Source organism: Ornithorhynchus anatinus, chromosome X1, assembly GCF_004115215.2.
Source record: "Ornithorhynchus anatinus isolate Pmale09 chromosome X1, mOrnAna1.pri.v4, whole genome shotgun sequence".
Taxonomy (NCBI): Eukaryota; Metazoa; Chordata; class Mammalia; order Monotremata; family Ornithorhynchidae; genus Ornithorhynchus; species Ornithorhynchus anatinus.
In genome coordinates, this window is record NC_041749.1 from 28,648,988 (window position 1) to 28,721,076 (window position 72,089).

The 72,089-nt window shown below is 42.2% G+C and overlaps 1 long non-coding RNA gene across 1 annotated transcript; it reads left to right on the forward strand.

Annotated features, from left to right (window-relative positions):
- The first annotated feature begins 3,543 nt into the window (after positions 1-3,543).
- On the forward strand, positions 3,544-15,926 carry LOC114806593. The gene is made up of 3 exons (XR_003754633.2): positions 3,544-3,640; positions 7,090-7,172; positions 15,089-15,926. It is a non-coding gene; the product is annotated as an uncharacterized LOC114806593 (long non-coding RNA).
- Positions 15,927-72,089: the final 56,163 nt, after the last annotated feature.

The following is a 72,089-nucleotide window of genomic DNA, read 5'->3' on the forward strand; positions in this document are numbered from 1 at the left end:
TACATCTCTTTCCTGAAGATGAAAGTTTTTAGGAAGAGCAGAGCTGGCAAAGGCCAGCCACATTTTGAGAAACACTGACTTTCTCAACTCCATTACCAGTCCCCAATAAACACTAAGTCAATATTTGATGATAATGGGTCTATTTTAATTCTGACGTATTTCTTCTTCCTTGCCTTCAAGGCCCCCTTCTCTTCCTTTCCCTTCTAGTTCAAGTTCAAGTTCTGGCCTATCTCACTGCCACCCCCTTAGCCCCCTTAGCTTAGAGAAGCAGCGTGGCTCAGTGGAAAGAGCACGGGCTTTGGAGTCAGGGCTCATGAGTTCGAATCCCAGCTCTGCCACTTGTTGGCTGTGTGACTGTGGGCAAGTCACTTAACTTCTCTGTGCCTCAGTTCCCTCATCTGTAAAATGGGGATTAAGACTGTGAGCCCCACGTGGGACAACCTGATTCCTCTATGTCTACCCCAGTGCTTAGAACAGTGCTCGGCACATAGTAAGCGCTTAACAAATACCAACATTTATTTATTTTTATTTATGTCCTGCCTCTGGCCAGGAACTCCCTCTCCCTTTACATCTGACAGACACTCTCTCCTCCTTCAAAGTCTAATTAAAATTACATCTCCTTGAAGAGGTCTTCCCCAATTAAGTCATCATTTCCTCTTCTCCCACTCCCTTCTTCATCACCTTTGCACTTGGATTTACATCCTTTATTCACTCCACCCTCAACCACACAGCACTTACGAACATACCTGTAATTTATTTATTTATTAATATTAATGTCTGTCTCCTGTTCTAAATTGTAAGCTCCTTGTGAGCAGAGAATGTCTACCAAGTCTGCTACATTGTATCTCCCAAGGGCTTAGTATAGTGCTCTGCACAGGGTAACCTCTCAATAAATACAACTGATTGATTGATTGATTGATTGAAAGGAGATTATGATTCCAAATTAACTTAGCAGAGAGCTGTGCACACAATACAGGCCTTAATAAATACCACAACTAATTAATTTGAAGAGTCCAAGAACCAGGCTTCTGCTCATTTGATGGAGGAGGGCATTCCAAGCAGGAGGAAAGGCATGAGCAAGGGTTCAGAGGTGGGAAAGATGTGAATAAGACACAGTGAGTAGGTTATCTTGAGAGAAATGAAGAGTGTGAGCTGAGGGGTAATAGGAGAGTGGATAAAACGAAGGAAGAGAGCTGACTGAGAACCAATAGTCACTAGAATTTGCTTGATACAAAGATAAGGAGATTTTTGAGGAGAGGCAAGATATGTGTTAAATGACATTTCAGAAAAAATGATCCAGGTAGGAGAGTGAAATATATTATAAGGGATTCTAGCATTTTCACTGAGTTTAAGGTAGGTTTTAAAAGACACTCATTTGAGAAAACTAGAGACTGATTAGAACAGCAAAAAGAAAGCATTCAGCCTTAACATTTTAGGTTCAAGAGTGTCCAGAGTCTTCAAAACATCAGATCAGAAAACCTAATAAGCATGAGGCAGGGGTTTAAAAATCATTTATTAATCTCTGTCTTATTTTTTTCATCTTATTTTCTTGGGAACCTCTGTCTTTGGGGGGCTCTAAGGCCATGTTTGCCTGGGGCAAATGTAGTTTCATAGACTACTTTTGCAATTTTCCATTTTCGACCTGAATTTGCTATCCAAAGATGACAAACCAACATTTGGGGAGAGAGTGCTTGTAGATAGAGACAGTATTTGTGGAATTGTGTACTACAAACCTCCATCTCCCAGGGATCACCCCAAAAACCATCATGTCAGCATGTTCATTTGATTGACAGATGGAATTTTAGGTTTTTCCAGCATTTAAACATATTCTCTAACCTGTGGTCACCCTGGAAGACCTATGGGAACTAGCTAGTTTCCAGAAAACCTAGCAGGAATCCGAGGAAAGAGCTGGCAATAGGGCAAATTTCAGGACCAATTAGAAAGAAACACACTCGCATAGCCAAGAATTGACATAGGTCTAGGCTCAAACAAATGTTTTTCAGATAAATCTGAAAAATTATCACCAGAAAATGAGCTGCAAACTCCGCTATGATTGGACTGAAAGCAAGCCTCCTTTTATTTGCACCATTCAGAAGCATATACATTAGGGACTGGATTTTTTTTTTTCCAAACTAGGGAGGATTTTTGTCCTGTGCAAAATTGACCAATATGGGTTTGTTATCCACTCAAGTTTGTGTTCTCTTAGCCTTTTGAGATGAGAAGCAGTGACAGATTAGAATTAAACACAGAGAGTCTTTGGGGACTGTAGGTGGGGCCAATGCAAATTAGGTTAATTAATTTTTTTTTCAGGCTCCTTACTCTGAAAGTTAATTTGCCAATCTGATCTTGACTTCCTTTGATTGGCCCCTACGTGCCCTTTCGGTTCTGGCCTTTTCTGAGCTAGTTCGATTCTTCTTCTCATCAAATCAGAGGAAATTGAATGAGATTTACAGTTTTGATGACAGAAATTTTCAGGCCTTAGCCTTCATACTTCCCCTTTAAATACATTATGAAGATTATCAGCAATGTATCAAGGTGTCTTTGCAGGATGGTATAAACTTCTCCTGCACTACTTATTGCCATAAACCACACTTCCAGGTTTTTATTTATATGCCCATTAGCTCAATATGATTGGATCTGTAGCCAGCACGGGGGATTGCAGTAATTTATATATATATCAATAAAGGTCTCCAGCCAGTCAGTGGGTGCTCTAAGGGGAACAGTAGTTCCATTTAAAACATTAGGAACTGGAGAAATTGAAAATAACTCTATATTTAGAGGCCAAGGAGTAAGACAGCATTCAACAAAGGTCCCAGCACAGACAAGCTATGCAAAAGAGGCTGTTAAAATGTCACTTGGCTTATATTTAAGCAGTTGAATTGCACTTAACCCTTTTTCATCCTAAAAAAAGAGACTGGAAAGAGATGTGCTCGTCTAAAACCTATGAGAGAATAAATGGAGCATCTGAGTCTGACCCACATCAGGGATCAGTGAAAGTGAGTGAATGGATGAGAGTTACTGGCCTAACTCCATGTTAAGTCAACAAGATTTACGGAGCTAAATAGAAGCGAAGGTCCCCTCTTGGGGAAAAAGGAAAAATGACATCAGAGGAAGGAACTTTACACAGCAACCCCCTCCATGCTCACAGAATACCTTTGGAGTGTCACAAATCACTGCCTGCAACTTATGGGCTCTGACAGGTTTTTTTTTTCCTTTTCTCTCCCCTTCCCAAATGATAGTGAGTCAAGAGTGAGTTTGTGAAGGCATTTCACTTTGCATCACTGGGGGGGGGGGGCGGCAGGCTCTTGGGGACACCCCAAAATGACACCATAATCCTCTCTGCCTCTCAAAAACACCAGCATGTGCTGAGCCAAGGTAAAATGGGTTCCCTTATTTGCTTAACCTCAGGAAATTACCCATCGGTGCCTTAGGGAGGTCACATGTTCTAAGCAAACACTCAGAGGGCAGCCTCTCACCCCGTCCTCGCCCTCGGAAGAAACCTGGCTTTAAAACAACAATCCAGTTGTGTGCAATTTCATTCTTGCCTGGAAGGAAACATCTCCACCAGGATTTCTGCAGGACATGGAACAAAACTGCTGGCCTGATCCTGGAGTCCAATGAACTCTTTTTTTAAGAACTGGTAAGGCTTAAAGCTATTTTTTTCTTAAAGATGTATAGTGTTTATTTCTTTATTTGTTTTATAAAGAGATGTGTTAACAAGTGTGCTCTTATGTTGTGTCTGACTGGTTGACGTTTAATTTAATTCACCTGTAGCCCATGAATGTGTCGCCCAAGGCTTAAGCTGAATGAAAACCTAGATTCTAGTGAAATATGCACCCTCCTGCACAGATCAACATATTTGAACACTCGCATGAATCTAAATGCTGGATTCCTCGAAGGAACGACACAAGGAGAGAAAGACTTTTCACTGAGGAAGAACGAATCCCATTGCCATCCCATTTTACAAAGATAATTCAGGGGCCTCCAGAAGTGAAGTCCCCTTGTCTACTAATATTATGGGCCAGATGTCTGTCAGTAAAATATCAGTCAGAGATCTTATCAGTTCTGCTCTTTCTCTTCTTCCCCACTCCTGTGCCTGCCTTGTAATAAGGGAACTTGCCTGGCCTCGGTGAGGTCTGCAGAAGGTGAAGAAGAATGAGAATAGAAAAATAACATACTCAACCATCTGGTTGCCGGATATCAGTTTTAAGAATGTGGGACAGTGCTGCAGATTAGCATCACCATCTCTCTACTTCTGCAGAGTTCTCCCTCAAATATGGGACAATTCTACATCTCATCTCAACAGACATTTCTGGGAAAATGGGACAGGAAGTGATATGAGGACAGTCCTATATATGTGAGACATCTAGCAATCCTAAGAATATGACAAGAGGACAAGATTTGCAGCACCGCTGTATAACCAGCAGTCATCTGAATTTAAAATTCCCCTCCTCCACTCCCCCTACCCAACACGGCTATGTCAAAGCACTGTATTAGATGTTGAGGGGAGTTACGCGAGAAGAATAAAACAAAATGCCACCCCATCTGGCTGCCACTGCTTATTCTCCATTCCCACTGTAGCTGCCTAAAATGAAGTATTAAAGGGGTCCACAGGACCTGTAAATAGCCAGTGGATGTGGCGGCCATGATGGTAACACCTACAGGGACTAACTACCCCTGCTGTAACTCTCCAAACCTGCTGTTGCTACTCTTGCTCCACATCACACTCGGGATTTGGGATGTGGGACTCTGTGGGTTTACATTTCAGTGAATGAGTGGTGAGTATCTGGGGTTGTGTGGTTTATGCTTATGCATGTGATGATCTGTCACTCATAAGGCAAGATGGGAGTGGGAACAAAATCTAATGAGGCTGGAAGGGAAGAAAGGAAGTGGAAGAGAAAGAGGAGATCAGGGAAAGAGGAGAAATGGAGGAATTGGAAAATGAGAGAGGGAATAGGAAACAAGAGATAAACAGGAGTGGGAAGAGGGAGGAGAATAATGCTTGGACCATTAGCCTTAGATCAGGCCCCATCTTGAGCTCCTGAAAACACAGTACATTTTGTCACCAGCCTGGATCTAGCCTGGACTTAGACCTACTTAGAAACTTCAACTTTATCAAGCCTTCTGAGAATGAACAAAATGATGCTGCTTTTTGGCAAAAAAAACCCTGCCCTTCCCATGTGTACATTTCTTTCAGATCAACTCATGGGGTCTAGGGGAAACACATTTACACTTGGAAAAGTCATGAAGATGAGCTCACCTTCCCTTCAATGTCCAGCAACAACTCTAGCATAAAAGAGTACTGGTATTTCCAGGCATATTTGGGTTCAGTTGCAAGTTGAGAGGCAGCATGGCCTACTGTATACAGCAGGGTCCTGGGAGTCAGAAGACCCGTGATCTAATTCCAGCTCCACCATTTGTCTACTGTGAGAACCTGGCAAGTCATTTCACTTACCTGTGCCTCAGTTATCTCATCTCTAAAATGGGGATTAAGACTGTGAGCCCCAAGTGGGGCAGGAACTGTGTCCAACCTGATTATCTTGTATCTATCCCAGGGCTTCGAACAGTGCCTGGCACGTAGTAAATGCTTAAGAAGTACCATAAAAAGCTGCTTACTATTTGAATTTTGGTGTCTTCTAAACCCAGTTCAAAATGACATACTCAGAGAACTAAACTATAAAAATATAACATAGTAGAAAACTAATTATAGATCCCCTTCTTACATAAGTGATTTGTTCATTCAATAGCTTTGACATTCATATATATATACATACATATACTCAAAAATTCTCTTTTTTGAATTCCTCCCACAAAATGCTAAATCATAATTAAGTGGTTTTGTTTTTTTCATTTCACCTCCCTTTGTGTAAGAACTGGGGAATTTCTAGACTTGGTGCTCAGAAGAAGCTTCTGCTGAGAGAGAGAGCGTAGACATGTAACTCCAGCAAAGATGGAAACTGTGCTTAGTAATGGTGCCATTTTGTGAATTGATCCTGGGGTTCCTTAGGGCTCAGAACCCATCCCACCTTCCGAGAGGAGTCCAAGGCCCAAGGTCTCTGGAGTACTATGTGCAGAATGGCCCTGCAAATGAGACACTACTGACTCAATGGATTTAATGGTGCTTTTTAAATGCTGATAATTAGAGGACCTTTCTAAACAAGTGTATCAGTGACTCACGGCTCCCGTGCTTTGAGATACTGTGGGCAGACAACACAGAAATGTCTAAGTTATGGGAACATTATTAAACATACTCTCTCCTTTTATTAGGCATCTTAATAACCTCTAAGTTACCCTCAGGGGAATTGGTGCAGAAAAGGAATTCTGGCCAGGGTACTTTGAATTTGAAAATACCCCACAGACCAACCGAACAAGCTTCAGATGAATTTCACACACAGTATGAACGGGATGTGGCTGTGAATCAAAAGAGAAGAGATTTCAGGCACCAAAATTTCCAGATAGGCTTTTTTTGTATCTCTGCATGTTGGGAGGTTGATTCTAGTGTTTTCTGTATTAGCCAGTGGTGGTAATCTCCCTCCCTTCCTTCCAAAGTCAAGAGTTACCATAGAGCAGTTTGCCTCCAATATCTCCTTGAATAGGCTTTGGGCTAATCCAGTAATGGGAAGGCAAGAGTTCAGTCCTTGTGGGCCCCAGGTGCAGAAAGATGATACTGAATATTTCATTCCTAGGCTGATGGGAACTGGAGGTCCCGAGAGATGATCTAGCTGAATCTTTCAAGAGTGGCTTTTCCAAGAATCCACTGGGTAGTGATGATATTAGCAGTAATGGCAGTCACTTGGGTCTTTGGGTTCCCAATGGAAGGAGAAGCTGCCATAATGTGAAACTGCACTAAACTGCCTTCGCCAATTTTTGTTGGAGGATTTTCATTTATAAAATACCCCCTGTTGGCAAAAGTATCCTTTCTTGTTGCTTTGCTGAACTTCAAAATGTGTCCGTAGCCAATTTTAAAGCCTCAAAAAAAAAAAAGGAATTTGGAAGGGACAATCATTTTTAAGGCAGTCTCCTTCCCTCTCTGAAATTACCTGCTTAGGCTTCAAGTTATTAACTCCTCTCACTCTCACTCTTAAACAGGTAGCACAGGAAGATGTTGTTAGAACAGACCGTGGAAGAATACAAATACAATATCTTGGTGTGAAATTGTATAGAATATGTTGGTAAGTAAATACCATTTGTTAAGAACAGTGAAGCTGAAATGAAAAAGAGACTATTTTTCTTTAAAAATTAAGTGTTTTGGAAAAACCAAATTAGATTTTTTTTCTTGTGACTCTTAAAATTGAAAACAGATGGCATGAGCTATAGATTTAAGAAAACAGAGAAAGTGAAAAAGGGCGGATGGAGAGTGTTTTAGAGGAGAGTGACAGCAGACATTACCCTTTAACCTTTGGAAGACTTGCATTCAGATCCTGTCTTGGGTCTCAGGTGGGAGTCTGGGCGATGAACATGGATTCCAACTGGACATTTATTTGCTGCTCAAGTCCTATTGCGTAGTAGCTGCTTGCAGCTTTCTCCCTAGGAGATGTCTAAGAATAACAGGGAGCGATGTAGGTCAGGAATGAGGTGTGCTTGGCAGAGCTGTGAAGGGGGCCAGAGGGTAGAAGGAGAGAGGGACAGGACTCCCACAATTCTTTGTTCAAGCCAGGTACTTTCCAATCATGGCCTCTCTCAAGCAGTAAATCTATCTGCAGATTCAGAGGAGAGAAATCAGCCATTTGAAGAGATGTATTATATGGGTATGAATACTTTATCCCAAAGCCCTGTAGCCAGGTACCTAACATCTCACGTACAGCCTCCTGGGGTATGGAGAGTACTGCTTTTAGCATGTGTAAGGAGGTGCATTTTCATAAGGGCTCTGTTTTGCTTGCCCTACTCCTATACATTACATTATACTATAATCTGGTCCAGTGTACATGAAGGCACATAGCAGCGATGGAGGAGTATTTTAGCCAGCTTTCTTTTTTCACAGTATTTCTTCCTTTGGGCGGGGGGGGGGGGGGGGGAGCCTCACCCAAACCTCAGATTTGGCTCCAAAATGTGGCTCCACAATACCCATCCCTTGGTAGAGGTGTTAAAGAGCTGTTTTAAAAGCAGAAAGTCTTCCCTCAAAACCATTTAGCCAAGACTGCTGGCAAGGGAGTAATCGTGCACAAAAGTCAATGAAATATTATCCCTAATAGTGAGGGCCATCTGAGACTGCAACCAAAAGCACAGCGGGGAGTCAGCACTCCCCTCCAGCTCCCTGAACCCCACCTGGGTTAGTCTCCATTTAAAAGGAAAAAAAAAATTCTACTTTCATCACTTAAGTGTAAATGAATCAGAACTCTGATATGGATATGGTAGCAATCAACTTCACCTAATGATTGATCAGTTGCAGAGAAGCAAGGGTGATTCATTCCAGATGTTCCATTCGTGCAGCCCTCCTGGATCGTCCTTGCACAACTTCAAACCTTCCACATGGTTCATCGTACACACACGCATACTCTCGGAATGGCTGTCTCCCTCCATTAGACTGTAAACCCGTCAATGGGAAGGGATTGTCTCTGTTGCCAAATTGTACATCCAAGAGCTTAGTACAGTGCTCTGCACATAGTAAGCGCTCAATAAATACTACTGAATAAATGAATGACGATTCAAGAAGTACAGACTGGAGGCGGGAAAAGGAAAACTTCCCTCACAACAGGATTATGTATTTTCAGGACCCCGGACCTGACCAGTAGGCACTTTTATGTCTGAGTTGGTTCTCAAGGTCCCTGCTGGTAGCAGCCATTTCTAGTCCATCCACAAGTGAAACATCTTAACCTTGTGGAAGCAGCTTGGACTAGTGGAAAGAGCGCAAGCCTGGGAGTCAGAGGACCTGGATTCTAATCCCAGCTCCACCCCTTGCCTGTTGTGGTTAAGAGTAAGTAACTTAACTTCTCCGTGCCTCAGTTCCCTCAACTGTAAAATGGGAATCAAATACTTGTTCTCTGTTCAACTTAGACTGTGAGCCCCATCTCAGGCAGGGACTGTGTGTCCAACCGGATTAACTTGTATAACCCCAGTGCTTAGAGCAGTGCTTGACACATAGTAAGCGCTTAATAAATACCACTTAAAAAACCCTCAGGAAATCCATTCCAGGGAGAACTGGATTTTAAATGTCCAACTTCTTGCCTTCTTCACACCTTACACGGGCCTTTCTGCACCTACACCATAACTCACAAAAGTAATTGCTCCAACAATTGCCAATTGCCCTTGGCCTCTCATTCTAGAGGGCACTAGTGGCCTGTTGAAGTTCCAAATGCCTGCATGCATTTCTTTGACTCCCAGGGATGAACCAAAGAGAATTAAAAAAGAGTCCCTAATTACTACCACCGCTCCGAGAGCATGAGAGGGGTTATATATCATGCCGCTCCTGTGCTGCCAGTAGCCCATTTGAAGAGCATAGTACTAAAGGGTTCAGCTATCTGACCCCTAACCAGTGGAAGCCCAGGAGCTAGCAAGGAAATCTATGGCCCCCACCAGCAAATGCAACTCTGGATTCTTTCACAGAAACCGAAAAGCTGGTGTGAGTGACTGATCACAGTGCTGACATTTTTAAAGGCACCCTGGGACTTCTTCCTCGGAGGAAATGTTGAGTGTGGCAAGAACTGTCCCTGTAGCTTCACTCTTCTGACTGGGAAAAAGCTACCAAATTCATCTGTTAAGATCTGTCTAGACACCTTTACCTGTGCCATTCAGATTATCGATACAGTCAAGAAGTACATTTGAATTTAAGGAGGCTAGAAAACTATCACAATAATTGTGATAGAAAACTGGGGGGAGCAGCATGGCCTAGTGAATAGAACACGGGTTTGGGAGTCAGAAGGACATGGGTTCTCTGTCACTTGTCTGCTGTATGACCTTGGGCAAATCACTCAATTTCTCTGTGCCTCAATTACCTCTCTGTAAAATGGGGATTAAGAATGTGAGCCCCATGTGGGACAGAGACTGTGTCCAACCTGATTAACTTTTATCTACCCCAGCGCATTGAACAGTGCTTGACGCATAGCAAGTGCATAACAAATGTCATAAAAATAATAATTAAGCGCTTACTATGTGCCAAATACTGCGCTTAGCACTTTGGTAAGTACTAGATAAGCAGATCAAACACAGTCCCTGTCCTACATGGGTCTCAAACTAAATAATAGGGAGAACAGTTATTTAATTCCCATTTTTGGATGAGGAACCTGATGCATAGAGGAGTGGCTTACTCAAAGTCACACAAAGGGCCAGAGCAGGATTAAAACCCAGGTCTTCCGAGGCTCAGACATTTGCTCCTTTGCTCCTAGGCCAAGCAGCCACGTTGGTACATGACTTATTTGGAACAAAGTAAGACATTGCCTGCAATATACAAAGAATACGATTCATTCTATCAAAAAGATTGTGTCTAGGTGGTGACAAAAGGGAGCCGCCCATTCTTGTATTGGGTGGGTGGATCAGATAGCCCTACATACTTAAGTGCCTTTCTCTGAGAAATTCCCTGCGGTACATTAATTTTTAGTGAGAGCTAATTGTTGCTCTCTGGTCTCTAAGGCAACTGTCCTGATATTATTAGCTTGCAGGCAGAACCAGCTCAATGCTGGAGGGAGGCCTGGAATGGGTATATGGAATCGGACTTTCAGGAGACACTGCATTATGACACTGCATAATGCATTATGTACCAATAGGACATGCACGGTCTGGAAGACCACTGACGACAGCCAGCCCAACTGCCACCTTCGGGGACCAAGGCAGCCCAGACCCAAGCACTGTTCTGAGACTGGAGAGGAGGCAAGCTGCAGTGGAAGGCCAGCCTAAGCTAGAACAGTGGACAGAGGAAGTGTGGTGCAGTGTGGAAGCAGTAATACTCTGTCGTGCTGCTCCCACACCCTGCTCCAACCCAGCCCGGGATTTCTGTGACCTGTTGCCTTCAGCCTTCAGCTCTGAAGCAGCACTGGCTTTTGATCCAAACTGGAGTGTTTTGTGGAAATGAGGGCCTAGCAGAGCTGGAGGCAGGGCTACTCTGGAGGCCAAAGGAGAGAGTCAATCATATTTATTGAGCGCTTTCTGTGTACAGAGCAATGTACTAAGCGCTTGTGAGAGTACAATATAACAGACACAAGAGCTGACAGATCCCTAATTTTCTCACCTACAACAGGGCCTTCCGCTTCCTTGCATGCAGAATTACCTTGCTCGCCGTCTCCCTCCTTCAGCTCTATTTGAAACAGAGACCTATGAATTCCTAATATTTGGAAGGCATTAAAAAGCCATTTATAACTCCCGTTGCACTAAAAAGACAAATCCAAACATTCTAATCAGAATATACTTTTTTCTGAATTTGGTTTCTAAGAGTCTTAACTGGTCCTGGTGCTCTGGAACTTTCCTTCATCATGCCATCCTTAATGACCATTAAAGTAGGCAAATAAATGAACTTACTAGGTTAAGTCCCCAGATATCAAGTAGTTCCTCCCTATTTCATACACTTTAGGGATGTCCAAAGATACTCAAAGAGTAAGACAAGATTCCATTTCAGTACCATAACAAAACTGACATTAGTGAAATTGGGCAAAGGACAAAAACTTAAAATTGTATCATTTCCTAACAACTCAAACACCAAGTGTGTGTAGGATCACCACCTTAATTCTGAGGCTTTCCACATGTTTTTTTCCTTCTCAATCTCTCCTTTGTCCCATTGGATTCAAGGCTTTCTCACCTGCTACTTCCTTCTAAACTTTCCACTCTCTTCTCCTACTACACACCAGCTCACACCCTTTATTTCTCCGAAACTAGCTTCCTAACCATACCTTCTCTCAATTCTTCTGTCTCTGACTCATCAAACATGCCTTTTCTCTGTAGAGTTCTCTCTCCCTCATCCAATCCTCCAACTCATATTCTTTCCCACCTTTGAGGTCCTCTTTAAAATAAAATACCTCTTCGGGGAGGCATTCCTTGACTCATCCCAACTTCTGGCCATGTCACCCCATTAGCCACGCTTAGTACTTATGTAATGTCAATTTATTTATTCCATTTATTTATTCAGGCATTCATTCATCGTGTGATTATTATCTCTGTTTTCCCTTCTGTTCTTAATAAATGGATATATAATCTGTCTCAGCCTGCCTCTCCCATTAGATTGTGAATTCTTCAAGGGCGGGGACTATGTATTCTAGTTTCACCGTATGCTCCCCAAATCTAGCACTGTTCTCTGCCCACAGCGGGTGCTCAATAAAGCTGATGATGATGATGCATATACTCTTGTAAATTATATGTATAAATGGAGCCTCCCAAATCCTGGAATTGGCCTGAAATACTGAGAAATTGAGTTCCTGATTTATTTTTAGCCCTCCAATCTCCAGATAATTAGTGTGTACAGGCCCATGCAAGCTATATTGGATAAATGATTTCATCCCTCCCATAGGCCTGCCAATCTTTATTGAATATTCTGTGCATGGAGCTTCCACTGACAGCCAGGAGAGTTTCCCTGTAGAACTTGTTCAGAATATCCAATAGAGATCTGCAGTGCAGAAGCTATATCTGCAGTGTTGATCAGAGAGGAGGGTTTTGCCAGTAGAATATTACAAATGTTTCAATCATACATGCTGAAGCCTCGGACAACTAAAATCACATAAACAGCACCTTGTCCCTCCCCCCTGCTAGACTAACTGGTTCGTTTATACTGATTTGGGCAATAGAAGAAAGGTGAACAAATCCTAGATTTGTTCACTGTCACGCTGCAAAGGTCCCAGTATTAAGGTTGCTGAACCGGGACCAGTCTGTTCAAGGCTCACCTTTCAGCACCCTGATTGTCACTTACAGCTGAGGCTTGGATTGGTTTAAATAAATGCAAAACTAGCCAAGTTCTGCCCTGCATACTCTTAGGCCCGACTAACTCCTGGTAGCCAGTGGGAGTTAACCAAGAGTCCCTCAAATGGAAGTTGGGTTCTGAAAGTAGCTGTTTTAATACAATGCTGACAAACAGGCAGGTGTCATTGTGGACTAATTTGAGGTCCTAGAAGTATTGGTAGTTACCTGGGTTTGGCAAAACTCAGATTAGGGGGAGAATGTTAATCGATGGTATTTAGCTCTTACTGTCTTCAGAGGCCCCAGACTGAGCCCTCCTTTTCCCTCTGCCCCTCCCCATTGTCTCTACTCCCTCCCTTTGCTCTACCCCCTTCCCCTCCCCACAGCACTTGTGTATATTTGTATAAATTATTTATTACTCTATCTTATTAATGTTGTGTATATATCTATGATTCTATTTATTGATTTTGATGGTATTGATGCCTGTCTACTTGTTTTGTTTTGCTGTCTGTCTCCCCCTTTTAGACTATGAGCCCGTTGTTTGGCAGGGATTGTCTCTATCTATTGCCGAATTATACATTCCAAGAACTTAGTATAATGCTCTGCACACAGTAAGTGCTCAATAAATATAATTGAATGAGTGAATGAATGAAAGTGCAGTACAACAGAGTTTGTAGACATAGACCCCTTCCACAGTAAGCTTTCGGTCTAGAGTTAGATCACTAGAAGGAGCAGGAATGAGATTTTTAACAAGATGCAGAATCTCATGTCCGGTGATATCTCACTCTCTCCCCACAGGCAGGGACTGGGGTCTTAGAAAATGCCAGTAAATAGATTTGATTGATTAACATAGTTTTTTCTTCAACTGATTGCAGGATCTAGGGTCAGAGGCAGAACTCATCAAGTTCATTGCTCGAAACAACCCAATGTACAATTTCCTCATTCATATTTCTAGATCCTGCAATTCCTATCAAATGAGGGGAAAAAGTTTCCTCTGCTGAGACTCTGATGGCCTCCCCCTCACACATTCTGCCACTCAGGTTCCAGGCTAATTAATTAATGAATCAATCACGAAGTGGTATTTATTGAGCGCTTACTGGGTGCAGAGCACGGTCTAAGCTTTTGGTAGAATACCATACAATATAACAGAGTTGGTAGACATGTTCCTTACCCACAAGGAGTGTAGAGTCTAGCGGAGGAGACAAGCCTCAAAATAAATTATGGATATGTACATAAGTGCTGTGAGGCTGAGGGTGGGGTGAATATCAAGTACTTAGAGGGTACAGATCCAAGGCCAGCTGAGAGTGACTCTTTTCTTTGCACATTTCATAAGATTCTGGAAACGTTCTTGGATGTGCCCTCAAAATGAAATCGACATATCTCTAGGGGTGCATCCTCCCAAACCCTGGTGGTTATATAATTTCATGTCGACGTGATAATATTTAGCATTTAGATTAGACTCTACAGCTTCAAAGCACTTTCAAACACTAGCTAATTAATCTACACAAAACCCCTGTGATGAAGATAAATGTTATTAATTCCCATTTACAGGTGAAGGAATGGGTTTGCCCCAGGCCTTTAGAGCAACTGAGCATTCTCCGTTCCTAACCCTGTGCACAGGATTAAAGGCCAATGAACTCCAGAACACCTGGGGTCTTCTTGCATCTTTTATGATATTCATCTTCCCTTGAGAGTTAAAGAGGAAATATAGATGAGATGCAATCATGAGTGTGTTATCCTGTCTCCTGATCCCATTACTGTGAAGGAAAATGTCATGAAAGACCTCAACCATGACACACGACCTATACATACGGTTCTTCCTTGGTCCTAGGTGCTGACCAGGGACATCTTACTTTCAAGAGACTGTCTTACCCAGGGAAGCCCAGGGCCTGGCTTCATCTCATGCCCCTTGTGCAAAAGGGACAAATACCAGATCACATATAGTATTGGCAGTGGAGACAGAGGACTCTGCTTTTGTAGCTCCAAAACATCTCTACCATCAAGGCCTTTGCCCCCAGAAGTTACTGGGATAAATAGCCTTACAAAAATATCTTCTGCTTCGATAGACTGCAGGCCCCCGAAAGCCTTGGGGCATGGGAGCCTCTTCCTTCCCTTTTCCTCTTCCTTCCCTTTTCCCTCTTCCTCATGCTTTCATCCTTTGCTTCAGATAGGGGCCTCTTGGGTAACATTACTAATAGCACTACTGTGGGTGAGGATCTAAGGAGCAGTTAGTGACTCTGCTTCCTATTAAACTTTTTCTTTTTTACTTTTACAGTGTGGTCCAGTGGAAGATAAACCATGAAGAAGGAAGATGGTAAATAAGTAAATAAATCTTGATATTCACTGAGAATTGCTTTGAGAACTCCCCTCCAAATGAGATGCCATCTGTGCCCAACAACTCACAGTTCTCTGGGATTTCCATTGGGTGGGTGACCAGCCAGCCCCTGAAGAGGGGCCTGCTGGTGAAAAGAGTCAGCTGACAACAGGGTGAGGGGGAGGGGCTGTAGTTGGCAATTCAATCAATCATTCAATCATATTTATTGAGCACCTACTGTAGGCAGAGCACTGTACTAATAGGTGCTTTGGCTAACTGGTGTGGATATTTGGGGCCAAAGAATGTTTTCTATCACTGAGTGTTGCCTATCGGTTGAAGATGTCCCACATTATTCAGAATGACAGCTTGAATTCACCTCTCCACTTCACCAAGGGCAATATACACTAGACTAATAGAGTATGTTTGTAATGGGCCATCCTTTGGTATCCTGCCAAAACAAAGAAAAAAGTAGACAGTTGATCATATATCCAGATAATTTGGGGAGAGGAGATGTAACTTCCCTTGATAGAGCATCATTGCATGGTGTGCAAATGTATTTTGAATGTCATGCTTGATGGTGTTTCTTAGTGACTCTGAGCCATAATGGCAGGGTCTGTCTTTTGTCTATGATACTTATAAATATGCCCAGGGGCTAATAAGAAATAGGCGCATCCAATAAATGCATAAATAAGTAAATATAAAGAATACATGGTGACTGGTCTCTGTTCTGACAAATCTTCTTCAGAAGCTGTCCTGTATTTTTTCATGTGGGAAAATAAATGTCAAAAGTGATCAACCATTCTGTGTTACATGCATGCGTACCTATTGTCCCATTGGTATTTAAATTTAAAATTTATCTGCTGTGCTTGGTGGAAAATGGTTGGGGAGAGTCCATTCTGAGTACTGTTATACAGATTTATGCCATTAATGAGAAACAACAAACCACTGCACCAATGGGAAAAGATAAGCTCCAAGTAAACAGCATAAGTGTATAGATTTATATGCTCTACGGATGCTTTGCTATACTTACACATAGTTAAAATTTAACCATCAGCAACAACATCTTCCCATTGAAAAGGCAGTTGCATACTTTCCACAGTACAAATATGGGATAATGAAGAATTCTACCATGGAAAATGATGGCAGAGACTTGGTCCTGTCACTTCCAGTGAATTCTGGTGACTTCAATGTAAGGTACCTGACTTTCACCTATCACACTGCTCCTTCACTGTAGCAATGCGTTGTTAACCAAAGGATGGAATACTCAAGTGACAGACCTAACATCAAGACAACTTGTCCTGTCCTACTCGCTCCCAAGCAAGTATATCACAGGAGAGTGCTCTGGGGGTGACCCTCAGGGAGCATTTGCAACCTACCCAAGGAATTGATTACAGTGACAAAGCAGCATCCACACTCTCCCTCCCCTGCCAGCAGATGTCCTCTGGGGCATAGACTGCAGTAAGTGATTAGAAGGGCAGGGTTGCAACACATTGTGAAATGTACCCAAAGCTTTTGTGAACTGGATCATCATCAATGATATTCACTAAATCTTTACTCTGTGCAGAATTTGTTTATGGCCTAAGTGACTGCAGCATAGTGTCCAGGCAGTGCTACCGGGCCATTATCCACCTGCCGCTGAGGTCTTTACCCTCCTTGTTTGTCAACTATTCTTCAGGATTCCTGCTGAGAGAGTCAACCACGATGCTTTTCATAGTTCTTTGGTTGAAATCCTTACTCACCGGTGGCAAACCCCCTCTTAATATACTTGTTCATAGGTAGGTACCATCATTTCTGTTGAGTCTAATCATGGCAATGTGGGCTGCTTAACTCTGGAAATTCTGGTTGCATCGTTGGTCATTAACTTGAGTATTGATGAGTGAGGAAGAAACAGAACTTTGTTCTTGTGTATTCCTTTCAAATCAAAGTGAACAGACCCAAGAAGAATCCTGAAAAATAGCTGGCCAATGTGGAGGACAAACAGCTCATTTTGGGACCACCTGCTAGGTTTTTTGTGGGGAGGACGGGGGCGTGGTATTTGTTAAGAACTTACTATGTGCCCTGCAGAAAGCTCACAGCCTCCGTTTTACAGTAGAAGAAACTGAGGCACAGAGAAGTTAAGTGACTTGCTTAAAGTCACACAGCAAGCAAACGGCAGAACTGGAATTAGAACACAGGTCCTCTGACTCCCAGGTCCATGCTCTCCTTTTCCTAGTTGTCCCACTCTCTCTTCCCCTTCTCCCCTGCTTCCTCTGATTCTCCCTTTTCTCTTTGCCTCTCCTTCTCTTGCTTCGAGCCAGCTTCTGTAGACCCCAGCCCCATTCTTCTTCATCACCCTAGGTAATGCTCATTCCAACACAGCTTTATGGAGTTGGGGACAACAAGTGGAAGGTTTTCCGTGGTCAGGGGGAGGGGGGAAATAAGTGGAAAATGGACAATAGCAAGATTCCCTTTCAACTGCATTTTGGTGAACTGAAATAGAGCAAAACCAAGCACGGAGGACAGACCAAAATGGCTTAAAGGCATAGTAAAGCAGACTCCCAAACAATGAAGGAAAGCATTAGACTGTTTAGAGAAAACCTCCACAGACAGCCCTGAGGGCAACAATCAAGAAAAGGATTGGGAAGAGCAGGGTTCCAAGAGGCAGATTCAAAAACAGTGACAGGTGCTGCAAGTAGCAAATGTATTAGCATGACAAAGACAGTCTTTACATGCTTTACATTAATGGAGTGTCAGTCACACAAGGGTCTTTCACCCTTAGCCTCATGCATGGATGGGATCTCACCGTTAGCAATGTCATCTTTGAATGCAAAGGATAGCTAGACAGAGAGATATTTCATCACTGATTTTAGATAGACCTGTGTAATTCTTTAAAATACTACAAAAAAATTACCCCATATGCCCAAGACGTAAAAGAAATCGTGACAGATCTAATAAAATAAGGCAATGGGTATAAATAAAAACAGGCAGACGACATAAAGAGAAAATAAAATCACCTAGTCTCTGCTGTAGTCCTTTCAGTTTGTTTTTCATGGAAATCTGGATCTGTGGGACACTCTGAGATCTGCTGGTTACCACCATTAATAAACAGCATTATTAATTAATTTAGTCTTTTAAACAAAGAGATAGAAGTAGTAAAAGGAAGTTGAGACCTTAACAGCAGTGGACAGGTGGGAATGGTGTTGACCACTGAAATGAGACCGATGAGTGAAGATCTTATAGGGCACATAGATTTTTTTGCATCCAAATGATTTCTAAGGCTTCCTTCAAAGCTCATTTGAGTTTGAGCTTTCATGGGCATATCTTTGGGTTAGAATTTGGCTGATTAACACTTAAGAGTAATTAAGCAACCATGCTTTCCAGCATTGACTTTTCGCTGGGAATCAAGAGAACAAAGAAAAATAGACAGGTCAGAGTTATCTTCCTTATCCATATTTACTAATTCAGATGAGAACGACTGTCAACCATGATCCTGAAGCCCAACCACAGCTGATTTTTTTCCCCTTTTATGACACAGAGGTGATGGTGTCACCTCTAACTCATAAAAACTCCATTATTTTGCCCCACGGCTCACACACATTCAATGCAGATAATTTTAAATAATATTGTTTTCTATTTGCAAATCTTTAATTGATGGCATATAAAATTTAATCAAAGTTTCCTTGTTGATTTACTGCTTTAATTTTTCTTATATCTACTTCAATTTCAAATTCAGTTTTCTTGGATGGTGAGACATACACAGAACATTGCACTGTTTCAGAACCATGAATTACAGCTGTATTGAAGACACCAAAGCAGAGGTATGTGGCTATCATTCTCTAAAGAAATACAATGTAATTTCTGTATTTCTTGACCCTATATATAATAATGCCTTGGATATATAGAATGATTTTATTTTTCTACAGTCTTTTCACATGAATCATAGCATTTTATCCTCATAACATGTCTGAAAGGAAAGGAGAGGCAGGCATTACTATCTCCATTTCATAGATGGGAAAATTGAGACACAGACAAATTATTAATAGTAATAATCGTGGCATTTGTTGTGTGTTTAATATGTGACAAGCACTGAACTAAACACTGGGATAAATACAAGATAAAAAGCAGTTGAACACTGTCCCTGTCCCACATGGGGCTCAGAATCTAAGGAGGAGGACAAGCAGCTATTTTATCCCCATTTTACATATGAGGAAACTGAGGCACCAAGAAATAAAGTGACTTTCTTCAAGTTAAACAACTTACCCAAAGCAAAGTTAAAACTAGAACCTCAGTTTCTTGACTCCTGTGAGCCCCTTATAGGACAGGAACCATCTCTGAACTGATATATCTTGAATTCAATCCATGCTTAATATGGTGCCTGGCTCAAACTTTTTCACAGCCTGTTGTCTTTTTGGTTTGACAGCATATCTCATACTTCTTCTGTATATTCCCTTAATTACTTAGTACAGTGCTTTCTAAATGTATAGTACTCACTGTATGTTTTTGTTGATGTGATGATACACTAACCTCACAAAGAAAGTGCCAGTGAAATGTGACTGTGACTTCCACTGAAATAGCTTAAGGACCAATCCATACTTGGCATTCACTGAAAGCATGAAGCCTTTCCATCTCATTGGATGGATGGATAGATGGATGGATAATGTTTTAAAACTTCAAACCATTAAAGGGTCTACAGAATTAAAGTGTTGCCCATCTTTTTATATGACTTTGAGAGCTGAACTCACCACAAATATTACATCTGACTCCTTGAACAGTTATTGCAAGTATTATTATTAATTATTATTAATTGCATTTATTGAGCACTTGCTGCAATGTTGCTGTTGGCCATTTTCAACAACTTGGCAGGGAAGGATCAGGTAAACCCACTGTGGGCAGGGATTGTCTCTCTTTATTGCTACATTGTACTTTCCAAGTGCTTAGTACAGTGCTCTACACACAGTAAGCCCCTAATAAATATGATTGAATGAATGAATGAATGAATGAACAACACGCTACTAAAATGAAATGAATGTACTACCATTAAAGCTCTGCTCACTTCAATAGTGTCACTTGCAGAGGGCATTTGAGGAGAAGGATGACAATATTCATTCATTCATTCAATAGTATTTATTGAGCGCTTACTATGTGCACTGTACTAAGCGCTTGGAATGTACAAGTCGGCAACAGATAGAGACAGTCCCTGCCCTTTGACGTGCTTACAGTCTAATCGGGGGAGACAGGCAGACATGAACAATGGCAATATGATATCCAAACAACTGAAAAGTGGTAAGAGGGATGGAAAAAACATGTTGAGGATGCAGAAAAATGCAGTCTCACACAATGTGGCATCAGAGTTGAAAGCTGGGAAATATTTTCAACAGACAGACCAACTTGATGGATAGCAATCATGAAAGAATGACTCTTCTCATGCAGAAGCTTCTTGAGATGAAGAGACAAAAATAAAAAAAACACAGCATCAGAGACTGCAAACTGCTAACACCCCAGCACAATAAGGGGCAATCTTTAGTTTGCCAGAAATAGTTGCTTCAGTATTCTACATCATTCATTTTTGTTAGCAATACCTTCTGAGTCCAGCCACATAGAAGATTGGACATTTTTACAGTTGTATAGACCTTAAATTTGGAATGAAGCTTAGTGTTTCTTGGAAACCACCATCTGTCTTTCAATCTCCCACAGGACTTGCTTGGTCTTCCTGATTCAATTTCCCTGTTATTTGTCTATCCATACATCAATAGTAGGCAATATATTGAAGAAGCATCTATTCATTATTCACACTGTTCCATGTAGATAAGAGTTCTTTACTCCATTAGGACTACTGGGATGTGACATAGAACTTCTTGCAGGTGGCTTCATTCTGTTTTGGATAAATTGCTTATGGTGCTAGGTTGAGTTTGCATGTACCAAATGATGGTTTGTCAGCAACAACTCAGATGGCTACGGTCATCTATACATATGTAGATTAAGTCCTGCTGCCAATCAATAATATAATCAATGACATGTAATTGTTTAGACCTTGGGTGAATCCATGATTTTTTCTCTTTATTTGGTAGGTGAAAGAAGAAACGTTGGCACACACTTAGCAAGAGTAGACCAAGGTTATTTAGCTTTCCAATCCGGAGGCCCAATGACATTTTTCAACTTTCAAAGCTGCTCATTAAAATGGTAAAATGTTTCCAAAGCAATAGGATTTTTATGCAAGGTTACCAATTGTTCCATTATTTCCATAGTAATAACTGTAGATAGTATACTGTCCAAATAAGAAATAAGTCTACCATTGCTCATATGATCATATTAGAACAAACGTTTCTTAAACCTGGCCAATTGAACTCTAGGGATCAAAGTGATAATTCTCTGTTATTGTCTTCTCTTGAGAAGGAAGCTTCCTATTTTTCTCTCAGTAGCTTATAGCTGTCATGTTAAATATCACCTTGCACTAATAGGGGAACATTCTTGCAGCATTACTAGGCTGCCCTTTCATGCCGACCATTGTTACCTCTTTTGATAGAGCCGAAAAGCAGTTGACCATTGGATGTATATGAGTCTAGAGATGAATGGAGAGCAGTTTGTGGATAGGAGACTAAAAGATTTAATTCCGCCACCACCTTTAGTTGCGAAGACTAATGTGAAGGGATAATTCTTCAAGACTAAATCCCAGCCATTGAGGAGGGATGTCACTGGCCATTGATGCACTAAGAATATAGATCGGCTGGATACTTATGAGAGAATAAATAGCAAGAGCCTGAAATTAGAGATTTAGCTTTGGGAATTTTCTTATTTTCATATCCTGGATAAAAGATACTCTCTAGCCCATTCTTTCTGGGAATCTCAGTGGCCAGCACAAAGAGCCCTCGGAGAGGGTGAAAAGTGCATGTCCCTCTGTTATTAACCATCTGTCAATCCTCAAAAACAAAGGAACCCACACAATCTATGAACCAGCCACCTATTAGTTAGCAATTCAGAATGACTTCCCAAAGCAATCCCTTAGTCTCCCATGATATCTGCCTGACAACCCCTTAATCTTGGCAAAAGCTACTTTAAACCAACCTGTCATCAGTGCCTCCTCTCCCAGAAATGGAAAGAGAGAAAGAGATCCAGACCCTTCAATCACTTAGAAGAAATTACAACTTTTTAGGACCCTTGCACTGCAGCTAGCACTTACTGTGAGTGGAGCTGACAGGCAGGATGCAGAAATAGGCCCCCTGCCAAATTCAGATTTTCAGGTGAGGTCCTGCCATCTTGGAAACCATTGAAAGCTATCAAATGAGTGTTTAAATGATCACTCGAGTCCTTGCCTCTACTCTGCTTGCTCTGATTAAAATGAAAAAGGATCAACAAAGTAGAATGTACCAGATTTATCAAGATGACAAACCATTTTTCCATGGAGCTACAAGCATCAGGTAAACATGGCTGTTCTAACTGTTGAGCAAAGGGGGCCATTTGTCAAGATCTATACTCGGGAGGCCATCTGTGGTTGTGGGGGGCCCCGATGACCATCTCAAAATAATTATCTCCCCCAGTATGACCTCTACTCTGTTCACTGCCCTAGGTAAAAAGTAATCCTGCCAGTGCTCAGGTTGGTACATGCAGGGAGGGGTTCCCAGGTCTTTCACTGTTCCACAACCTCTGAGGCTTAATGTGGGAATGCCTCTCCACGTTATTTCATCTCTTTCTTCAGCCTCCCCCAGAAAAATTTGGCAGATACAGAAAATGAGGTCCAGGGGGGTGGGTCCCAAACTCTGAGGCAAGTTTGTAATGGAAGCAGAGTGGTCTAGTGGAAGAACAAGGATCTGGGAGTCAGAGGTCCTGAGTTCTAATCCTGGTTCTACCATGGACCTACTGTGTGACCTTGGGTAAGTTATTTAACTCCTTTGTACCTAAGTTATCTCATTTGCAAATGGGGATTCAAAACCTATTTCTCTCCTACTTAAACTGTGAGCCCCATGTGGGACCTGATTACACTGTATCTACTCAAGCACTTAGTATGGTGCTTGGCATATAGTAAGCACTTACTCAATATATTATTATTATTATTGACCCAGAAAGAAAATCTAGGTCTCTTGGCTGGAAGAAAATAGGGGGCAGAGGGATAATCATCAGAGATTCATTACTTTAAACATAAACATAACCCAGGAAGTACTAACTGCACAATCTTTCCCTGTGATTTCACAGTTGTTTCACATTAGCTTTTTAAAGGGCTGCATCTTTTACAGTTATTGTAAACTCCTAAGTTCCTAGTAGAGTGGTTTGCACAGGGTAAGTACTCTGAAAGTACTGTTGATAAGGATGATGATGATGATAATGATAAAACATGGTAATGGATGTCTGACTGACACACCAAGTAGTCATTCCTCCATTAATATTTTCCTGTTGTTTTGTTTCATTATCCTCATCATTATCATCACTGTCTTCATTATCATCAAATATTTGAGTATCCACAGGGTGTACATTGTAAGGCATATTTCCAAGGTGACTAAGATAGTGTCAGTGAGATATGTTATAAATGGTAATAAAAGTACATGCAATGGTACTTGCTTAAACAGGTTTAGGAAAGCACTGTTACTATTGCCCAGGTTTTGTCATGTTTTAGAACCTCTAAATTTTGTTAAGGAATCTTTCTAGAAATGGCTAGTTGGGAGAGAGCTGTCCCAAATTTCTCCTCCAGTAACTGTCATTTGTCATGCAGCTCTTCTGTCTGCACTGAACTTTCTTGCCTATAAAATAAATGCTCCCCAAGTCATAGGCTTCTCTCCTAATTTAGACCAGAGCCATGCAACTCTTTAATTGGTATTTTCATTTCAGCAATGGTATTTACTGAACATTTATTATGTGCAGAGCACTGCACTAAGCAGTTGGGATATTACAGCATAACATAGTAGGCATTTTCCCAGCCTACAAGGGACTTACAGTCTAGAGGGGGAGATATTATTTTTGAGAATTACTCCCAGGTGGACATTGGCTTCTGATTCTGAACAACCAGAGGTCCTCCCTACTCCCATACCCAACCATGAGATTGACACACAACTGCCTGATCTATCCTGGAGAAGAAATCAATACATCCAGGGATATAGCAAACTTTAGCAGTAAATAATTTGTATGATTTAGACACCCAGTAATTGTCTAAACAAACTGGCAAACAGATTGCACTCAGGGCTTAGGAAGAATACCACCAAATACCTTCTGACCTGGTTATAACCCCTCCCCGATCAATCAATTAATTGTATTTACTGAGTGCCTACTGCAGGCAGAATACTATTATTAGCCCTTAGGAGAATATAACAAAGTTAGGGGACAGAATCCCTGCACTCAAGGTGTTTACAATCAAGGTAGGGATTTTCCTACTAATCTACTTGGTTTCTTCAGCCATCCTTCCTAAAATGAGTGGTCTCTGAGGATATGACTTTGCGACCATAGCCTCTAGGATTGAGCCCGGCCATTTCTTGTAGACTACGGTCAAGTAGTCAGCAGTGCTCTAAAGGTGAGTCAGGTAGTGCCGACCTTTAGGTATAAAGCTCTGAAGGTGAGGACCAGATTTCAAAGAATCTGACAGGAACATTTTGTTTGTGCCAGCTGGGTGCTCTCTTGGGATGAAAACAGAAGCATCACTCAGATGAAATAAGCCCTTGACTATCTGAATCAATGAATAGCTATGACACAGATCATGCCTTCTAGAACTATAAACTCCGTATGGCACGAGTTACTCCTCCCAAACTTCCACTTCAATTAAAGTACATTGTAAGGTAACTGTAGGTAGAGTCAGGTACATGTAGGTAGAGTCAGTGTGATGAGCAAATTGTTACACAGGAAAAACTCATGTTGTTAGGTACACAATATGTGCTAGATATACATCACTCCAAAAGTTCACACAGGTTCACTTCATTCTACAGGTTTCCTGTCATTATTCTCCAGGTTTTCAGATATGCTGTTCAATAAGCTTTCTGTATGGGGTGTTGGTGCCCTGAAGGAAGGCAACCCCCTCCCCAGACTCTCTCCTGCCCTCCACCCCCCAGGGGCCTTCTCCAGGAGAGAACCACATTGCCAGACCCCTATTTCTTCCACCTCCCTTCAGGACAAAAGCAGCAGCTGTTTTCCAGGCCTTTTCCGAATGATTCAAGCGGATTAAAATATACATGTATATATTTATGCCGACAAGAAGGAGGGAAAGTGTGACTTCTAGTCAGAGCCTAAATTTCCTGCCTCTGAAGCCCAGCTGGATAGCAGGAGTTATAACAGAAAACAGCCGTACAATTAGCTGGAGTTCTGTAGCTGTCTGCAGCAGACTGCTTGCTCCTGTCTCTCTATAGGTGGTCTCCCAGTTCATCAGTTCATAAATAAGTAATTTGAAATGTGTTCCTGGGGGAAATTTCCCTCCTTCTCTCTTGAACAGACTGTACTCATCAGTTTTCCTGTTCTCCAGGTACCCGTCGTTCTCATTTATAATGGCCAGAGGAGCTGCGCTGTTCTAATTCTTGCTTCATTACATCTCCTAATGCTTGTTTTCAACAGCTTCACAACTCTACATTTCTTTATATATTGATAAAAAAACTCTTTGCATATATTATTTATTGGCACTTTCATGTTAGCTTTACTACTGATTTAAATGGAATATTTTTACATACAAAGTAAGACTGTGAAGTTGAGCTCTGGGCCGCGGTTTCGAATTTTGATCTGGTGAAAATTAGACTCTCTCTCTCTCTCTCTCTCTCTCTCTCTCACGCGTGCTCTCACACACACAATCATTAGAACAAACCACTGTATCTGGCTACTCCCCCCAAACATTATCCTCACCTTGCACGATGTTGGCAGATTTTTTGCACATGTTGAAGAATTGTTATGAGGCAATATTTTTCCAGTTGAGAAATAGACGACCAGATCAAAAGCATATGGTCATCCAGGCAGGAATAACGGAGTTCCCTACTGGTCGAGCTAATGGAGTCACTAATTTGGCTGACCAATAAACTGGGCAATTTCAGCTTTGAAAGCTTTGAATTAACCTCCAGCATTTTTTTTAGTTTCCCTTTGGCCAACACCCTAATTATTTTTTTAAAAAAAACATTAATTGTACCTTTCATTATAATAATGCATATAATTGATTTAACTGATTATGTCTTTCATGAACCCTATTAGTCACCTGGAACTATATTTACATCTTATTGCTATTTTATTATTGCTTAGTTTTTGGTCTCATAATACATAATTAATAAAATATGTTAATCTGAGAACAATTTACCTGATGGGATCTCTACAAATCCATCTCTCACCTGATAAGAAATTGCTCTGAAAGCTTTTATTGAGGGAATATAGCTCCCAAATGTAGCCTCAGTGTAATCTCCAGTAACAGTTCAGGTTTCACCTTAGTTCAGAACAGCTGGAAATTTCTCTAAAGGTGATTTACCACTATAGGACCAAAAAAATTTAAAGGGAAATGCCAGGGTAGGTCAGATTTTGGACTAGCCATTTTTTTCCTTTTCCTGTTGGTGTAATCCTCATAAAAACCCTTTAAAAAGAAATTTTCCAATAAGCTTTTTTTCTTTCCAATTCAAAAGCTGCTTCTGCAAACCCAGAGTACCCAAACAACCTACCATAAAATGTAACTGTGTATGTGTTGGAAAGGAAAAAAATAGGTGTTAGTTAGGAAACATAGCTCAACATTCCCTAATGCTGTTGCAGTAAAGGTAATGACCAAGCAGCAAGGGGACATTATAGGCACAAAGGAAAAAAATTGAGCTCTCAGATGTACAGTTCACAGAGAGAGTGGGTTTTCTATTGCAATGAATTGATGATCCTCCAGAATGTTCAGCAGTTTATGTTTCAGCCAGTCAGTTAACATTCCTATAACTGCACAAGGTGCCATACTAGGTGATTGGCTGAGTTATGCAGGGAGACCAAGCACACAGCCCCAGCCCCTGAAGAGTTCAGAGTCCAATAAGGAAAATGGGGTAAGCACAAATGCACAAGCAGATAAATAGATGTGAAGGAGAAGAGTCAGGATTATATATGTGAATCCAAAGAGAAACATTTATGAACAACTTTCATAGTTATAAAGAAGTTGAAATAAGAAGTAGGGGCAGTAAAATGATCACAGTGACGAGAGCCTGGCAGGTTTAATCTGGGGAAGCTTCACGGAGGAGATTGATTTTATTGGGGGGGTGGGGGAACAAGCCTAAAGTCTGTCTAGAGTTATGAGTGGGCAATCCCCATTGGGGCTTGATGAGAAGATCATACTCAGCTCTACCTCCCTCTAATGTCAGTAGGGGTTTGGCTAGAGGATGGACTACAGAATCAGCCTCAATCATGGAAGCTGCTTGCGTTGAAACTGAGAATTTGGCCCCTGGGTGAACTGACTCCATCTATAGATTATGTAAATTCCTTATCGATCAAAGCCCAAGCACTACATATAGAATTTCACTTTCTGCCATAAGCTCGGGCTCCAAGAAAGCTGAAGCAAAATCCACAGAAAAGAAATGGAGGAAAAATTCTAGAAGCGTTTTTAATAAAACCAAGAGAAGCTCTTGCAAACTCCCTGCTGACTGATGAAAAATCGAAATCTTCCCAGTCCCTCTCTCGATGAGGAAAAACATGAAAATCCACAGAATTGCCCGGAGGAGAGCCGTGGCCATTTGTTTTTTTTTTTGTTTGTTTGTTTTTTGGACTGGTGGAAAGGAGCCCTCACTCTGGGAATGCCAATCCCTGCTTCTTTTCCTATTCAAGCCTTTACAGTTTTCCATTTGGGGGCTTTGTGATTAAGGATGAATATATCTTTATGCTTGAGGTGCTTGCCAACAGGGAAAGGGCTGTAACTTTTCACCTTTATTAGAGTTGGATTGCTCTGAACACCTGAAGATGTGATGAGAAGGAATGCTATTCCCATGCCCTCATGCAAACACAAGCTCCAACCTAGAGATAGCTCGTTGACACACTCACATCCTTTCTTTCTTTGCCCTTGACTCATTGTTATGCACATACTATCTCATCTCCAGCCTCAGCTCTTCCCATGCAGCACCCAGGAGGTGGTGCAGGGAAAAAGGTAGAGTGGAGAGAGACAAGATCGTAGAAGGGGTTACTTTGCTCCAGGACCCCTTTATCTGAAGTTATCCTCAAAAGCAGAAATGAGCTTATTTGCATTTTTCCACTGAAGCCTTCAGCATGGCTGAGGAATGTTTCTCGTTACATTATACTGCATTTTCTGATTTGCCCCAGGCCTTCTCGCAGGCTATAACTGCTCTGAAAACACCTGTATGCCTCCCATTTAAATACATGCTTCAGACAAATCTTTTTGGGGTTTTCAAAAGAGAGAGGGAGAGTAATAACTCTACTTGCTAACATGTATTATCCTTTTTTTGAAGGTTGGAGGCATAAATTAACTGTTTGATTGCTGCATTTTTTGCAGTGCATTTGTTTCTGGGAAAATGTACCTTTCTTGAGCCCTGGTCTAGGCAACTTTGGCCAAAGAAAGCACACAGAAAATGAAATGTATCTATGCTCTAAACACACAAAAACTAGAGTAGTCACCCCCTTCATCTGTCCCAAATTCAGGCACTGACTACACACACATACAACAACACAGACATCCTTCTTCTCATATAATTTCTTTCTACTTCCTTTTTCCTTAGTATGTTGGTAAGAACACAGAGGAAAAAAATCACCCCAAAAAATGTAAAAGCAATTATTTCTTAAAAGATAGGAACTGAATGAAGGAAAGAAAGATATATTCTGTGTAAATGTGAGGTAAAAAAAAAGAGAGAGACAGAAAGTAGATTGGCAGATATAGTTTACAAGCAGGAGAATATGTGTGCAACTTTGTAAAAGGTAGAAATTTTTGTTTTGGTGGAAAATATCTATTACAGATACTAAGAAATGATGTACAAAATGCAAACAATTCTCTGTTTGCATGTGATTTTCCATACAAAATTCAGTGGTCATGGGAATATTTGACCATTCACAATTTCTGAATGTGATGTACAGTTTGGCCCCAAACAAGATCCTTTCCCATTTATTCATTGCATCATTTTTGTAAAGAAAAGGGAAGACTTTTAAAGAACGACTTCTATCCTTTAACCTAAGTGATGATTTCATGGAGAATTGGAGTCTATGGGGTTTTGACAGATTGGCTGTTGTCCTCACAAACAAGTACTCTTCATTTCCCCAGTTAAATCCCTTACTCTTCCTACATTCGCCCGTATCCACAACTTTCCTCTTCTTTTCCAATATGTATAACATAACTGTGAAGCTAATTATCAAATGATGTTTAAACCTTCGGGAGTGAGAGAAGGGATTGTGAAAATGCTAAAATCCCTGGGCTGCAATATAGAGATTTGATTAACTGAAACAAAAGATTCCTGGTGAAAGTTTAAAAAAACAAAGACGATAAAAGATTTTTTTTCAAATAATGTATCGATGGGTCTGTAACATATCAACATTTAAATGGCTAACATTCATTCTTTCATATTCCTTAGTGATTCATTATTGAAACACAGAATTAAAGGTTGAATTTTCTTCTTTGTGTTTTTGGCAGGGAGGTCTGCAATCCCTAATGGATTTGTCCTTAAGTAAACTGCCTAAGAAGAGAGGACTCTACCTCAACCCCTCAAAGAGAGCATTTTCCCATTACCATTCGCTTTGGAGAGAGGATAAGGCCAGCTCTATATATGAGGAAAGGGGCGGCAAATCAGGGCTGGGTAATTCTCCTCCCGACCTGAACATGAGGAGATAGACCCTGACAGATGTAGTCTTTATCGCAGAATAAAATAGGCTCACAGCAGTGTACCACACACATGAATGTCACATTTTATGAATTGCCGTATTGCCATCCTGCATGCTGCAGTGAGCAGTGACGGGCTAAGCTTGAGTCAGATAGTAACAACTCATCCTTCCCCGCTTGGCTTAGTTTTCTGCTTGCATCCTCGGGAAGGAAGAAATAACAACAGCAGCAGCACCTGCTCCAGCCTGGGCTGCCAGCCTGCGGCTGTGATGCGTGGAAAGGTCACAAAAAGCAGGAAGGATGGGGTGGGGTTGACCTGATCCCTAACTGTCATGAGACCTCACTCGGGAATGAATGAAGGGGGCTATTTTGGATGGATGATGTGTGGTTTGGGGCCTCAGTAAAAAGAACCACAACACAGAAATGCAGGCTTCCCACTCCTTCCTCACAGGAAACTAGAGCACATGCTTATGTTCTTGCAGAACTGTAGCCTTGGGAGAGGGACCATCCATTAATTCAGTGCCAAAAATGCCAGAAGCACCTAGTCATTTTCAGAGCACTGAGGAGCTTCTGAGGGTAGCCCCTTTTGGGGATTCACCATTCTCACTTTTTGTCAGGATCCAGGGGTTCATTTCCTTTGTATGGGCAGGTGACACTCAACATACTAACCAACACCCAAACATTGGATCTTCTCCCATTATCCTCCTAAAGAATGGACATAAGTATCGACAAGAACTGGCCACAGCAATCTGAGTAGGAGCAAGGTAGCTGTGCACCTAATGCCCTGACGATAACAATAAAAATAATGATTATGGTATTTGTTAAGCACTTACTATGTGCAAAGCATTGTACTAAGCACTGGGGTGGATACAAGCAAATCAGGTTGGACACAGTCCCTGTCCCACATGGGGCTCATAATCTCAACCCCCATTTTACAGATGAGGTAACTGAAGCACAGAGAAATTAAGTGACTTGCCCAAGGTCACACAGCAGACAAGTGGCTTTAGACTGTGAGCCTGTTGTTGGGCAGAGATTGTCTCTATCTGTTGCCGAATTGTACATTCCTAACACTTAGTACAGTGCTCTGCACAAAGTAAGTGCTTAATAAATATGATTGAACAAATGAAGTGGCAGAGTCAAGATTAGAACCCATGACCTCTTCACTCCCAGGTCCTTGCTCTATCCACTATGCCATGCTGCTTCTCATTAGATCATTAGAAAGCCCTATTATCTAGTCATTCAGAGGTTCTGCAAGAAGCAGCATGGCCTAGTGGATAGAACACACCACTAGAGAGCAGAAGGACCTGGGTTCTAATACCAGCTCTGCCACTTGTCTCCTGTGTGATCTAGGGTAAGTCACTTTACTTCTCTAGGCCTCAGTTACCTCATCTGCTACATGAGGATTAATACTGTGAGTGCTTACACGGATTGTGTCTAAGTTGATTAGTCTGTTTCTATCCCATTGCTTAGTAGAGTGCCTGGAATGTAATAAGTGCCTAACAAATGCCATTAAAAAATTTTTTCTTAAAGGTCCTGGGGACTGAGTAGATAATGATACCCAAGGGGAATGCCAGTGCTTATTTTAAAGTAAATCACCCAAAATCTATACAGTAGGTCCAATATATTACACTGAAGAACTTACTCTCAATTCAGAGCTCCACTGAAAAGACACATAGGCACAGATAACTGTAACTTAACATCTTGAGTTAAATCACGGGACAGGCCAACTCTCCAGATCAGGATTTATTGTTAATAATAAAAATAGTGGTATTTGTTAAGCACTTAACATGTGCCGGGCACAGTTCTAAGCACTGGGGTAGATATAAGATAATCAGTTCAGAAACAGTCCGTGGTCCAAATAGGGTAGGCAACCTAAATAGAAGGCAGAGCAGATACTGAATCCCTATTTTGCAGATGAGAAAACCGAGGCACCGAAAAGTTAAGTGACTTGGCTAAAGCCACCCAGCCGACAAACAACAGAAGCGGGATTAGAACCTATTTCCACTGACTCCCAGGCCTGTGTTCTTTCCACCAGGGCCTGCTGCTTTCTCGTCTCTAAATTAGCTTTCAAGTCGAAGTGGAACCTACAGACCTGTAGAAATATTTAGACCAAATAATCACTCCACATTTCTGCTCTTTACCTTCCTGCCTCAAAACAATTGAAAAAGATTTAGGTTCAGCCTCAGTTCAGGTCACTGACCTACCTTGAATCATGGTTTTTATCCACCCATTCCCTCAGGTCCCAAAATGAAAGAGCAGAGCCCTGGAGGCCCTGAGGCTGGCTATCATCTATTCCCATTCTGGGTGATTTATATCCATGATACAAAACCCAACACCTCATAGTGTAGTTTTCTTGGTCCATGTGGCACCACTGTTCTATACCCATTGCCCTCCCTTTTCCCCCCACCCATAGTCCTACCCACACCCTGTGCAGCAGCACAGGACCCCAAGGCACTTGAAGGTGAAAGGCTACTGACCACATCCTTGTTGAATCTTGTGGAGAGTATGTTAATATAAGAACCAAGGGATCTTCCAGAGTGTCTGCTGACTTCTTCAGGCCACAAAGCACTGCAGCCTTTAATATAAAGGCAATAGGTTTAATGTGAGTGGATATTTCACTTTCTGAACTTTCATCCAAATTATCCCTTTGCCCCTGAAATGGCTTCCTTCTTCCCATCCTCTAACTTCCCTCCATCTCAGCAATCAAAGCCCATTACATCATTATTATTAGTAGTAGTAGTAACAGTAATAATAATAACTGTGGTTTTTGTTAAGGGCTCATTATGTGTCAAGGATTGTACTAAGCGCTGGGGTAGATACAAGATAATCAAGTCCCACATAGGGCTCATGATAAAGTGGGAGGGAGAGAAGAAGGTCAGCTTGTCACTTGGGGGCTGCTCAGAGAGTGTGGTGACCACATGGCATCAATTTGCAGGTGGGACCACACCAATTCATCAGTCGAGAAACAGCGTGATCTAGTGGATAGAGCATGGGCCTGGGAGTCAGAAGGACCTGGGTTCTAAGGAATGACCTGACCCAGACTGAGCTCCCCGCTTTTTCCCTCTGCTCCCTCTATCCCCCCCTTCACCTCTCCGCAGCTAAATCCTCTTCTCCCCCCTTTTCCTCTCTTCCTCCCCCCTCCCATCCCACCCCCTCAGCACTGTACTCGTCCACTCAACTGTATATATCTTCATCACCCTATTTATTTTGTTTATTTCGTTTAATGAGGTGTACATCACCCTGATTCTATTTATTTGTGATTGTTTTTATGAGATGTTCTTCCCCTTGACTCTATTTATTGCCATTGTTCTTGTCTGCATGTCTCCCCCGATTAGACTGTAAGCCTGTCAAAGGGCAGGGACTGTCCCTATCTGTTGCCGATTTGTACATCCCAAGCGCTTAGTACAGTGCTCTGCACATAGTAAGCGCTCAATAAATACTATTGAATGAATGAAAGGTATTGAATCCCCATTTTGCAGAGGAGGAACTGAGGCACAGAAAAGTTAAATGATATACCCAAGCTCGCTCAACAAGCAAGTGTTAGAGACAAGAAGAGAACCCAGGTCCTCTGCCTCCCAGGCCTGTGATCTTTCCTCTAGGCCATAGTGCTTCTCTAGAGAGGGCTTAAAAGGGTAAAAGGAAGCCAGAACTTGAACTCACATGTATGCCTTCTCCTCACTGTTCAGTTGTATCATTTACGCAGCATATATGTCATCTGTCCTTTACAAGCAGTGTGGCCTAATGGATAGAGCTCAGGCCTGGGTGTCAGAAGGACCTGAGTTATAATCCCAACTCCGCCACTCATCTGCTGCAAATCATTTAACATCTTTGGGCCTCATTACCTCGTCCGTAAGCTGGAGAGTAAGACTATGAGCTCTATGTGGGACAGGGACTTTGTCCAACCCAATTACCTTGTATCTGCCTTGGTGCTTAGTACAGTGCCTGGCCCATATTAATCACAATGAATACCACAGTTATTATTAAGCACTTAGAACAGTGCTCTGCACACACTAAGAGCTAAATAAATACGACTGAATAAATGAATTAGCCCTGCATGGCCTGCCTTGCACCACCTAAACTATAAACTCTATTAGGGCATACTGAGCCATATCACTTTGCACCCTGGAAGCACTCAATAAATATGGATTGAGGAGAAAGACGAGTTACAGGGAACATTCAGAAGAGTATGAATATATGAAAAGAGAGAAGTTCAACAGACTGGGGATACTGTGAGTACTATTTACTCTCCCTAGTGTATAGTACAATGCTCTCCACACAGTAAGTGCTCAATAAATACCATTGATAAAGACATAACATCTGAAGGAAAGCAATTAAAACAATCACAAAACAGTACTGTGTTATAGTGGAAGACCGTACTGAGGCCATCCTGGGCCTCAGGGAGGCACCGGGGTTGGGGGACTGGGACTGAGGGAAGAGAAAGCCTAAATAATCTGTCAATCAGGCAGACATGTTAAAATCAGGATTTCCGGGACAGGCTATTTGTGGCTATGAAAATATTTTTTTTTCCTGTTCAAAGCATTTCCCACTTAAACCTAGATTTGCCCAAATCTAGGCACAATACTGATTTTTGAGCCAGAAAATTCTCTCTTAAAAACAGACAACGGCCCTGAGCAGTCACAGTCTTTGTCTGCTGATTGACAAGGGGCAGATCCATTAACCCTCCTGGCCTCTGTCCTCCTCAGTAAACCAGAAACCACCACTCTCATCTGTAAACTGCTTTGAGGAGATCATCAGAGGCAAGACACAGGGAAAGCAAGAAAATGAAAGACTGCTCACAGTTGTGTTGCAGGGTCTGGAACCTAGTGTCTGGGTTTGGGCCATGCTGTCCCAGACCAGAACCTTGAAGTGACAGTAAACATTATTAGAGGTATGAAGTATGTGAGCAGTAAAAGCAAACAGTCTTCTTCCTTCCTCTTACCCACATTTTCAAATTACTTCTTGAAACAAAGGTGGGAAGGGAGAGGGAGAGATCAGTTCAAGTACACCCTGATCACTTATGGACATTTTCTTTGGCCATTTAAAAAAATGCCATTCATTGCAGCAAATAGGGCCTTAAGTGATCCTGGTGTGGGGAAAAGGAGAGCAATGAGAGCTTCCTGCTCCAAGTGTTAGGGCTTGTCACGGAAGGAAAAATGGCATCTACTCCACCAGTGACGGAGCTCCCCATTTCAGTAACCTGTTTCTTCATATAAAAAAAAGACTGCAGTAACTATGTTCTAATCACCACAGTTATAAAATACATCTCTCTGTGACATTCTGTGGCTTCAGTCCCCAAGGAAGGTGTTAGTGCAGGAGGGGACTGTTATTTATATCTCATAGCTGTGTACTAAAAGGAAGGTAGGGTTTTCATTCTGAGTTGCCCTTTGGAGTGGCCCAGAATTTCAATAAAACAAAGCAAGCAAATGAATAAAGGACAATGGATTCGTGGTCACAAGGTTTTACTCTCCTGACTGCATGTAACCCAACTCTCCAAACAATATATATTATACTGTACTCTCCCAAGCACTTGGTACAGTGCTCTGCACACAGTAAGTGCTCAATAAATATGATTGACTGACTGACTCCAAACACCCCACACACAGATGTCCCAAGACAGACCAGGAGTCTCCAGCCAGAACATACTCCAGCTTTCTTAGTCACATTGCCTGCATTCCATTTCAAAATGACCCAAAATCCCAGCTCACCCCCTCACTTATTTGGTCATATTTCCTATTGAGTTTAAATCAACAGTCTGATTTTATCAACAATAATGCTTTCTGAAGGTTGATTTCTTCAAGCAGTCTCAGCTCCTCTCCACTATAAAGTTAATTTTATGCTCTTTGTTCACTTTCCTAATCTGCAAATTACATCCTCCTGTTCTCTGATTACTTGCTATTGGAAAAACAGACTTTTTTTGCTTCTAGTTTGAATATTCTTTGTATTATCTTGATGACCTTAATCTCTTTTTCCCCACTGGCCTTTCAAGGAAGTAGTAAGAGCACCAGCCACACTATGTGTGTCAGCCAGGAAAAACAATTTCAGCTGCTGCTCTGTGCTGAAACCTCCTTACTTCATTTTTTTTTTCTTAAACCAAGTGTGGGAAGAAATGGAATTGTAGCAGGGTGGATTAGGAATTCTGCAATCCACTCAGAAAGTCCTTCAGTGACCACTGGGAAGAAATAGAATTTTCATAAATCATGGAAAGAAGGTTGAAGGCTTTCGAAGCTGGCAACTTATATTACTTGAAAAATGGCTCAACCCAAAGTCATCAGTTGAGGAGAGTGGTGTGTTTGCTTCATTAGGAAAATAAGGACCTGATCTGATATTGAGAGAAGCTCAATCACCCCAGAACTGCGGGATGGGAGGCACAAGACCAAATCTGCCCGTTTGAACGTAAACAGGCATGAATCGTATTTTTTCCTGGTTATCCTAAAGGCATGACCTTCAGAAAGAAAGCATTTTGTAAGGGTCCAAAAATTAGTTGTTTTTGTTTTTAAAATTCAAAGGTTTAACTAGATCCCAAAACACTGCCCTTTTTTAAGGCATCCATGCTGTCCACTGGGACTAGGGTGTCAACCTTAATTAGTTCTTGATTTTTCCCTTATTTTCAGTGTGCCATACCTGTTCAGGGTATCTCTGAGTTTGACGGAACTAGAAAAGCTTAGCAGCAGTGGCCACATTTATTGGACACCTACTGTGTGTATGGTATCTTGCTGGGGCTTTAAAATTATACAATGAGAATCGACATCATTGTCACTGCCCTCAAGGAGTTTACAGACTACTGGGTTTATTTCCTGCTCCACTGCATCTGGCATGGGATGAGATTGGGTTGCTCCACATCCCCAGATTGACTCTGTGAGGTTTCTGACCTCTCTTTAAGCCTCAACTGAAGAGCCATTCTGTCCCCTCATTGGTTCAAATCATGATTCTTTCCCAGATGAAACTATAAGGACCACCAACACTGGGTTTTAGTGATGCCTTCCAGGAGGTAGCCTTCTGAAATGTGGCCTGGGGTCAGGGTTTCCCTTGCAAATTATCTGAATAATTCAGGTCTCAGGGACATTTTACTTGCAAGATCCAGGCCCATGGGACCAGATGGAATCTTGGGGATCTAAATCACTAAAATCATTTGCCAGTGTAGGCTGATCTGCCTTCAAAGACTCCTCCCTGCTTTCTTTGTTCTGAATCTGAGAGAGACTGGAAAGACAAACTAGATGTCCACATTAGGACTACTCTAAGACAAGTCACTCAATTCTAACACTCTCTTTCAGAGGAAGGATCCCAAAGAAATCACAGGGCCTTTTTGGTGTATCGGGCAGAAGAGATCATGACTGTTCGGGGGGCAGATCCTCTAGCCCTGTGGTGTCTGACCATGAAAGTGGAGAATGATTAGTGAAGTTGGAAAGAAAACTTCCACTGTCCCTGGCAAAGATGCTCAGCAGGAATGGACTCATATATAGGTCATCCTGAAGTCATGCTGAGAGGGTGGAAATGGGTGGAGAGGGGGGAAATGGGAGTTCTCTGGAGTTCCTGAAGCAAATGGGGCCTGTCCAGCCACCTGGATTGAATAGTGGCTTTACGTGAAGAAGGCCTCTTGAAAAGAGAAGGAAAAACCAATGCCTCCTCAGGCCCCCACACTAACACAAACATACAAGCCCTGAGATCGTTTCTCCAGGGTCTGCAAAGAAAAACAACGGAAGAGGATATCATCCTGAAGACAGCTGGTGGTATGGGCTGAAAGGGCAAATGTCCAGACCTGCAGTTCAATATATCCCTTATCAGGCAGGTATAGCTCTTTTAGAGCCTCCTGCTGAACCAGAACTGCTGTTCTCAAAGTCAGGAAGACCTGAGTTTAGGTGTCAGCTCAAAACACCCAGTGTAAATGGACAAGGGATCAAAATTGACTGCCACAACTAGAACTAAGCACTACTAAGGTTTGCTTAAAATGCACACTCCATTTCCTGGGTAGCATCCACCACCAGAAAACAATATACTTTTGAATATTATTACCATAGGGTGAGGGATTTTTTTTTAACTTCTCAGCTTTCTTTTCTTCTAGTTTCTTTTGTTTTTGATTTAGTCTCTTATTCCTTTCTTAGTTCAGCTCTTTTCTCTGCCCTCCTTGCTTCGAACTCTGCACCTTCAGCCTTCCCTGCTGCCTTCCTTTTCTCGTCTTTCATAGCCAGCTTCCCCACTATTTAATGCTCTGTGTTTCCTTTTTCTCTCTGCATAACACCCCCCCGCCCCCCACCCACCCACCTACCCACCTCTTTTCCTTCAGAACCCTTTGCTCTCTGGTTCCTTAGTTCTCCAGTTTCCTCTCTCTGGCAGTCTTCCTTGTTTCCACTCTCCCTCTTATCTCTGTTTCCTTTCCCTTTTGTTGGAATGATCGAGGGGAGCTACTGACCCATCCCTAATTCGGGATGCAGACCATAGGGATGCTCAGAAGCCACTTTGGGGTAGGCAGGCTGCAAACCCTGTCGCCCAGAAGATTAGACTTTTAGTCACCAAAGGGACGATTCAAAGAGTGTTATGTCTTCCTTCATGCAGCTTGCATGGTGCCTTAGGGACTTGCCCAGTGACTGGGACCTGGGATTCCAGAGCAAGGTTGTTTAGAAAAAACTATAGAAGTCAGTTTTTTGGTCAACACAGAGATAAGACGATTGTTTCATTTCCAAAGCACATGAGATTCTCTAGGGCCAGGATGGAGACCAGAGCAGGAACAAGCCCTTATTTGTAAGCTGTTACTCTTGGCAAAGCAGCTGAATGTTTTTCCCCGAATGTATTTTACACTCATAATTACTGCATGCTGGGTTCATAGCAAAAACCCAATAACTTCAGATGTGGAGCTACTAAAAGTCAACTATATAATTCACGGTCACATTTTAAAAAAATGCAAAAGGGGCAGGAAGGTGGGTTGTTTTTGTTTTCCTCGCCCCCGATAGTATAAACTTCAGTTTCTGCTATTTGCTGAATGGCCAGTGCTAAGGCAGTGGGGTAAGTGCCAGGACTGGCCAGGAGGCTCGGAAACTTTTCTTAGAGGACAGCGCCATCTAGCAAGTTAAATGACAAATTCTCAACCAGAGCAGCCTGCTCCAGCCTGCGGCGACTGGAGCGTGATGGGGAAAAGCAGCGAGGTTTCTTGCTCTCCCAGGTCCCGCTAGTTAATGTTCTTCCCCTTAAGAAGTTGCAACTCCAAGCCCCAAGACAGCCCTAAATAAAACAGAATAATTTCAGGAGTTGGATTAATCTTTTGTCGTGGGAAAACCTTCACCCCACACCCAATCCAAAACTGCCCCTTAGAAGCCCACTGCATTTCAGGCTTTGTGGCCCAAGCATCTGAGAACAGCTTATCCAATGGTATGGTTGCTCTGGACACACCGATAGAATCTGTGCTTACTTATCTTTGAGCCTGAGCATCTCCCCTTTGGGATTGTGACTTTTTAACCTGAAATGAGAACAGAATCCCTGAAATGGCCAGTGAACTAGCTGATTCGGTCCAGCCCTCCATGTCTGGGTTCTGGCCCCGTTATGACGGTGCTACTTTCCTGGATCTCAGAGAATCTGAGCCATGCTTTGCTTTGCTGACCAGTTCATCAGACTTCCAAGCCAGGGTAGGACTGAGTGTAACAAGAAAAGGCCTAGCAGAAACTGTTGGTAATACTGTCTAGTGTTTATTGATCTCTCACACTGGCGCTCTGCAGAAAAGACACACAACTCAGCCCTTGCCCTTTGGAACCTGACACACATCACCCATGATAAACATCACACATACAGGACATCTATCAACATACTGCGCACAATTACCATCCAAACACATTGATTTACATCCTGGAAAAAGGGTTCCTAATTTCCGAGTCATGGGCCTCAGACTGAAAAAGCATTGCCCAAAAGACACTCTGAGGATTAATCAGAGCCCTGGGGAGCTGGAGGAAATAGGGCTGGAGGGGAAAAGGAGAGGTGTCTAAGGATCCTAAGTCAGAGAACTTTTGTTTTGATTTTTTACGGTATTTTGTCAATCATTTACTATGTGCCGGGGTCTATACTAAGTGCTGGGGAAGGCACAAGCTAACCAGGTTGGATAGAGTCCATGTCCCATATGGGGCTCACAATTTTAATCCCCATGTTACAGATGTAGTATCTGAGGCCCAGAGAAGTAAAGTGACTTGGCCAAGGTCACACAGCAGATGGGGCAGAACTGGGATTAGAACCCAGGTCCTTCTGACTCCCAGGCCCATGGTCTTTCCACTAGGCAACCCTGCTTCTCTAGCAGTTGCAAGCTAAGGCTATGGCTTCTGTGGCATTTATTACTACTATTATGGTATCTGTTAAGTGCTTACTATGCATTTCCAAGAGTCCAGTTCCCTGCCTTCTCCCATTGACAGGAAGCAATCCCACAACCTTAGCTCCCATTTTACAGGGCCTGAGGCTTCAGTTTAGTCCCATCCTGATCAAGTCCATTGTGGTTCGCTTCCTGACTTGATGCTCTATCCCTCCACTGGATCAAGACTGGAAGGGAGAGTCATGTGCATCAGAGATCTGTTGAAATGTTTCCTACAGTGGATGGCTCCTCTTTGGGATTCTCCTTAAAGCTTTTCTCCAGGGACCCCTTCTGCGACATCGAAAACTTGAATTTCCTTGATGCCAGTGGCAGGCCTCGAGCGAGTGCCAGAGACTTGTCATTTCAGTTGAGCACGCTAAGGTCTACTGGTCCAAAAGCACAGCAATAGGGCAGCTGTAGGAGAATAGATGCTATTTTTCATAGCCCCCCAAATGTGCCAAAACTTCTCACTTGACTGCTGAGTGGGGCTGCTCTTGGGTTGACGGGACTCAGACAACCGAAGCCATTTGTCTCGTAACTTCCCACAGCAGCAGTGTTGATGGAACAAGCTCCTCTTTGCCTTTTTCCTTCCTTCATTCCTCTGTTACTGATCCTTAGATCCCAGACACTGCCTCCTGCAAATGATGAAGCAATGCAATGCACATGTCCTGGCAAAATATCAGAGTTCATCATCTACCACCCAGGAGAACTACTCCACATGTTTTGGACGTGGTGTTCTGGTGGTATGCGCCACTTCTTGCAACCTTGATCCCTCAGATTCATTCTTAGACTGAACAGATCGGTGCTTTCCAACACTGAATGGGAATGCTGAAGCTCAGTGTGAAACCAACTCCTTCCCTTTGAGAATCCCAAAGCACACAGGCATGAAAAAGTGGCTTCTTCTCATGGTAGAGATAAAGAAGTCGACCCAGTGGAAGATGCCTTGCCCAAAATCCAACAGAGGCAGTAGCAGAATCAACAAGCCAAACCTCTGGAATCGTAGCTCCAGGTCCACTCTGCCAAACCGCACACCCTTTCCATCCAAATTGGGATGGACTGAGATTGCCTCCAATACAGTGTTATTGAGGGACTGTGTGTTGGGCTGCAGGGATTCCAGCCAAAGCAGATGTCATATTTTCCACATACTCATGAAGGTTGAGGATAGTTCAAAATGTGCAAATCAGATTTCACTCAAATTCCTCTGCTGGGTCCTAAAATCAGGCTATCAGGAAAGGAGATCAGGAAGACGGCTCTCTCCACTATGATGATGTTGATTAAGAGAATTAGCTTGGCTCAGTGGGAGTCAGAAGGACCTGGGTTCTAAACCCAGCTCCACCACATGTCTGCTGTGTGACCTTGGGTAAGTCACCTAACTTCTCGAGGCCTCACTTACCTCAGCTGCAAAATGGGGATTAAGAATATGAGCCCACATGGGACAGGGACTGTGTCCAAACTGATTAACTTATATCAACCCCAGAGCTTAGTACAGTGATTGGCACATAGTAAGCGCTTAACAAGTACCATAATTATTAATATACTAATGTGCTATATACACATTAGAGCAGACCACACAGTAAGCGCTCAATAAATATGATTGAATGAATGAATGAATGAATGTGTTAGACTCTTCCTAGGTGCTAAGCATTGGGGTATATAGAATATCTTCAGATCAGAAATGGCAGAAATGTGCTGCCTAGATGCTTAATGGAAGCTGAATCACAGAAGCCAGGTAGCACAGCACCTACACTTCAGCTCCATTAACCTTTCCTGCCAGGTCTCTGGTATCTGTCAGGTAAGGTATGGCCCTGGAAAATCTAGTCTGCTATGCTACCTGGCTTCTGTGGTTCAGCTAAGGATCTAGGCAGCACAGGATAATTCGTGAAAGCATTCATAGCAAAGGTCATTAGAAGACTGGGTGAGAGCCAAGACAAAGCTTCACCAGAATTTTTGAGCAAGAAGAGCTGCTCTCAAGGACAGAATGGGGAAAGTACTACTGTATCTAGAATTTGGGGCTTGTTAAAACCCTAAGGCTACTTGGAATTGGTTTGAAAATTTGAGTAAAGTTCCTACATTGAGAGAGCTTGTAATTAAAAATCCCACTGAAAAAAATGGTGGTCATTCTTGAAGCGCAGAACCCAGAGTTTCAACACTCTAGTGGACAAATTTCTTGAGACTATTTCTTCCGGCTCAGCAGAGTGAGCTCAGGCAAGGTCAGGGAAGACTAACATCTCATAGGTTCCTCAGGGACATTCATTAACCCAATCTCCCTGTAGAAGTTTCTAAAGTCTCTCTGACCACCAACCTATACTAAGCATTGGGGTAGATAGAATATAAGCACAACGGACACAATCCCTGACCCACATGGGGCTTGAAATCTGTGAGGGAGGGAGGACAGATATTTTATCCTGATTTTACAGTTGAAGTAACAGACTCAGGGAAGTTAAGTGACTGGCTCAGGGTCAAGCAGCAGGCAAATGGTAGAGCTGGGATTGGAATCCAGGTCCTCTGACTCAGAAGTGCACATTCTATCCTCAAGGCCATGCTGCTTTCTGCAATAGATAGTGCTGTAAACACAGTAGACACTCAGTAAATATGACTGATTAATTGATTGACAGCAGGCTTGGCAGCAGACAGAGAAATCATGAGGGGGCAGAGGTAGCTGTGATAAAAGTTATGTTACTGAACTTTTTCCAGTGCAGAATTTAGGACAGACATAGCTGTGAGGAAGCCCTCTTCTCACTTCAATACCATGTGCTTTCCATTCAAATTGAGTCACCTCAAAGGAGGACCCCCACCCCATGCCAAAAGCATAACTACATAGAGATATGTCACTTTTCACCTACCCCCTTCCCACTGTTCTTCTAGCCAGAAAGGGCCTGTGACTCACAAGAAAAATGCAAAACCTGCAGCATCATTCTCACATGAAAGACAATGCAGGGAGAGGGAAGAGTCTTTTAATAATAATAATAATAATAATAATTATGGTATTTGTTAAGTGCTTACTATGAGCCAAGCACTGTTCTAAGCACTAGGGAAGATACAAGGTAATCAGGTTATCCCACGTGGAGCTCACAGTCTTAATCCCCATTTTACAGATGAGGTAACTGAGGCACTGAGAAGTTAAGTGGCTTGCCCAAGGTCACACAGCAGACAAGTGGCAGAGCCGGGATTAGAACCCACATCCTCTGACTCCCAAGTCCGTGCTCTTTCCACTAAGGCATGCTGCTTCTAGGTGTTATACAGCCCAACTGTCAGATGAATATTGACTTGCCAGTGCTAAAGAGAAAGGCTGCTAGAGATAAAGCTTGGAACAGTGGTTTGACAATTAAAGGCAACTATGACTGCAACTTAATCTGGATGCCATGGGTTTGTGTGGCCAAGAGCCAAGCTTTGGATTTGCACCAAAGTTTAATGTATTTTTACCTTTTAAATAGTAAGCACCATTACCACACCCACCTGGCAGAGTCCTAGGGTTACAGACCAGATGCCAATCTAAGTAGCAAAAGAGAAGTCTCTGGAATTGTGATTCAACAGGCTGAGGGAAAGCACAAAAGCAATTTTAGAGTGACCCAGTGACCTCATATCTTCAGAGAATGTTATATCTTAAGAGAAGCCAGAGCAGGGATCCTGGCCCTTGGGCTTGGTTCACATTCACAGGGCTTGGTTGAGGGATACTGTTGGGTTCAACTTTCACTTCCTTCTAGTTCAGACTCTATGGGAAATAACAGTGGACTTTACCCAAAGGAAGGAATGTCATCTCCATTGAGAAGAGAAGCAGCATAACCTGCTGGAAGGAACACAGGACTGGAGTCAAGTGGCATGGGTTCTATGCTCAGCTCCACCACTTGCTTGTAGTGGGACTTCAGGAAAGTCACTTAATTTCTCTGTACTTTGGCTTTTTCATCTGGAAAATGGGTACTAAAATACCCTCCTTCTCCCATAGACTGTGAGCCATATTTGGGGCATGGACTGTGTCGAATCTAATTGTATCTACCTCATTATTTGGGATAGTATTTGACTCAGAGTGAGTACTTAACAAATATCACAATTATTTTATTATTGTCTCCAGGAGTTTCATGCCTACATCTTGGGTGACATTTGGTGATCCCCTTACCTATTACTAATTAGTTTCCCAACTTCAACTTTAGGCTAACTTAAAGAAACCATGACGCTTAAGTGGAAGAACACTGGTTTGGGAGTCAGAGGACCTGGGATTAATCCTGGCCCCACCATTTGCCTGCTGTGTGACCTTGGGCAGGCCACTTAACTTCCCTGTGCCTCAGTTTCTTCATCTGTAAAATGGGGGTTCAATACCTGTTCTCCTTCCTACTTAGACTAGGAACGCCATGAAGGACAGGGATTGTGTCTGACCTGATTAACTTGTATCTACCCCACTACTTGCCACAGAGTAAGCGCTTATCATTATTATTATTATTATTTCCAGATCCTGATCAAATCTTCCAGTTTTCTTTCAGGGCCAAGCATGAAGCTAAGACAAAGAGGACAACTGTTTTGGCTCCTGATGGCACCAAAAGAAGAGGTAGCAAATTCCCAACCCACTGTCTTTGCTACCTCAATCTGGTTTGATGGGGCTTCACTGAAAGATCGGGTCACACTTTGAGTATGCTGCTCCTGATAAATTCATTGAATGGTACCCCTGCCCCAACAGCAAACAGTAACTTTTCCAAGTATGGGAACAGAAGAAAGAGAATGCACAGTGATATTCATCCAACCTATACCATGGCCAGGTTAACTGACAGAAAAATAAATTAAAATCCTAACCCTTTAATTAGCTAGGGCTTTACTTTGGTTAGTGGCGAATTGTGATGTTTCTTCATCACTGTTGCCATCCCAAGTTCATCAGCCCATTAAAATCTAAGGCTCTCGATTTCCAGAGCCCTGTACATTCAGGGTATGGAAGAGGAACAAAACTGAGACCACATTGGTCTGTTTGACTCTATTTATGAATAGTCCATCTTTTGTGGGTACATAGGTGTCTAAATGGGAAGCAAATTCTACACTGTGGTACCTGTTATATACTCTAAGCCTTTTGGCTGGCCTCCATCACCAAATATCAGTTCCCAATTACATTGCTCAAGGTCCTTCAATGTGCCTTTCCTCCTCCTTTTCCTCCTCCTCCCCTTTAGCCCGTTCCTCCTCCTCTTTCTCCATTACTTGTTCCCCCTCCCTGATCTCACAGACCACAACTCATACTGATTAAGCAATTTCTAAAACCAAACCCCTGGGCCTCTTTGGTCTCACCTGTTACACCATCTAGGTTCCATCATAAAACCAGATACTACAAGCCCACTGACCAAGCTTTATTTGAACCTTATCAGACTCTCCCACTGTAGAATTTTCTGAGACCCTGGTGACAGAAAAATAATAATAATAATGGTGGTATTTGTTAAGTGCTTACTATGTGCCGAGCACTGTTCTAAGCGCTAGGGTAGATACAGGGTAATCAAGTTGTCCCACGTGAGACTCACAGTCTTAATCCCCATTTTACAGATGAGGTAACTGAGGCACCGAGAAGTTGTGACTTGCCCAAAGTCACACAGCTGACATGTGGCGGAGCTGGGATTAGAACCCATGACCTCTGACTCCTAAGCCACTGCTCTTTCCACTGAGCAACGCTGCTTCTCAAACAACCAACCCTCCCATTCTACAAAGGCAGAAAACTATGGCAGAATGCAGAAGCTGTCCCACTCCACTCTGTGTGGCCAGTTATCTCAGAGAAATGCCCTACAGGCTTCTGAGTCCAGAGCTTTCTTCCACTGGGCTGGAAAGAGAAGGGATCAATACTGAGATTGCCGCCTCTGGGAACCAACATACTATCAGCAGAAAAAAAAAAAAAACAGCAGTGAGCTCGTGGGGCCATGAGGGTGGCATATTAGAAACGAAGTAAAGAAGTGGAGTGGCAACCAGTATGATTGAAAGGTTGGAAAATGCAACCTATAAGGAAAGGCTAAAGGAATTAGGCTACAGTGTGATTTCATAACTGCCTGCAACAATACGGAGGCTATTGTAAGTAGGGTGCTGACCAGCTGTTCTTCAACTCCGGCAAGACAGATTAAGAGACGATGGAAGCAAATTGCAAGATGTAAACTTTAGGTTGGAAGGAAAGAAAAATCTGCCCATAATAATGGCTAAATAGAGGAACAAGGTTGCCAAGCAAGGTGGGGAAATATCAATCAGTAACAGTTATTGAGCACCGACTGTATGCGGGGCAATATTCTAAACATTCAGAAGAAAATGGTAGAAAAACTTTACCTTCTAAAGCCTAATCCACACCTCCCTGAGGTATGTGTGTTGGGGAGGGGCGGGGGGGGAATGGCGGGAACCAGGGGAGATCGGGAAGGTGAATTAGAAATGTAAAAGGCTTCTCACCTAAGAACCACTTTGGGAATCTTGTGTAGTGTACAGGCCCAGCAGAAATCCTAAAAACAGCTGGCTAACTTGAGCAGTAGTTCCTGAGGTGGCTACTCTGGCAACAGCACAGTGTTGGCACTAAGCCATGATCACTTTGCCTGTAAATGGGTTGTGTACATAAAATTCTTGCATGCACTTCCCTATATGCTGCACTTCTTTCTAATTGCAAATACTGCTCCAGCACGAGTATGACATTAAGTGTGGGCAGGAAATGTGTCTATTTATTCTTATATTGTACTCTCCCGAACACTAAGTACAATGCTCTGCCCAAATCACTATCCCTGTAATCAATTTCTTCCCAAAGATTCTCTGCCCCATCATTTACCCATCATTTTCAATGGGAGACTCCATCTCCATCACCACAGATATGATCCCTGACCTCAAGGGCCTCTGGAGAGCTTTAAGTGTAGCTGCGACAACTATATGTTTGGTGTGGCTTATGGAAAACTTTGCCTGGGCACAAAGGAAAGGATTTATTGACCTCTCAAAATCTCATCCCGCTGTAGAATTTTAGGATTCTATAAAGGCCATTTAGCCACCTTCAGTGTCATGTTGCTGAATGAGTCTCTTAAAGCAATTCAATCAATCAAACAATCAATTGCATTTATTGAGCTCTTCCTGTGTGCAGTGCACTTTACTAAGCAGTGGGAGAGTGCAGTTAGTAGGCACAACCCCTGCCCTCACAGAACTCACAATTTAGGGAGGAGACTGACATTAAAATAAATTACAGATTGAGGAAGCTGCAGTACCTTGCCTCCTGAAACATCCAGAATCAGAAATAACAGAGGGAGGGATGTTGACCTGGGCATGCCAGTGGAAATGCTCATCTTCCTCAGAATGGCACCTCCAGATGGTCCCAGGTGCCGGGATCTTTTAGGCAGTCGGACGACCATTCGTAAACCAGTCATTCTCAGAGGATTAGCTCCCCTCCCTAGCACTCCATCATCAGCAGGGTACAGCCAAGTCTGCCTACACGCACAGTCGGGGGATGATGACATATGGGCCAGGATGGCCTGTTCAGTGTGGCGGACAAGTGTGCAATAAAAGGCAGCAGTTCTGGTCACTGAAACAGATAACTCACAATGACAGCCTTTATCACGCCTGCGCTATCTCCTGATAAGGTGAAAGATAGTACACTTCAGCATGGCTTGCCGAGTTTCATGAGAGAATGCAATTCACCTTTCATTCTCATTACAAGGATCTCAGTGAGGAAACTATCTGCTCCTTCAGTCTCTCTGCATTCCTTCTTTCCCCATTCCCAGCCGTCTTCTTCCTCCTCTCTCTCACACACTCACTCCTTTGCCCTTTCTACCTCTATTAACCCAGTCTATCCCCCACCGTCTCAGTTAACCCTGTTTGCCCCCACCATTGTAATTATCTCCCCCCTCAAGTATCAAGTATTTCCGTGGATAACAGTTTAACGGTGATGAAAGTTTCTTTATGCTGCAGCATAACAAACAATATCTGCCTACATTTTTCATCCAACCGGGCTTTCTTTGAAAAGTTGGTATTGTCTCTTGCCCTCTGATTATTTGCTTTTTTCATTCCACATTTCACAAAGCTGGAAGTGAAACAATTCACTGGGACTTCCCCAAAGTGCGACCTACTCTTTGTTTTGTTTTAGATCGTTAAAGTTTGCTTGGTGAATACCTACCCAAAAAAGACAGATGCAGGGCTGTTTATAAACACACAAATTTGAAAAATAGATCCCCAAATGTCACCTACAAAAGACTTCATTTTTAATCAAATTACTGAGGTCTCCTTGGTAAATACAACTTTTAAAAAATGATACAAAGCCCAGGTCTCAGCTGTACAATTCTTATCTCACCAGTGACTCTTGCAAAGGAAGATATGAAAGTCTTATTCTTTCACAGGAGGGTTTGAGAAGAATCGAAGATTGTGTGGTTCAGGAGAGACTTACTGTATAATATCTGAAATCGCTAGACATTTGAAGGCAGAAATGTCTCTCTCCTTTGAGTATTGCATCCTAAGTGCCATCCAGAGATGATTTATATGTGCTCATCCTTATTACAGACTACACATAATAAAGGCATGATAGAAATCATATCTGCATAGATTCAGGCAGCTCCAAGAGAGCGGCTGCCAGTTTTGTTTGACAAGACACTCAATCAAGCTAAAGGTTCAAAATATTCCAGGAGGAACCCTCTGAATTTTTAAGAGTGAGGATTTTTATCCAGATAACAGAAACCCCAATGGAGAGCAACATCAGTATTATTAGTACTGCCATTTTGCAATAAGAACTGAGGAAGAAAAAAGGAGTTTGCTTTTGTTTGCCAGGTTTGGGAAGTAAACAGATTAACCGTTTTATCATTTGAATGATATTCATTATATTCCCTCATTTTTTTATTTCCTGCATGTACACACATTATACAGTCAAAGCCACTCAGATTGTTTGCTCTCTTTGTGATAGAGTTCATTGGACAAGGAGTTTTCCCTTGAAACTTCTTAGGGTGGTTACATCTCTTTTAAAGTCTCACCTGCTCTTTGCAAATGCAGGTGGAGCTCCCCAGCACAGATGCAGAAGAGTTTGGCACTAGGGAATGTGCCAGAGACAGCAACAACAGTGGGAAAACTGAGATGTTTTAGCGCCTGTTTGAGAATTTTTCCCCTTAATGCACTCTCACTCCAGTCATTTGCTACTCCACTGAGCAAAACATGCCTAAAGGGGACAACCTCAGGCTGTTCTGAGATCTTGAACTTCATCATTTTCCCCTTCCCTTGGTCCTTCTGGGAAACTTGGAAACTCACAAATCTCAAATCCACTGGTCACACGTATCTTCTCCCTGTGACCATGCCAAAGAGCCCTGAAGGTTTCAAGCCAAGGCCACTGGGTAGATGGAACCATCACCCCAACTGCTGCAAAGAGACAGTCTCTCTTCTAATACTGGGGGAGCTGACAGGCTGATGAAATGCTTAAAGGTGTAATGTTCAAACAGAGGAAAAAATTAAAACTGTAATAATAAAGTTAAATGTAACTGTTTTAAAGTAGAATTCTTCTGAGAGCTGAGTTTTATGTTGGACCAGCATTTGAAGTAGCACTAGTCATTATTAACGGGAAGCACTGAGAGGCTAGATTTAAATCACTAAAGTAATAAAATCTGTACAAGGACTAGCACCTTGAAAGGCACTTGGAGAGAAGATTGCATACAAATGCAATTAAAACGATGCTTATAAAATACTAAGATGTTAATTGGGTTCGGTCCCAGAAGCCCCAGCAGTACAGTATGTCAGAAGTTAGCTGGTTTGAAGTTTAAAAAGAGTGGTTTAATTTGTACACCTTGTCCTAATTACAGAGCTTTCTGCAGCCTGTGTATCTGTATGGTTTATTGTAGCTTAGAGCTTTGTAAAACAAACACACACACCAGTTAATTGGGTTATTGCAATGGAAAATTGGGCTAGGGAGCTGCAACCTTTCTTGCTAGTGTTCCTTTACAGCTTGTAATGAGCGCTCCAGCAATGTCAGGATAGGCTGATTTGTAAGGTGTGCACTTTACAACTGGGTTATTCTGCTGGCCTGAAAAATAGAAGGTGATACAGCGAAAACAAAGAGTCGCACCATATAATGTTGCTGCACCAGTGGGCTTGAGCCCCCAGCTGGCTTATTTGGATCTTTTAAATCCCTCTCCTCCCACACCCAAATATTCCAACAGGTCTGAATGCCACATTCTCACATTAAAGCCCTGACCCTCGGAAAGGAGCTGTGAATATGATAGTCATTCCAGTAGCCCAGTTTGCAAAGCACCTGCCGGGAGACATGTGAGGTGGTGGTTTTTCTCCTAATCAGCAAATAAATCCTTAATGCAATTGAATGGGATCATTAAATAGGATTAGGGGATATAGTTGTTGAATTCTTCTCCAGGAACCTACCCAATGATTTTCCCACTGGAGTTTGCTTCCCATGGTTTAAGTTGGGTAACTTCAATCTGACATTAAGGGAGGCACGTTTCCAAAGGGAAACAGCACCCGTCCTAGAGTGTTTAAAAGACTTAGAGCCTCTCTCTCTCTACTTCTAGTTATCAAACATGAGTCATATATGAAGTGACTTTAGATTCAAGATATCAGTTCACCTTGTTGCTAAATGATTCATTTCTGGGATCCAAAAATTTGGCCTGGGCACAGAGTGCATTCAAGGAGAGCCGAAACTGCGAATTATTGTGCATTTGAAGTCTTAATAATAATCCTAATTGATTTCATTTGAATAAAACGTGCACTACATTCATGGTTCTGTCCAGAATGAATGGCAAGACAGATTTCCTCGAAAAGTTTCTAATTTAAGAGGGATGACATATATACATATGTCCATCCTCACACACACACATACACATCTCTAGAGAGTAACTCGATGTAGGCAGGACATGTCTGTTTATTGGTATATTGTACTCTCCCAACCACTTAGTACAGTGCTTTGCATACAGTAAGCGCTCAATAAATACCTATGAATGAATGAATCTATACTACACTCTGAGAAAGGTCTAAAGTTCTGGACTTAGGTGTAGAGATTTCTGCATCAAATGTGTCCATTTGGGGGGGCCTTTCACAGTCCATTTTCAGTTTATGTGAAAATAGGAGAAAGTATGGAAGACAACAGCAACCTCAGCCGTGTTAGTTTTAACAGCCCTGAGGTAGGTGGATGGTTAGTATTATTTATTATTCGTTGATGGATAGTCAAAGTCATCAGTCAAGTCTTTTCGTGAGGCAATAAAGCTAAGTGAGCAATGAACTAGAAACTCCACGATCAGTTCCAAGAGGAACTCCGGAGTTGATACTTTATAATAAGGTACAGCACTCGCTACTTCATTGGTCTATCTGATCCATGAAATAGCTTAACCCTACATTTGACTTTGGCTTCCATACATGCCTGGAGTTGGCTTGGCTTTGAAACACCTGGAATCTATACAGTTTGCAAGAATGGTCTTGGAAAGGGGGGCAGAAGGTTGTGAATTGTGTGGCTTTAGACAGCCTCTCTCCAGACTTCATTCATTCAGTGCATTTATTGAGCGCTTACTGTGTGTGGAGCACTGTACTAAGCACTTGGGAGAGTACAATATAACAGTAAACGGACATCCCCTGCCCAGTCTGAGCTTACAATCTATGGGGGAGACAGCCATTAATATAAATAAATTACAGAAATGTACATAAGAGCTGTGGGGCTGGGAGGGGGTATGGAGGGAGAGGAGATGTGGTAAAGAACCTGTCACAAACCACTTCATGATTGTTTTTGGCTTTCTGTTGGCTGAATGTCCTCTCTGGCCATGCTCATTGCAGTATCACTATGCTTGACATTACACCCTAGGCGGCTCTTCTGTGGTGGAGCAGCAAACCCCTGGAATTTGATTTGGCTTCATTACTTGGAATCAAGTACAAAGATGATGACTGTTGCACAAGGGGAAGGTAGACCATGGGCCACCGCAGTTTTGTGGAACCTAAGAATCCAGTAGGTACCAAGTGGAAAAATGAATCAATCAATGGTATTTACTATTTGCTTATTCTGTGCAGAGTCCTGAACTGAGCAGCTGGGAAAGTGTAGTATATAAGTCAGTAGACAAGCTCTACCAATGAAATATTTGCTCCCCTAAACCAACATCATAATGAACAGAAGAAGAGCTCTACTTATCTTGTATCTACCCAGCGCTTAGTCCAGTGCTTGACACCTAGCAGACATCCTTAGCAGACATCACTGTTATTATTCTCATTATTCCCCACCCAGACCCTCTTCTGTTTAGGCTCCCTTTCTAGACTCACTGTGAGCAGGGAATGTGTCTTTTATATTGTTGAATTGAACTCTCTTCCATATACAGTAAGCATACAGAAAGCACTCCATACATGTGATTAACTGATTGATTAGGCTCAAGAAGCTTCATTTGATTCAAGACTCCTGAGAAGAAATTCAAATTTGCTTATTTTTGGGATTGTCTTGGGTAGTGCCACTTGTACACATTTCCAAACCTCGGCTACTTCAACTTTATATTTCTGGTATTGTCCATGAGGGAACTCTATGCTTTCTCTTCAGCAAACAGGGTGAAGTATGTGGCACCAATTAGTACTAATTTGGGGGCGGGGGGGGGACCAGGGAGGAGATGGGAGAGAGAAGGAAAGTCATCAGTAGAAATAGTCCCAAAGTTTTTTGTTTGTTTGTTTTGGGGGGTTTTGATGTGGAGGTGCAATATTAGCATGAGCTCTTGGGACACTCTAGGGCTCCTCTTTGTGCTTTTATTTACTGGGGTTATTCATGGCATGAATACTGTTTGCTGCAGGGCACACTGTGAGTAGCATTCCCTTTAGAGCCCTCAGTATTATAAGGCCACCCTTAACATCCTATACAAGAAATATACGGACCATTTACACTGAACATAACAATTACCTTCAGTGGTTTACAAACCACTGCTTCTTTCCCTCAATTCAATATGAAACGTTGTCGTCGTTGTCGTTGCTACATTTACATGGTAATTAAAATCTCGGGGACATTACTGAGCCCTGTGTTACATTCCCTACTCAGGCCAAACACTCAGTGAAATCAACAGGAGCCCAGCCTGACTACGGGGTCTGGAAGCAAGCCGGCGGACTTGTCCCAGAGCCCCGGCGATTCTCTCAAGGAACTCCCATTAGTGCTCGTAGGCAGTGCTCAGTAAATCACTGCACGGCCCAAGATGAGAATATAGTTATTATAACAATTGCCGCATTGCATGATGCTCCTGCCATTCGGAAATGTAGGTCTAATTAGCTCTAAGCTGTAGAAGATTTGAGTATGGTAGTTTCATTTTGGCTTAATGTTCGGTGCCTGGTGTAAAATCTGAATTTATTACACTTTTTTTAATCATTTCTGCATGGCTCAACCAGTCGTATCAAAACTACTGCATGTTATAGACTTTTAAAAGCGATTCCCTGTAGGCATTTTAAGGTATAGGATCTATTATGGAAAGATATATATTTGACAGTGTTCTGTTTATTACTCAGTTCTGCTACATTGTTCATGAATCGAGGGAAGATGCTCACAGTAGAAAGCAACACTTTATTCCACGAAAAAGAAGCACAAAGCAACTTTCTTGGATAAGTAACAAGATCTGGGTAGTGTGCAATTACGGGACTGATGAGAGATTGTTTCATAGGCTCCATCAAGACAGTCAAAAATCAAAGACACTTACTTTGCTGCTACAAATCCCCCCAGACTTTACTAGAATTTTTATATTTTTCCATTAAAAGTAGCATTGTTCTTCACATAATCTTGGCTCCATTTCTGAACGTTTTAGGAACAAAAAACTACAGTCCAGAATCCCTGTCTCTCCCAAGTCTTCCAGGACTCTAAGAGGTCAGCAGCTTGGAGAGTGAGCAGCTCTCTTTCTTTAGGCTGTATAACAAACAGGAGGAGGTGGAAGCATATTTTCAAGGTGAAAAGGAGCAAAGTTAACTTGAAGAAAAAAGGGCCAGCTAGTTTAACCCAATAATCTCAAAGGGTAGAATGCATACCGTTGGTGGTGTTTCACAGTAAGTTAAGTGGTCAGCTTGGTGAATCAATCAATCCACCAGTTATATTTATCAATCCCTTACAGTGTGCAGAGCACTGTATTAAGGACTTGGGAGAGTACAGTATTGGTTCAGTAGCTGAAAATGAGAATGCAGGGGAAGAAAATCCAGTGACTTGATTCTCCCACTTTAGGCATACCCTCTTTTCCTCTCCACATCCCTACCACATGAGGCGACCCCAATTCATCAATCGATCAAAGGTATTTATTGAGTGCTTCCTGATTGCAAAGCACAATATTAAACTCTTGGGAAAATACAACGCACCAGAGTTGGTAGACACGATCCCTGACCACAAGGAGCTCAAAATCTAGAGGGGGAGATGGACATTAAAGTAGATTAGGGAAGGGTAAGTAGCAGAATATAGGAATATTTATATAAATACTGTGAGGCTGGAGTAAGTACCAAGATACTTAGGGGATACAAACAGCCAAGTGCATAGCTTGGGGAGGGAAAATAAGGAGAATTAAGGGCGGAGTTTTGGAAGATATCTTGGAAGAGATGTGATTTTGAAGGTGGAAAGAGTGGTGTACTGTTGGTTATGAATGGGGAAGGAGTTCCAGGCCCAAGGGATAATGTGGGCAAGGGGTTGAAGGTGGGCTAGATGAGATCAAAGTACACATGGTAGGATGGTGTTAGAGCATGTGGGTTTCCTTGTAGTAGGAGCATTTCCCTGGAACAATGATTTCAACAGATAAGAGTTCCAGGGAAATGCATTTTAGCATTAGCTGCATTAATTTTTTTCCTGCTTTCAGTGTTGCTGTCTCTTGTCTCGGTCTCCTGATGGTCTCAAAACCTATATTCATGGATGTTTCTCTCACCGCTCTTCTGCTGCCTTCTTTTCAACTGCAAGAACCTAGTCCTCCCAGTGTTATCCGACTGATCAGTCAATAAATTGAATGCAAGGATCATGTCTACCCACTCTATTGCATTGTATTCAGATCAAAAGGGGACACTTGCAAGCAGGGAGGACAGTGCAAATATTTAAAAGATATAATAAAAGACAGTCTCAAACAATGCGTTATGTTAGTGAATGTATTGCTAGCCTGGCCAGTAGCAATTAGTAGAGGGTTTTCCTTCCTGAACTGAGGTTTTAGAAGGGTAAAGATGGTCTCAAAAACAGCAATAAGTCCTCTAAGTAGTAAAGGCATCACTGCAGCAAGGAACTGAATTTAATAATGGTGGTATTTGTTAAGCGCTTACTATGTGCAAAGCACTGTTCTAAGCGCTGGGGGGATACAAGGTGATCAGGTTGTCCCACGTGGGGCTCACAGTTTTATTTTACACATTTTACAGATGAGGTAACTGAGGCCCAGAGAAGTTAAGTGACTGGCCCAAAGTCACACAGCCAGCAAGTGGTGGAGCCGGTATCAGAACCCATGACCTCTGGGCTCCTACCTAAGCCCAAGCTCTTTCCACTGAGCCACACTGCTTGCAGGCTCAGACTGTGCAGTGGCATACCATTTACACAACAATATGTTCAGCCACAGTCATGGGAATGTCCAGAAGCAGTAATCTATCATGCATTCATATGTATTGAACACTTACTGTGTGCAGGGTACTGTACTAAGCTTTTTGGAGAGTACACTACAGTTTGTAAATATCATCCCTGCTCTCAAAAAGAGTAGTGAAATTCACTGAGCAACCACTGCACTGTAATAAATGCTTGGAAAATCCTATCAGAAGCACAAGACAGTTTCCCCCACCAGTAATGGGGGGGGGGGGGGGGGGCACACAACACAGAACCTAAATCAATCCTTTTTAACAAATTAGGCTTCCTGAAAGTGGTTACAATGCAGTCAATGGTCAGAAAGAGTCTTTTTAAGGACCTAATTTACTTCCTAATTTAGGTTGGGAAAGCTGTGGCAGTTTGAAATCTAGGCTTGTGCCTGCCCAGGGGAAGACCATCAGTACTGCACACTCCAACAGCGATTATTACTGTTGTTTATTTACCTCTCCATTTCCCTTGTTTTTAAATCTTGTTTCTTAGGTGCTCCTATTTTTCCCTCTTTTCTAAATGCTATCCTTCCCCACCAAGATTGTGAGCCTTTTGTGAAGCAGAGACTGCTTCTGAATATACCTATTTTTCATTCACTTGAGCATTCAGCATTGTGCCCATTCTGCTTAAGTAAAGTCTGCCTAAGACAAAATAATATGACCATTTGAAGAATTTATCCCCCAAGTCCCTGTTAATTAGCAATGGAAATATTTGTAATCCCATTCTTAACACTATAGACTGGGGCTAATATAAGGCAGATATTGTCACAGTTTGGATGTATGGCCTGAAATCCAATTTTTGGAGCCAGTCAAGACAGATCTTTTAGTGGCAACATTAACCTCAAAGCACAGCTCCTCATTGGTCAAGGAGTCTTTTTGCTTGACACTGCTAACTGGATAGTCTTTATTTGGTCCTTACCTGCCCTCTTTACTTTTCAATTAATGGGCAAATTCTCTCAATCTCTTTGAAATAATAATTTGGGCAATATAAGAGTGTAGCGTAGTGGACAGAGCATGGGCCTGGTAGTCAGAAGAACCTGGGTTCTAAGCCCGGTTTTGCCACTTGACTGCTGTGTTACCTTCAGCAAGCCACTTCACTTCTCTGTGCCTCAGTTACCTCATCTGTAAAATGAGATTTATGACTGTGAGCTCCATGCGCGATAGGGACTGTGTCCAACCTAATTTGCTTCTATCTACCCCAGCATTTAGTACAGTGCCTGGCACATATGTTATCTCTATGCAGACGACACCCCAATCTACATCTCCTCCCCTGTTCTCTCCTCCTCCCTCCAGGCTCATATCTCCTCCTGCATCCAGGACGTCTCCACCTGGATGTCAGCCCACCACCTAAAACTCAGCATGTCTAAAACTGAGCTCCTTATCTTCCCACCCAAACCCTGTCCTCTCCCTGACTTCCCTGTCACTACGATGGCACGACCATCCTTCCCGTCTCACAGGCCCGCAACCTTGAAGTCATCCTTGACTCGGATCATTCACCCCACACATCCAATTCGTCACCAACACCTGCCGATCTCACCTTTACAATATTGCCAAGATCCGCCCTTTCCTCTCCATCTAAATGACTATCGTGCTGGTACAAGCTCTCAAAATATCCCAACTGGATTATTGTGTCAACCTTCTCTCTGATCTCTCTTCCTCCTGTCTCTCCCCACTCCAGTCTATTCTTCATTCCACTGCTCAGATCATCTTCCTGCAGAAACGCTCTGGGCATGTCACTCCCCTCCTCAAAAACCTCCAGTGGTTGTCTATCAACCTTCAGACGAAACAAAAACTCCTCACTCTCGGCTTCAAAGCTCTCCATCACCTTGCACCCTCCTACCTCACTTCTCTTCTCTCTTTCTACTGCTCACCCTGTGCACTCCACTCCTCTGCCCTCACCTCCTCACTATCCCCCATTCAAGCCTACCCCGCCATCGACCACTGGCCCACGTCCTACCGCTGTCCTGGTAAGCCCTCCCTCCTCACATCTGCCAAACTAACTCTCTTCCCCTCTTCAAAGCCCTACTGAGAACTCACCTCCTCCGAGAGGCCTTCCCAGACTGAGCCTCCCCTTCCCTTTCTTCCCTCTTCCCTCCCCTCCCCCCCACCCTCGGCTCTTCCCCCTTCCCCTCTCCTCAGCACTGTGCTCATTTGTATATATTTATTACCTTATTTATTTTGTTAATGAGGTGTACATCCCCTTGATTCTATTTATCTTGATAAAGTTGTCTTGTTTTTTTTTGTTCTGTTTTGCTTTGCTGTCTGTATCCCCCATTTAGACTGTGAGCCCATCATTGGGCAGGGATTGTCTCTAACTGTTGCCAAATTGTACATTCCAAGCGCTTAATACAGTGCTCTGCACATAGCAAGTGCTCAATAACTACTGTTGAATGAATGAATGAACATAGAAAGCACTTAAATTATTATTATTATTTATTTTCCCATCCCCACCAGAGGGAATGACTTGATATGTTTCTTTATTTCTTTGTTTTCAGCAGGTGGCCTTCACTTACCCAGACACTCACCATGGATTTTATTTTCTCAGATTTTAGAGTGCCAGCAGTGGTAACAAAGGCAGGACTTCACGGCAGGTGAAAAACCTGATTTATCATCTGTCCATCCGGCATGGGCTGACATCAGGGGGTCCCCTTCTGTCAGGCGACTGTTGTTCTATGTCCCCGTAAATACAGCCTTAGCCTGGACATCCTCCCCTCTGACTTCATAGACATTTGTTTGGCATCAGAGCTTTTGTTTTGTCCCACACAGATTTGGGGCAGAAACAGAGATGTCTGTTGGAAACATCTTCTAAATAGCTACCTATCTCTTGTAGCCCCAGCCACTGGAGGAAACGAGTTCCATGAAGGTTGGCCATTCCTGGCACAACTTCATTAGCCTGCTCCTCCAAGAAGAGATGCCGATCACACAAAACCCCCAAAGGCATTGAAGTGGTCTGTATAGACTCAGAAAATTTTCATGTAGGTATGGTACAAGGGAAAGAAAGGTTGGGACTTTATTTAATAACCAAATCCAGAGTGTACTGGGGATAAGGGAATGGGGTGGCAAGAAGGGAGGATGGAAGAATGAAAGCTTGGAATGAAACCACTGCAAAATTTAAAATCCTTAGCTTTCCCAAACAAAAGTTGCCTAAATCTCTTACTTCACATCTCCACAGCCAGTTCCATATATCCCACATTACCCCATCTCCTGAAAACAGCCATTCTTTTGGGAAGTCCGCTGTCTTTTTCTTGTGGTTTTCATGCTTGCATTCAAAATCAACTGTTAGCATTTAAAAAAGATTAAAAGGGTCTGAAAATCAGGCAGTTGGTTGTGTTTTTATCGCCTAACTTACAGACCTATTCTGATTTGCATAACAAGATCGTCATTTTCTTCAACATTATCACTGGCTGATTTATTTTTGCATCACGTTTTGGATTTGCTCTTACTCTGGAGTCCCCAAGACACTGAAAACATCACTCTTCATTTGTCAATTAAATGCACTCCAACAATGCTCAGACTTAGGGGGGCTCCCATTAAAATAAACTTGAAACTGCCTGGTTTTAAATCTCTTTTGTTGTAGGGGGGGTGGGGAAGAAGGTTGGATTAATGGCCTATTCCTGCAAATCCTAATTATGGCATAAATAATCCCCTTTTTTTCGTGCTTTAAAGTCCTGACAAAAGCTAACTTCAATTGCTGCAAACACTCTGGTGGCTCCAATCACCAGCCTGAAGCAAATAAACAAAACAGGGCCTTAGGACTACGATTCTTGGTTTGAGTTTTGAGGTGGTGAAGAGTCTAGCTCTGACAGAACACAGAGGTCCAAAAGAGTCAATCTTACCTTCTCTGATTCTCACCTCACCACATCAATATGAGCCAGATTCCAGCAAGACTTTCATTTATCTTCTTGAGTAATATATCATATGCACCTCATCCTTCACTTAAGCTAAGAGACGGATAGCCAAATTGCTCAGCCCTGATGTTCCTAATTAATTAGGTCTCTGCCACAGAAGGTTTAAGTAGAGTAGTTTAATTTAGACTTTGTTCCACATGTGGTATAAAAATTCTGGATTTATTACTATTTTTTAATCCATTTTTATTTTTTATATGACTCGGCTATAGAAAATGATTCTTCCTGGCATTAAAAAGTGATTCCCTGTAGGTATTATAAACTGTAGAATGTATAGTTGGACAATGCCTGTTATGACTGAGCTCACTCTGGAGCACTGTTCATGAATTCAGCTGAGTGGAGAAGCAGCAGATCATAGAAGAAATATCAAATACAGGATCTAGGCACCGAAAAACTAAGGGACCTGCAGGCCACTTATACGTTCTGAACACTCATTTAAGAAACACAACCACAAAAGAATATTTCTTTTGTACTTCAAAAAAAACACCTTTGGTGGCTTTTTTTTCAGTCCAGCAAAATACTAATCCTAGAAAATTCCATCATTAACTCTAGTTAATGACCAATTTGTTAGTTAGCAGTTGTTGTTACATGAACCAAAGGTTCCTGGTTTCTAACAGCAATACTTCATCATGGGGTGGGGCAACAGGAGGTAGAAAGTAAGGGGAGGAAGTGAACTATGAAAGTCAACACTTTGGTGAGTTGGCCATATGGGAGTGAGAACTAAGGACTGTTCCTTGATTTGGTTACCTAGGGAGGTTGTGGTAACCTCTCTGGAGGTTTTTCAGAAAAGCAAAAAGGGCTATCTTTCTGAGAAGGTTAGATGGAATGGAGAATGGAGAATGAGCAATGGCCCATGATCCTACCACAGGCCTATCCGATGGTCAAAAGCACTGCTTTGACTGTGAAGACTTATAGAGATACACACACATACATGGTTCTACTATAATATGTGGGCTATGTCCTTAAAGATTCCCATGCTAAGGAAAATCTGCCTTATAGTTTGGTACCTTGATCAATGCCACATGTTCACGCACAACTGTTTCTGCCAAACACCACATCACTTTATATCCAGACAGATGTGCATTGTCGGCATATTTTCACTATGCGTTTTGGAGAGAGTGCTGAAACATGTAGCAGAAAAATACATTATAGAAGTGTGAGTGTGAAGGTAGAGTTTAGAAAATAAAAACCAGGCTGAAAATCTAATGGAAACCTATCAATCAGTTAAATAATCAATCAGTCAATCAATGGAATTTATTGAACACTTACCTTGTGTCCAGTACTGTTTGAGGTGTCCAGCACTGTACGAGGCACTTGGGAGAGTACAGTACACTTTATTGTTGTATTGTCCTTTCCCAAGCACTTAGTACAGTGCTCTTGCACACAGTAAGTGCTCAATAAATGTGATTGACTCACTAGAAATGATAGACATGTTCCCTACTCACAAGGAGTTTACTGTCTAGAGGGGGTGACAGACATTACAGTAAATTACTGATATGGGAAATTAGAGACTATAAGGATAATAATAATAATAATGATGGTATTTGTTTAGCATTTATTATGTGCCCAGCACTGTTCTAAGCAGTGGGGGAGATTTAGGTTGATTAATCAGGTTGTCCCATGTGGGGCTCACAGTCTTTAATCCCCATTTTACAGATGAGGTAATGAGGCGCAGAAAAGTTAAGTAAATTGCCCAAGGTCACACAACTGACAAATGGCGGAGTCAGGATTAGAACACACGACCACTGACTCCTAAGCCCATGCTCTTTCCAGGAAGCCATGCTGCTTCTCATAAGTGCTGTGAAGCTGGGGTTGGGGTGAATATCAAAAGTTTAAAGGGTTCAGATCCAAGTGCATAGGCCATAAAGAAGGGAGGCAAATACAAGCCCTCATCAGGGAAGACTGTCTTCTCTGGAGAAGTGACTTTTGTAGGGCTTTGAAGATGGGGAACTGCATGTTCACTGCCTCTCCTCTTTAGTCCAGTTTGGTTTGTTTTTCATGAGAATCTGCATCTGCTTTGTGAGTGTTTTTGCTGCAAGGAGAAGATTGATTTCTCTTAGCACAGGGAGATGAAGAACAAGGGAGGGATCAATGCAGATTTGGTGGATCACATGACTTATGTAAACTGGGCAAGGTGATATTGATTGACTTCAAGAGTCCCTTCACTGTTATAGTTGATGATTTTTGTAACCTTGGATTTCTTGACAGGAATATAAGAATGTATTAACCCATAATCTTACTCAGTGCTGAAAGCAGATGCTGTCATCTCTATTATAGGTTTTGCAAATGGTCATCACCCTTATAACAGAATGGAGGGTTTGTTTTTAACTATTTATAGCCACAGAATCTATATATAAACCTTAAGGAAGGTAAAGGAGAAAGAACTCTGCCATGGGTTGTATTGTTACTTAACTTGGGTCTCCAGATAACCAGTTTCATCCTCTTCCTAAAACCAAGAGCCCCATTCTTATAAAAAATAATTCACCCAGTCACCCAAGTGACTCAATTTCATGTGGTTCTACTAAGAGTGGGCTGATCAGTTTTTGGTACTACCAACATTATTAATAATCTGTTAAATTTACAAAGACCATTTAACATTCACCCTGGCTCTACTGTGGAGAACTCAAAGCATTTTTGCAATGTCTATAAAATGATGACCTAAACCCTGGAGACAAAGTTGGTCAAGAGAGTAGCATGCTGGTCACTGTGGGAAAGTAACAGTGCCAGAAAGCTACCAGGATAGATGTTCTGTTCAGAGTGCGAATACTCTCTCTGCAAATCCATCTAGCAGGCTGCAGAATTTGTGAAGGCACAGCTGTCTGGAATGGAATAAGTTTAGTATCACAGTGGAGTCAAAATAAAATAATGCTGTAATGGTGTAATTGAGAGTAGTCAATAAGAAAATACCCCTCTAGGGCCCATAGCCCTGGTTTATTATCATGAGGGAAAGTTTGAGAGTCAAATAAAAGGCTCTGTGGGTCTATAACTAAAGTAAGAAGAAGAGGGCAGGGGTGGGATAGCTTCAAAATATATCCATTGCAGAAATTCAGAGCTGCTGCATCTTCCAACCAGGAGAAGGGCCTTGATAGCATTTTTCTCTAACACAGCACAATTAAAAAAAAGGTCATGGTTCCTTCCTCCTAAGTGCTCTTTCCATTCCACAGTACTTTATCACCAAAGCTCAATAATGGGTTTGGAGTCAGAGATCTCTGAGAGGGGGTAAAATCTAAGGGAAAAGGGAAGACTTCCTTCTCAATCCAACCAAGACTATAGACTCTGCTTTTCCATTCACTGGCCTGAAATAATTTTTGCCCAGTAACAAATAGCTTGTGCTCTAAAGGTGTTAAGCCTCTTTGGAGTTGTTTTGTTTTGGAACAGCCAATAAAACTGTTAGATGACTCCTCCATGCATCGGCTCAGAGAGAAGGAGAGTGGAGGTGGGGGGAACGGGGGGAAGCAAGCTGGTGGGATGAATAGCCAAATCCCAAATTGCACCCCAGTTTATAAGTCATCAAAGCACTTTTTAAATCAATTTGATATGTAACTGGAAGCTGAAGGAACTCCCTCTCCTAGACAGCATACACTCTGGACATGTAAAATCTGAACAGCAGTGTTTTACATGAACTGTAGCCCATGCAGGGGATCTCACTCAGGAAAGCCATGAAACAGGATATTTCAGTTACCTAAGCAAGAGGTAAAACAAAGCCCAGTTGATGTTCTTGTATTGGCACCAGCATGTTTCCTGAGAGCTGGATGTATCATTCTTTCAGTAGCAGAAGACAGGACACATTCCCTCAGGAGACGGAAACTATATAGGAGCTTCCCTCAGGAGACGGAAACTATATAGGAGCAGAATGGAGTCTGAAATAATCCCTTGTCTTTGATTTCATGGAGGAAGAACCCACAGAAAATACAGATGGGTTAAGGAGGGCTTCTGTGATTCCCAAGGACCAACAAAAGTCATATTTTACATTTATCCCTGCCAAGAAGCCTAATAAGGTGCTCTGGGGACATCTTCCAGTGGCTTTTGTGAAAGGCAGGTGTCACTACCTGAAATTTACAAGGTGGAGAGTGGGGCAGGAGAGAAAACAGCTCTCTACAAAGTCTAAGAGTTTCCAGAAAGAATACATGATGACACTTAGCTCTCGTAGCTTTTTTTTTTCCTTAGGGTATTCTTTAAGCTCTTATTTTTGCCAAGCACTGTACTATGTGCTGGGATAGACTCAAGAAGTAGCATGGCCTAGTGGAAAGAGGCAGGGCCTTGCACTCAGATTCTAATCCCAGCTTTGACATTTGCCAACTGCATGACCTTAGGCAAGTCACTTAACTTCCCTGTCTCCATTTCCTCATCTGTAAAATGGGGATTCAATCCTGTTTTCCTTCCCAGTTTAGACTGTGAGCCACACGTAGGACAGGGACTGTGTCCAACCCGATTATCTTATAACTAACCCAGCAGCACTTAGAACAGTGCTTGGCTTGTAGTAAGTGCTTAGCAACTTAAAAAAAGAATCATCAGTTTGGACCCAGTCCTTGTACACAGTACAAGGAAGTAGGATTTAATCCCCCTTTTACGGATGAGGTAAATGAGGCACAGAGAAGTCAAGGGACTTGCCCAAGTTCTCACAGCACACAAGTGGTGGAGCTGGGATTAGAACCCAAGCCCTTCTGACTCCCAGGGCAATGCATTTTACTTTCTTCTCTCACCAGTGCCACAATGTCCATAGCATATTGAGTTCAGCCTTTTTACCAGAACAAAACTTCCTAGGAATGATGATGGAGAATGCACCAGCCCCAGCATGAAACTGATCTCTAAAAGAGCCAAACTTTAAGGAATCCTATTTTCTGAATGTGTTTCTGAATGTTTGAAATGGGTCTCAGCCAAGAATGCTAAAATGAGCATCCTAGAACTCCCTTTACTTGATCCCCCCAAAGCCCCTTGCTTTCAGCAAGTCAGCATTCAGTGAGAGAAAAATTAAGGAAAGATTCATTTCTCCTTCCCAGGAAAAACCTACAACACATAAAGCAATGCTTCTCGGGGACATTTCTTTATAGTGCCATTTTTCAAAGAAGCAGAAACTTGGAAAGCATTACAAGGGGATACCCACAGATCTGCTATTATGATGCAACTTGAATCCAATAGCAGCCACCCTCCCAATAACAAGAGACTTCAATCAGTCAGTCAATCCAGCAAGCAATCATACTTGAGAGCTTACTGTACGCAGAACGCTGTTCTAAGTGCTTGAGAGACTACAATACAACAGAGTAGGTAGACATGTTCCCTGCCCACAAGGTCCTTACAGTCTAGAAGGAGAAACAGATATTCAAATAAATTACAGATATGTACATAAATGATGTGGGGCTGTGGGTGGGGTGAATATCAAGTGCTTAAACAGTACAGATCCAAGTGCATAGGCCACACAGAAGGGAGCAGAGGAAATAGGGGCTTAATCAAGGACAGCTTCTTGGAGGAGATGTGATTTTAATAAGGCTTTGAAGGTGAGGGGATTGCAGGGGAGGGGTGGTCTGTCTTATTCTAAGGGAGGAGGGAGTTCCAGACCAGACAGAGGAGGTGGGCAAGGGGTCATTGGAGTTATGGAAGAGATCGAGGTACAGTTACTAGGTTGGCATTGCTGAAGGAAGTTTGCGGTCAGGATTATAGTAGGAAGTCAGTGAGGTAAAATATGTGGGGAAGAGCTGATTATGTGCTTTAAAGTCGATGTTAAGGAGTTTCAGTTTGGTGCAGAAACAGTTTAGAGTGAAATCCATATGGAGTCTCATCTTCTCTATTAGGGGATGATGGATTTATCTTCCCTCCTAGATAGATTAGACCACTAGATAAGCAAAAGATCTTGGGAAAATACCATCAATATAGATACATGAATGAAATCTTCTTTCATCCACTCCTTCCTTAATCTATAATTAGCTGTCTGAGAATCATTCTTCATGCTGTTAATTTCTGAATCGATCAGATTTGGCTCTTTTATTTAGCCTATGCATAGCAATGATTTCTACATATTTGACCTGCCATGACATGGTGGCCAAATTACCATATACCAAAGAAAACAAAAGGAAAAGCCCTCCAGAATTACCTGAATAAAATTGGATTCTTACTCTAAGAACTCAATTTCTATTTTTTAATTTAAAGAGATCAACTGGAAATCGCTACTCACCATTGAGATACCCAACTCCACCATTTCCCATTTGCTATTCCTGTTTGTTGGAATGGGATTAATGCATTTATATGTCATATAAACAATGTGTGAAGTATTAGAAGTGATTTGTAACAATTCAGCAATTCAGGTGGTGCTCAAAAATTCTAATCCTCACTCGTCCCAGCCTAAATCATTAGTCTAGAAATAGCAGGGTATATGCATCACAGTTGTTGCTGGTTTTTGTCCTGAAGTTGTTGGTATATCCTGCACAATAAAATTAGGCTTCAAAAATACTTCTGATTAAAAATTTATACAGTTTATGACAGCCCCTTTCAGGAGCATAACCCTAACTAATTCATGTTCACTTACCCTGCAGTTTTCTATTTATATTACTTTACAATTTCTGTGTATTTGTATTGTAAATTATTAAATGACACCAAGGTTTTTATTTTGATGAGAGAATTTTTGATGAATTTGACAGTGTAATTACCTTAGATCCTGCTCTGGATTGCTATGAAAATATTTAATTTTATTTACTCCAATAAATAATTAAAATGAGAAAGCAGTGGGCATACTTGCCTTGCCTTGTAGCTTTTTACTTCTGTTTGCCTCTCCCTAATTAAAATAGTGATGTTTACATGAGTACTGGCTTAAAAGAAATAAATGACTAAAATTGATTTTTTAAAAAAACTTAAAGAGGGTTCTTGAATATGTTTTCATTTCATGTTTTTTAATTTAAAAAAAGGGTTTTTAAACTGCTCAGAAACCACATAGCTGATTTCTAGTTTTCTTGCAAAAGGGGAATGGAACTAAATACTCAATGGGCTTCAGTGTATGAATTCAGTAAACTCTTCTTCCCCACGGACTCCTGGATTAAAACAGTAAAAATCCCAGACCATTAAAAACTACTACGCTGGATTATTCTGATACTGTATAATTTAGTAGCGACCTGTAAACTGGGCTGACAAGACATACTGGAATCCTAGGGAAAAGAAAGAAACAATGAAGCAGTGGGGCCATGAGTTGAGAAGTGGAAATTGGAAAGAGAAAGAACTTCTCACCATAGGTAACTGCCTGGTTTGCTTACATGGAGGAGGCATCCCTGCCTTGAAACTACTGAACAAGTTAGTACTCACTGTGGGCATGGAATGTGTCTGATTATTGTTACATTGTTCTCTCTCAAGTCCTCAGTACAGTGCACACAGTAAGCACTCAATAAATACAATTGAATGAATACTATTTGGAAAAACTATGTAATATTGAGATGAGGGTAATAGCGAGTTTATTACTGTTTTCTTCTCTACAATTTGAAAATAATAGTCAGTGAATTAACTAATGGTATTTATTGAGCACTTACTCTATACAAAGCACCATACTAAGAGTTTGAGAGAGTACAGAACAAAAGAATTCCCTGACCACAACGTTCACAGTCTGGAGGAGGTGACAGAGTTAATATAAATAAATACATTATTTATATGTGCATAAGTGCTGTGGGGTCTGAGGATGGGGTGAATACCAAGTGCCCAAAAGGTGCAGATTCCAGACTTCAGTAGTACTTCAGTGTTGGGGCTTTTCATCTACTGGGTCACTAAGGCAAACTTGGCACTGACCAAGAGTCACTTAAATGCTTATAAGAAGATTACAGCACATGGTTAGATGTGATGATTCAGTGGTGCCAATCCGGGTTTTCCATCAGAACAATTATCCTGATTGGAACTAGCCTATCATTATTGTCTTATCTAATAGTATTTGCTGAGGGCTTAGTGGAATGTGGCTTTAGGAGAGGTGTCAGGGAAGTCCTCATTGCAAAGGCAGTTAGGGACTTGGCTGGAGATCTAGTTTACTACCCCAGGGTGGCCTCACACTTTGGCCACTTCCTACCCAGGGAAGTCCTACCTCCAGGGAACTGTGCTTTGCCTCTTCTCAATCAAGATGCCGGCACAGTCGAAGTAAGAATGCCACGTCCTGAACATTCCAGGAAGGTTCCCAAGGGTCCAGACCAGACTCTGAGCAGAGTTGTCAGGAGTGGAAATCCCAGGGATCAAGGATATCCTGATTACTTTACTCAGGGACGGGGTTAGAAGCAGCCCAGAGACAGAGTACCTGCTGTTGCTCTCCCTGCTCCAAGAAAGTATGACCTCTGCCTGAAAGCTCTGCAGAAGATAAGAGCCAATCACCTGGAAATAGGAGAGGAAAGACGCTTATTCCAAGGGGCCATTCACGCCACACTGGGTAGAATTTGCACTCATTTCACCTACTAATCCCAATAAAAAGTCAGTGGGATCCAGAAAGTTCCAATTTCAAGTCACCAGTGACCAAGGCAGCAAAGAGAGGAGGACACAGGAGAGTCCAGCTCAGAGCTGAAAAATAGCAGTTAGAACATTAGATGAGTCCAGCTACCACCACCTAAAACAAACACACCAACACAGATACACACATTTTCAAATGTGCCCTCCTGCTAGGGCACTGACTTTTTGTTCCAGAACTCTATTTTTTGTGATCCTGTTTTACAATCTGGCATTGATTTTAACCTTTAAATGACACTGATGAAATTACTAAAGTTGTCAGATTTGGCATCTGTGGGGTGTACATCAATTTCTGCTTGTATTTCTGGCTTCCTTGGTGTAGTCGGATAGACCACCTTGGTTTTCTTTAGACTTATTTCAGATCATAATGCCTGGTTGATTTAGGAAAACACTTTTATGTCATCTTTTTGGGAGAGAGCTTTTCGGGTATAGTCCTCTGTATACTGCAAATCTTGAATGACTGTCTCTAGGACATTGTTCAAAGTCTTTTGGATTAGAAGGCTCTCCCAGAGAAGTGGAAATATAGTCTAACTCTTGCATCTAGGCCACATATTGCGTCCTCTTGCATGGTTACATGAAATAAGTTGAACACAATGCCTCCCTGCTTTACATCATTGGCAATGGCACATGGTTGGAGCAAGGCACCCCTAGCACAGACTCAGCCAACCTTACCATCAAGAGGTAGTCTCAGAATCTCAATGAACTTTACAGGGCAGTCAAATTTACTAAGCATTTTCCAGAGTCCACATCTACTGATGGTATCAAGTGTGTTTTTGTTTTTTTTATATGACATTTGTTAAGCGCTTACTATGTATAGATCACTGTTCTGAGTGCTGGGGTAGATGCAGGTTAATCAGGTTGGACACAGTCCCTGTCTCACTTTGGGCTCACTGTCTAGCTGTTGTACTTTCTATGAAATTATTATTATTATTATGTATGGTATTTGTTATGCACTTGCTATGTGTCAAGCACTGTTTTATGGGCTGGAGAATCTACTAATCAGATTGGGCACAATTCCTATCCCAAGTGGGGCTCACAGTCTAAGTAGAAATGAGAACATGTACTGAATCCTAGTCTTACAGTTGAGGAAACTGAAGTCCAGAGAATTTGTGACTTACCCAAAGTCACAGATAAGATAATTGGTGGAGCGGGGATTAGAACCTAGATTCTCTGACTCGCAGACCTGTGCTTTTTCCACTGGACCACACTGCTTTTCCTCTGTATGAAAATCACATTGAGGCTTTGGTGCTGCTCCCCGCATTTTTCCTGGGCCTAACATGCTAAAGAGATTATGTCTGCTGGACCATATTTTGATCTAGGGAACATTCTTTTGAATATATTCTTTAGTAGCCAATTCACAACCTAGGCCACCATGAAGAACCAGATACCTCATTAATTGCAGCAAATCTGATCTTTCACTTTTCTTGTAGACAGTGGTGATGACATGATATCTGTGAGATTCTATCAAATTTTCTCAGTGTTCCATATGTTGAGGAAGAGCTCATGTAAACCTGTAAAGGAGGATGTCCCCCTCCACACTTGTAGATCTCACTGGCAACTGCAATGTTTGGGTTTCTTGTTCATCAATCATTCAATCAGTCAATTGTATTTATTGAGCACTTACTGTGTGCAGACCACTAAGCTCTAAGTACTATACACTTGGAAGAGTACAGTATAATAGAGTTGGTTGATGGGTTCCTTGCCCACAATAAGCTTGCAGTCTAGAGGGGGAGTAAGACATTAATAAAAAATGAATAAATTATGGATATGTATGTAAATAAGTGCTGTGAGGCTGATGGAGGGATGAATAAAGGGGACAAAGCCAAGTACAAGGGTAACACAGAAGGGAGTGGTAGAAGAGGAACTGAGGGTGTAATCGGGGAATGCCTCTTGGAGGAGATGCGCCTTCAATAAGGCTCTGAAGTTGGGGAGAGTGATCATCCATCAACTATGAAGAGGGAGGACACTCCAGGCCAGAGGTAGGATGTGGGAGAGAAGTCACTGGTGAGATAGATGAGATCAAGGTACCGTGAGTAGGTTGACAATAGAGGAGCAAAGTGTACGGGCTAGGTTGTTGTAGAAAATCAGTGAGGTAAGGTAGATGGGGCAAGGTGGTTGAGTGCCTTAAATCCAAAGGTAAGAAATTTCTGTTTGCTGCAGCAGTGGATGGACAACCGTTGAAGGTTCTTGAGGAGTGGGGAAACATGAAGTGGGGAAAAATGGGGAAACATTAGAAGCAGCATGGCATAACATAATAATGTTGGTATTTGTTAAGCGCTTACTCTGTGCCGAGCACTGTTCTAAGCGCTGGGGTAGATACAGGGTAATCAGGTTGTCCCACGTGAGGCTCACAGTTAATCCCCATTTTACAGATGAGGTAACTGAGGCACAGAGAAGTTAAGTGACTTGCCCACAGTCACACAGCTGTCAAGTGGCAGAGCTGGGATTCGAACTCATGACCTCTGACTCCCAAGCCTGTGCTCTTTCCACTGAGCCACGCATGGGCCTGGGAGTCAGAAGGTCATAATAATAATAATAATAATGTTGGTATTTGTTTAGCGCTTACTATGTGCCGAGCACTGTTCTAAGCGCTGGGGTAGACATAGGGGAATCAGGTTGTCCCACGTGGGGCTCACAGTCTTAATCCCCATTTTACAGATGAGGGAACTGAGGCACAGAGAAGTTAAGTGACTTGCCCACAGTCACACAGCCGACAAGTGGCAGAGCCGGGATTCGAACTCATGAGCCCTGACTCCAAAGCCCGTGCTCTTTCCACTGAGCCACGCTGCTTCTCTAGTCATGCTTCTCTGAGTCTCTGCTTCTCTGAGTCATGGGTGCTAATCTCAGCTCCACCACTTGGCTGCTGTGTGACCTTGGGCAAGTCACTTGACTTCTCTTTGCCTCAATTATCTCATCTGGAAAATGGGGATTGAGACTGTGAGCCCCACATGGAACGGGGCTGTGTCCAACCCATTTTGCTTGTATCTACCCCAGCACTTAGTAAAGTGCCTGGCACATAGTAAGTGCTTAACAAATACCATAATTATTGTCATTATTATTATTATGGAGTTGAATGTATTTACTGACTTCATTGCATTGTACTCTCCCAAGTGCTTAGGAGAGTGTGTTGCACACCGTAAGTGCTCAGTAAATATCACTGATTGACTGACTGAGCAGTCATTCTTGTTCTCGACTGGCTGCTCCCTCTTTCATTCAGTGTAATGACCAATATGGAACATAATCCAATGTCAGGCTACAGTGATGGACAAAAGTTACTAGTATTAGCAGATCTTCACTGTTGGTGCTAGATTATATTACACATTTCGTGGGTTGATTTAATCCTGAATACTAATTACCCTACTCTGGACTAGATGCAAAACAAATTATGTTTAATTCCTTTCCCTCTCTCTTATCTAAGAGACTGCCTCTGAGATGTAGAAATGATAAGTAACGTTAACTGTCACAGCATGTTGTCAGCATACAGGCAGCACAGCAGGAACTACACAATTTAAGCTGTAACCTAAAATCTTCAAACTAACTGTTCCATTTGTTTGCAAACAAACATTGAGTCCAAATAGCCCCAATCAAATGCAAAGCACAAGATGCCAGGAGGCTGAAAGCCTTTTGAATTAGCACATGCCCAGATTCTTGGAACCTAAACAAAATGAGGCTGGGTTTAAGAGAAATGAGGGGGAGGGTCTAAGACACTTTGAATAAAATTCCTATGGTCTCATTCTTTGAGAAAACTGACCACTGTTTTATGAATTATTTTAAAGGAAGCGATATGAGGAAGGGTAATAGGGCAAGGGGGACAGTGGGGAAGTTTATGGGCTAAAGAAAATTTGGAAAGTGGGAAATAATTTTTTAACACTACCTAAAACTGTCTAGAAAGCCAAAGAAAGATAGTGTGGCTTTAATCAAAGTCAGGGAAGGCAGTAAAGGATATTGGCCAAACAAAAGACAAAAAAAAAAAAGAAGACAGAATTAAGAATTCCAGCATCAGCAGACTATATGTAGGAAGGTTAAATTCGGTCTTCCTATAGCTATTGCCTGACGAAGTTCACTTCTGCTGTGCTGCATTTTGGTCTGAGGCCACACTGTGATTCGGGCAGTGCA